Below are 72,089 nucleotides of genomic sequence, written 5' to 3' on the forward strand. Positions count from 1 at the left end.
TTTTTATTTTTAATTTACTTGAATGTTTTGTTTTTTTTTTTGTTTTACTTTTTTTTTTTCTTTGTTTGTAATGTTTGAAATAAAATAAAAATGTGTTTTTAACACTCAGAAATAAACTAACTAACCACACCACGTAAATAAATCAACTAACCTAACAAAACAAAAAAAAGAACATAAAAGAAAACAAAGAACTTCCAAATTGATTTTTTTTTTTAATTTATTATTATTTACAACTAACTGACCACACAAAGAAAAAAAAAACAACAAAGAAGTTCCAAATTGCAATTTACAAGGAAAATTAAATAAAAACTCAAATTTCAATTTTTTTTAAAACTTTTTAATTTTTTAATTTTTTAATTTTTGTTTTTTTTTGTTTTTTTGTTTTGAAAAAAAACACACAAATATACAAGCAACTCATGGATGACCAGTTAAGGGCCTCAGAAAACACAGCCAGGGGATCCGGGAAGGTTGGAGGGGTCACAAAGGTCCCACTTAAAACCCAAACTTCTTAGACACCGAAGGTGTCGCCTAAAGAACTCCTAGACACTGTATTGACGGAGACGCTCACTGGAGTTACCACGAGTCAGCTAATATAAAAAATCTTTTTTAATTTTTTTTTAATAAAAGAAATAGAAAATTAAAATTACTGAAGTAATAACAAAACAACTAAAGAGAAAGGATTGGAATACTCCCCCTTGAAGCGATTAGGTCGAGCATGATGCATTTGGAGGTCGCGACTTCTCCCACTGCTCCACACTCCCCATTCTTATGATTGAGGTTGCCATCTCTCTCCATTTTTATTAAGCTATCATAAATTGCTAAAACGAACACAAAAAACTTGAAACAGAATTAAAGGATTACGAAATATAAAAAAAAAACTAAAAATGAAAAGGAAAAATCAACACATGTCCAATTCCATGCTTCAAAGCAACAAGCACCAATGGGTTGTGTAAGCTGGGACTTAAACCCAGTTCTCTTGCTTGTTGGGCAATTGTCCTTTTCTGTTGGACTACAAACACAACTTGTCCATTAATGTCATTAACTTTAAAACTTGAAATTGTCCAGTTAAGAAAAAAAAAAATAAAGTAGGAAAGCCAAATAGAATCAAACAATGTTACCGATCCCCGGCAACGGCGCCAAAAACTTGTTGCGTAGATACAGCTGCACCAAAGTGGATTCAGTTGCATCCTCAACTTGTGATACTCGCAAGTGCACGAGCCGTTGGTAGTTTAGCATATGTAAGTGCGAGGTCGATTCCACAGGGATTGGTGATTGAATGATCCAACTCAGTTTTCCTACAAAACATAAATGAAAACAAAAGAAACAAAACAAGAAGAAAGAATGTACATTAAGAAAAATAAATTACAACTTGGAGAACATTAAAGAGAGCATTTGAGGAAGAAAGGAGAAGTGTTTGGGAAAAGTGGTTAAGGACATGGAGGCTTTTTGGAGAAGAAAGTAGAAGTAGAGAATTGTTTGAGAAAGTGTTTGGAGAATTTGATGAAGAAAGTGTTTGGAAACTTGGAGGATTTTGGAAGAGAAGGTTTGAGAACATTGGGAATTTGGAAGAGAAAGTGTTTGGGACATGTTTGAGAGCATGGAGAACTTTGAAGGAGAATAGAGAAGTGTTTGGAGAATTTAGAAGAAGAGAAGGGAGAAGAAAGTGTTTGAGAGCTTTGAGGATTAGAAGAAGAGAAGAGAGATGTGTTTGAGAAATTTGGAGAATTTGATGAAGGAATGTGGAGAAGTGTTTGAAGAACATGGAGACTTGAAGAAGAGAATATTGGAAGAGTAAGGAAAGTGGTGTTTGGGAACTTTGTGGATTTTGGAAGAACATGTGTTTGAAAGCTTTAGAGAATTAGAAGAAGGATGGGAGAAGTGTTTGAGAATTTAGAAGAAAGAAAATTTAGTAGAATGATCTCATTACAACAATTGAGAACTACAAAGGGAAACTAAGAGAATTTGAGGGAGAGAAGGGAAGGGAGCTCTAGAGAAGTGTTTGAGAGCTCCCCCCTCTTGGGGTGTTATTACAAGCTTAGAGAACTTCCCTATTTATAGGCCTAGGGGAAGTGAAAATCAGAATTCAATAAGACTAATGCATACAACACTTGAATTATAAAATCTGAAATGGTTGATGCACTTGTATTAGAAAATCTGAAATGGGTGATGCACTTGTATTAGAAAATCTTGAATTGGTTGATGCACTTCACCACTAAATCCCACCAGCAGCCCTAGCTCATCTTCATGTCACCATGACCAAGCTTCCAACCAGAAATGATAGCTCATACCTAGCTCACCATGACCAAGCATCCAACCAGCACATGCTGAGGTCAGCATGACCAGCAACTTCAAGGGCTTACAACTTGGGCTTCTCTTAATCAAATTAGGACTTTAAGCACTCTAAATTTAAGTTCAGAATGTCTTCTTTCCAGCCATATGTTATTTGGGCCAATCCAAGGTCGGAGGAAGAAGTTAAGGCCGAAACAAATTGCTAACTCATTTTCCGCGCTGATAAGATCCATCCTGAGCATGGTTCTGTGTTTGCTAGGTAACGGACTCCAGATTTATCCAATGGGGCTGAATTTGGGATATGTTATAGTACACACCAATTGGAGCAACTTTCATGAAGAATGTGGCCTCATCCGAGCTATGTAGGTTGCTGAAACAAAGCTTGCAATATGACCTACGGAACTGGACTGGCAGGGGGCTGTAGCCATAATGAATTTGTCTTTAAGCTCTTCATCAATTCATCCAAATTAGGCCTTAACATGCTTGAATTGCATGAATTATGTTCTCCAAAGCCATCATTGTTACCTAAAGCTCAATTAACTGAAAGATAAACACAAAAAGGATTAAAAGCACAAGTTTAACTCAAAAACATAACCAAATCATAAGCTAGAAGGGTAAGAAATAATATACAATTATGAACCGATCACACGCGCCAATGTTAAAAAAATTTGATTCCGCTTGCTGACGTCGTGCTGACATTAGCACTTACGTCACCCAACCCGCGAGTTGGACCTCAGGCTGAACTGGCCTTCGGGCAAGCCCGAGTTGGTGGGACCTCCAGGTTGCCTGGGCTTGGGCTGACCGTTGGAGCTTCATTTTGTTTCCCCTCCCCCCCCAGCCTTGGGCTCAGCCCCTCGCTGGACATGCTCTAAGGGAGATGCAAGGCGACAACTAAAAGTATCCTTCGGGAGATGCAGTTTGCAAGAAGCATCCTTCGAGGAGGTTGGATGATCACACAACGTCCTTCAGGGCATGCAGCCCATAAGAAGTGTCCTTTGGGAGACCCAAGGCACATCAGGAATTTCCTAAGGGAGATCCAGGTTCCTATCTGTTTCCTAATGGAGTCAGGATAGTCATACAGTTACCCATAAGTAGCGTCCTTCGGGAGATGCAAGGCGACAACCAAAAGCATCCTTTAGGAGACGTAGAACTCACCTGGAGTCTCTTAAGGGGGACCCAAGTTCCTATCAGTTAGCATGACAACCAAAGCATCCTGAAGAAGGAGCAAAAGAGCACCCTTCAAGCAAGCGGTGGGTAAACATTCAACATTCTAACGGAGATGCACAACTAAGATACTAGCCGGTTTCTCAAGCAGTTCACAAGGGAAATTAAAGTTGAAAAAATAACTGAAATTTCCATAACAAAATGACCAACCGGCCAAGTTCAACAAAAAGAAGATGATCAAACAAGACCAATTATTCTAAACAAGAAAGCAGACTACGAAAGCTGAAAAGAAATAAAGGAGTCTTCATTTACTCCGAGACGCTGGCAAGAGACCCTTGATCTGCATCCTCTTTGGCATCCACCTGATCAGCCACGCTTTTAGCAGCTCCACCTGTCTGCTCCGCGACATCTGCCATCATCTCATTAGTTACGTCCTTCTTTGCTCCATCTTTTTCAACTATTGCCTCTTCGGCCGCTTGCTCTTCAGCTCCTTCCATGTTCGCAGGATTAACCTGCTCACTTTGAACAGGGAGCAAGTCAGGGCAGAGCGTTTCGATGTATTCATTTCCAATGGCATAGAAGGGAGCAGACCCATATGTGCAGTCCAAGTACGCATCTGTGACAGCTTCGAACTTGGATTTTTCAGCAGCCTTGTGATAGGCGCCAAATCTAGCCAGAATCTGGTCATAACTGAGGAAGATGTCAGCATTCTTGCACTCAAGAGGGAAGTAGGCATCTTTTCGACTAACCAAGTCAACATCAGAAGATCTAAGTTTACCATTCTTCTTAGCAGGGGAACTCTTCAGCTTAGATATCATCGCCCTTAATTCAGATGTCTTCTTCTCATAACGGATCTGTTCGATAGAAAGCTTGCTAGTCAATTCAACATTCTTCTTCTCCAACTCGCTGAGCTAAGCAGAAGAAAGGGCAACAACAGATAAGTTCTGGATAGTCTCAGTAGCAAAAACTACTCTTTTTTGAAGCAGATGAAATGTTGTTTCCCTTTGTTTTTCCAAGGAAATACTTGAGAATGTATCAAGATCGCCAACTTGATGGATTAGATCAACTAGCTTAACACAAGTGGACAGGAGAAAGTTCATCTTGAGCGTATTAGACACGCCTACATCCCATGTAGGACTGGACTTGTCCACCTTGGGACCAGCTGTTGGCATTGCAGAAGAACCCTTCACTCGGGCAAATGACTCTCTTGCCTTCTTAGTTGTCGCCAACCTTACCTCCAAAAGAGTCAACGACATTGAATCAACTCCACGCATGACTGCTTGTGACTCAATAGCTGGATCATGATGGTTGGACGGATGAGCAGACCTCCCAATTCGTTCTCCATCATTTAATTGGTGTAGACGACTCGAACTTCATGAAGCAGATCACGGTCTCCAAACTTGTCAGCAGGAGGCTTGAGTGGAACATCTCGAATATTGCGCATACAGCCAATCTTTTTTCTATCTGCACCAATGAGATATTTAACCCTAGCAGATGACAGGGAAACAACTCCTACCTGTGTCTTCTCAGTAGAAGAGAGCTTTGGCTTCTTCCTCAACAGAGACACATGAGGACTTGACATCAAAGGGGTTCAACAGAACACTCCTCCTGTCCAGCAGGCAAATCATCAGAGTCTGGACCATTCTGCTTCCATCTCTTGATATCCTAGGCAAAGGGCAACTGTCGACCACCTCCCGATACTCGCTTAACAGCTTGCGCCACTCGTGAAACCTCATGGGGATGTTCATAGCTCAGCCGACCTTTGCCATGTTCGGCTCAAGTTCCAACCTCTTGTCATTCACTACAAGCAGAAGACAAAAGTTAGTTAGTCACACTTCAAGAAATTCAAATAATATGGAAACAGATTCAAACAACAATATGACGTACCGTTGCAGTAGGTGATGGGAACAAGTGGACCGTCACCAACATCGCCTTCCCATTGTCCTCTAATTGTGAAACAGATTGGCATGGCAAATGTGAACTTGAGCATACTTCTCGTAGTCGTCAACTCCAACTTAAAGAAATGGCTAAGATTCTCAAAACACATGATCGCTCGATAGGCGTTTGGAGTGCACTGACTCGGAGCACACTCCATGGCGCATAACACCTCCTTAAAAAGCTTTGACAGCAAGAAATACCAAAAAAAAAAAGAAAAGAGTTGGTAGCAAAAAATAAATGAATAAGAAAGGCCCAAGGCATGAACTTACAGCCCAAGCTGCAAGCCCACAGCCCAGGCTGAAGCAACCCAAGCTGCATGGAGTAGCAAGCACAAAGCTAGGCTTGTGTAGCGCACAAGGCCTAGCAGGTCAAGCCCAATGCCAATCTCGCGCAACCCTGGCATGTGCAGTGCACGAGGCCCATCTCGTCTGCTTGGCCCGTTCGCTCCAACTCCAGCTCACGCCTGCGCCAACCCAGGCCCATGCCGCACCAGCGCACACCTCTCTACGACGCAACCCAAGCCCAACGCATCACTCCTTCAAGATACAATCGCCAGCCAGGTTGCAACGCAACTGGCTGGTCCCTTCCGACAGCCACTAAGCGGCCCCAGCTGCACCTGCCGCCTCCAGCTGTCAATCATGATGACAACCGGTCGAGTCCCGTTCAGCTAGTGCTAGCCGCAAAAAAAAAAAAAAAATACGAAGAAAAAAAATGTGACACCCTGACCCAATTTTAACCATATATTTAATCTATGTAATTTATTGAATTGTGAAATTAAAATTTTCCTGTGATAACCCAATCCTAAATTAATATTTAATTATTTAATTATTTAAGAAAAAGAAAATTTTACCTCGAGAGTATTTTAATGGGTTTAAAAATTGACTTTTGTTCGGGAAAGAATTTGGGAATTTGAGTAGCACTGTTGCGTAGAGCGCGTCGAAATGAGTTCATAGACACATAGTGGGCTCAAATCAGAGTTATAACGAAGAAGTTACAATCAATGGAAGTGCAATGGCACAACCGTAAATATTTTGAAGTCATATTTTTTAGAAACCCAGATTTCTCTCTCTCTCTCTCTCTCTCTCTCTCTCTCTCCTCGTTGCAACCGCCGCTTCTGCCACTGGAAATAGCTCAAAAACCGCTGGATTTCTTCTCAACTTTCTGTCATCGTTTTCGACGATTCCGGCCACGAAATTTGTCGATCCAGGTATGCTTTCAAATCCTTTCAACGTGACTTAGCTGATGGTTGGGTTGGTTAGGATTGATTTTGAAGTTTTGAGGTTCGATTTACGACTTAAAGGTTTGACCGATTTTTGGCTCGAATTTTCGTTCCGGCTACTTTTTGGTCGTGGCCCAAGAACAATGGTTGCTCCATTAGTTGTCCTGATCACGTTGGTATAGGTATGTTGGGTGTTTTGAGAATTTTCCGGTCATCAGAATTTTCTCAAGCCACCCACGCGCTGTCGGCACGTGTGGCAGCGCGGGGGCCAAGTTTGGGTGGTCCATTTGGACCTAAAATGATCCCCATGTTGTACCGAGCATGACGGTATGCTCGGATTCAAATTTGGTTATCGTTTGACGGTCGAACAAATTTTTACATATTTGGCGATGTTCGGGTTCGTTGGATCAATTACATTTCCAAATATGTTGATCTAGGAACCTCTAGGATCGTGTAGGAACTCACGGATCGAGAATTAGAGTCCCAGATGCTCTGATTCAATAATTCAAAGATTATATAAACGGTGACCGTCCAATCATGCGATTGTGAGCGATCCGACCGCTCGATTTGGACCAAACTTGTAGGATGTGTTATGAAATTTTGTTGAAACCGTAGGAACTTTCGGATTATTAATCAGAGGTTGTGGACCCCACGGGGGACCGGGTTGGCTAATATAAAAATTTAATCGTATATTTAATCCCGGGTCTCTTCAGACCAATCCAACTGTCAGAACTGTTGAAAATGGACATAGGAACTTTCTTAAGTTGCGCACAAGCACTTTAAGGCCAGGACTCAAGGTTTTTGATTAAATATTTGTGGTTAAGCTATTTTATTAATTAAATATTTTAGTTGCTTAAATAGGTACTCGGGCTCCATGAAACCCGCAGGAAGGACCCTCGAAGGGTCAGGTAGGCTCGGACGCACAGTGAGTGGACGTTTTCCTTATAAATGAATTTTATACAATAAAAGTTTTATTAATTGATCATGAACGATTTATTTATGGTTTTTGCTTTCCAAGCATATAGTTTGAATTTAAATGCTTTTATAAATTCTTTTTATGATTAAATGTGAATAGCTTGGAAAGTAGAAAACGACATGATAACAGGATTTAAAGATTGAAAAATAGTTTTTTAATTTTCCAAGAAAGTTTTTTTAAAACACCATAGGTACCCAAAATGTTGCCTTCGAATCATGGTATTAAATATCGATAATATCCCCGATATTATCCCGATAATATCTGATTTTTGGGGGTCCGATATTTTAACAACTAACCATAGTGTTATCGTCAATATATCGATATTATCCCGATATTATCCCGATAATATCGGGAAGATATTTCAACATTTTTATGAATGATTTGGGCAATATATCGAGATATTATCGATAATATCCCGATATGAAACCCAAAAAATGTAGAGAACTAAAAAACCCACACCAGCAAACTCACAGACAAACAAACCAAACAACACAACAAGCACGCAGATTCTTAATGCTCAAGCAGCAAAATATTCTCACACAGACACAGAAGAAAAATAGAAGGAAGAAGACTGAAGCTAAAACTGATAAGCTTCATTCAATTAATTCAAATGGGTGGCATATGGGTGGCATGTTAACAATTACATGCAAAACTATTTTGGGGATTTATCATTTGATGACTACTCTTCAAAATATACTTACTCTACACATAGAGATGATGAAGATAGTGAAAATTTTGAACCTCATAGGAACTCTATGTGGTACTAAGTCACTCATGTATCTTACCATGCAATGTATAAAGTGTAAAATATTGTAGTAATTTATTATATATAAATGATTATGGTGTGTTTAATCTTCTTTCATTAATTACTACATATTTTCTACACTTATGGTGTTTGCCATCTTGCTATATAATCAACTTAAATAAGTTAAATCCATCATGCAATGCATTTCCTTCCAATTTTTTGTGATAAACTAATAGATAATTGACTAAATAAACATCCTGCAAAGTTTCAATAAAAATTTCCAAGTTTTTCTTACAATTTCCGTGGTTTTTATTCAATTTTTTCCGATACCGATAATATCCCGATATTTCCAGCAATATTTCCGTGTTTTTTGACTTCCGATATTTCCGATACCTCCGATATTTAAGACCTTGCTTCGAATAAACTATTGCCTTCGGATATATTGATGTCCACGGACATCCTAGTGGCCTTCGATTGAGTCAGCGCGCGTTTGACAGTTCCCCCACGAGTTCCAGGGATACTTGGACCGTGAGGAGTGAGGAATGCGGCTCAGGTTGACCAAGTATCTCCTGAGTTCTGCAAGGAATGCGACTCGGGTTAACTTTGTGTTTCCGAATTCTGCGAGGAGGTGTCACTTATGTGACACTTGGAATTGACAATATAATGTGGGAAATAAATAGAAAAACCACGGAATTGATGGATTTATCAAGGGTACTCCTAGGTTGAAAGGAATTACTATTGTTCAATCCTTTCAAACGGATTTGATGAATTGATTGAATATATGAATGGTTATATGAGTATAAATATGCATGCTTGATTTCTGTACGAATATAGAACATGGATTAAATGAATTTTCAAATGTTTTAACAGTGGGGTTAGTATGTTGATATTCTATTTTGCAAAAGTTTCTTTTGTCCACTCACAATTTTAATGTTTTGCGCCCCAAGGCAGTAAGTGAGTATCGGAGCACCACAACTGGGCATCATCACCCACCACTCATTCACTTCCAATATGTAGGATATTCTCCTGTAACCGTATTACTTTTGTAATTAACTTAATTAGTATGCTCTGATATTGTCCTAGGATTTTTGTAAGGCTTGAGGCCACAAAGATTTGATGTTGGATTGTGTGTGTTCTAACATTGTGCATGCTGAACGATTGTGGATGTATGATTTACATTTTGTACAAGTGTAAATTTTTGGAAACGAGCAGTTTACAGGTGAGACTCTGCCGATTTTTCAGCAGAAGTCAAATCTTAAAAGAATTTTGAGTTTTAGTTAAAAGGGTAATTTGGTCCAGTGTGCCCAGCACCTGCCAGGTGTTGGACACGCACAGGGTTCGACACAGATTCCAAAGTGGAATTTGGGTCGGGTCTTGTTATTTGACCTCGGAGTAAGGTCACGATAGTCACTTTTTGTTCAGGAAGGATTTTGGGGAATTGAGTGGCAAAGTTGAGTAGAGCTCGACGATACAAGTTCGTATACATGTAGCACACCCAATTCTGAGTTGTAACGAAGGAGGAAAGGTCTAGAAACGTACCAGATGCTATAGTACCCGAACAATACTGTTGTTAATATTATGTTAACTCGCAATTGTACGGGGCAATTAGTAGTATAGCAAGACAAGTACGAGGTCGTACCCACGAAGACTGAGAAGTTAAAACTAGTTATGTACTTAGATTACCAAATTCAAGAAAGTAGGAGGTTATGTCTAAAACAGAATTTAAAACAAGAGTGGTTGTGATTGTTGAACAAAAGAAGCAAAATGAAATTGCAAACAAAAACAAGTAAACAAATGTAACAAAGAGTGGTTTTAAGAGTTGGAAAACAGATTTTGAGACTAGGGCATTCGAATCACCATAACAATTCAATTCTGGGTTATAAAGATTCAAGTAACAAGTCTAATTCAGATTCAAAGATTGATTCTAGCTAAAGTATGATTAGGCCATGGTGTTTGGTCCTAACCTTGTGTTCCTAATTCCCTAATTTGATCATTTGTTGTCTAACCTAAAATTAAGCATTAGGAACCCATTAAGCATAGAAGAACATTTTAAACAACCAAGTATGTATCTAATCCCTATTGTCGAATGTCCATACATACTCTTCCTATTCATAGTTCAATTCGAATTAAAGCATGGTGTATACTCTTAATTCAAACCAAGATAGTTAACAAACAAGTTCTAATGGTGATCAATCATTCAAACAAGCATGTTAACTTATAAGCATAATGAATAAGAACATGAATCATGAATCAAACTTGAAACTCCAAACTTATAAACCCAGAATATTCATGTTAGGTTACATCGAAGCCCTAGTTATGGATTTAGCTACTCATAATGGAAAAGAGACTTGAACAGAAATGAGAAAACATAATGAATACAATAAGAGTAGAAAAACCCTTTTTCTGAAGTTCTTGTGGTGTCCAAGGCTTCTCCAAGTGCTTCTCCACTTCTAATGCTTCTCCAAGAGCTTCCCCACTTCTAGAAAGATGTATGAAGGATATGGAGGTGATTTGGGATGAGTTTGAGTGAGTGGTGATGGCTAAGGAAGATGAAATTCGTAGGGAAATGGAAGAGAGGTTTGCTGGAGTTGTTTTGGTGATTGTTGGAGTGTTTGGGATTTTGAGAGTGTTTGAGGATGGTTGGAGTGAATTGTGGGGGTTGTGAATCTCAGGATTTGTTGTGTCTTGAATGTGGAATGGATGTGGTATTTATAGGGAGAGGGGAGTGACAAATCTGAATTCAATATGGCTAATGCATACAACACTTGCATTATAAAAGATGAATTGGTTGATGCACTTCACTAATGCATACAACACTTGCATTATAAAATCTGAATTGGTTGATGCACTTCACCAATAGATCCCACCAGCAGCCCTAGCTCATCTTCATGTCACCATGACCAAGCTTCCAACCAGAAATGATAGCTCATACCTAGCTCACCATGACCAAGCATCCAACCAGCACATGCTGAGGTCAGCATAACCAGCAACTTCAAGGGCTTACAACTTGGGCTTCTCTTAATCAAATTAGGACTTTAAGCACTCGAAATTGAATTTCAGAATGTCTTCTTTCCAGCCATATGTCATTTGGGCCAATCCAAGGTCGGAGGAGGAAGTTAAGGCCAAAACAAATTGCTAACTCATTTTGCGCGCTGATAAAATCCATCCTGAGCATGGCTCTGTGTTTGCTAGGTAACAGACTCCATATTTATCCAATGGGGCTGACTTTTGGATATGTTATAGTACACACCCATTGGAACAACTTTCATGAAGAATGCTGCCTCATCCGAGCTGTGTAGGTTGCTGAAACAAAGCTTTCAATATGACCTACGGAACTGGACTGGCAGGGGGCTGTAGCCAAAATGAGTTTGTCTTTTAAGCTCTTCTTCCATTCATCCAAATTAGGCCTTAACATGCTTGAATTGCATGAATTATGCTCTCTTGCTCTATTGGCCTACAAAACACACAAAGGGAGGGAAATAACTTAGAATTATAGGAACTAAGCAAAAGAAGTAAGTAAATTGGGCATGTATATGTATGAAATTATGAGCTTAACACACCCCCAAACTTAGATTTTGCTAGTCCTCGAGCAAAACAAAAGAGAAACAAAGATAAAAACAAAACAAGAAGTTAACTAGACCACTTTCGTAGGTAACTCGATTGCATTGAGCGTATGCAACAAGCCTTTAAACCTCTAGGCATCCCTAGTAGGAGGAGTTGTGTCTCCTGAGGGTTTAACATATACGATACCCACAAACGTTTTTCTAACTCTACAAAACAAAATGGTTAGAAAAACAACTTTGAAATCAACTAATGAAAATGAAAGAAAGTTTTAGTCATACCTCCAACACCATAGAGTTGCCAAGATAGGTCATCAATCAGTGTGTACAAGTGGAAGCTATAGCTCAAAGGCACACAGTTTCAAAGCAAGCACACTCAAACCTTGAATAGAGAACATGCTTCGACTCTAATTCTCACAGATAACACTCAATCACTCAGAACCTATGTTTTAATTCTCTCAAGAAAGCATAAGTGAGTGTATGAAATAGAAGCACAAATTTGGTTAGATCTCATGAAAGGAATTAAATACTAAGAATAGAGATACACACATACTTACAAGCACCCATGAATACATCCTCAAAGATCAGCTAGGTCTTTCACAATGTTGTAATGAAAGGCTAAGGTTTAGGGGAAATGGAAGAATTGGAAGGAAAAACAAATAACTTAAGAACATACCAAGGTTGCATGCTTCATTAATCTGCAAGGCATCATTGATTTAGATTGGCATGGCAGCAAACTTCATGGTATCACCTGGCATAGACTTTATTTTTCACACTTAGATCATATTGAAACACTTTCATCTTTGCTGATTTGATTTGCAACTTCTTTAACTTTATTGCACAGACTCACACCAAATTTCATTTAGGCACATGGCAGCAACTTCCTTGCTTCAAACTTTATGTTGGCAAACCTTGGTATATTTCTAAGTTACTAGGGTATGGCTACAATAGGTCAAGTATCTCAGATTGAGATACAAAGGTAGGGAAATGATGAGGGTGATAGAAGAAAAAGGCTTTAAGTGTTTGGCTTCAAGAGGGCTAATGGAACACACATATGGGTAGGGTGAAAAGAAAGCACATAGAATGGTTATACACACATAGCCTAGCATCACTTCAATGAGTTCATTCATGAATGAGAGCAAGCACATGTTATCTGCAAAAGAGAATCATCCTTAGTATTTAATCAAAATGAAATGATGAGATCAATTAGAGTGAATTGAAGAAAATAAGTATGGATGAGAAATAGAACACTTTAAACCCTCTCAAGAAAGCAATTAGGCTCGATATAGCTCACTAGGGTAGTCTCCACTATTTTCCTTCAAGAATTTGAGCATGGTACTTTAGCCACCAGAATTCTAAGAGCAAAAGCTTTGTGAAGTGCAAAATTCTGATATGAAAACCTCAAATAGCAGCTCCATAGCATTGATTGTATGACATTCTTAAAAAAAATAAAATTAAAAAATAATTAAAAATAATAAAAAAAAATAAAAAAAAAAATTGTGACAAGAGAACGAAAATTGAAAACACAAATGGATAAGAAAATTGAAATTGAAAACCTTCCCCCCAGACCTGAATTGAACATTGTCCTCAATGTGAAAGCATACAAAAGATGATTGAGAACAAACAAATGATAAAGGGAAAAGTTTAGAAGAAGGTTTAGGAAAAATAAAAAATAAAAAAAAATGAATATATAAGCAACTCATGGATGACCAGTTAAGGGCCTCAGAAAACACAGCCAGGGGATCCGGGAAGGTTGGAGGGGTCACAATGGTCCCGCTTAAAACCCAAACTTCTTAGACACCGAAGGTGTCGCCTAAAGAACTCCTAGACACTGTATTGACGGAAGTGCTCACTGGAGTTACCATAAGTTAGCTCATATGAAAAATCTTTTTAAATTTTTAAATTTTTTTATTTTTTTTAAATTTTTATAAAAATAAAAAAAACAGAAATTTAAAATAATAACAAGTAAAGAGAAAGGATTGAAATGCTCCCCCTTGATGCGATTAGGTCGATTGCTACCAAGCACCTTCTTCTTGAACACATGGGTTGCCTCCCAAGAAGCGCCTTAGTTACTGTCTTGGCAAGACATTGTGCAATCAGCTAAGTTGATGGTACGAAGGGAAGTTGATCTACCACATGGCCAGTTTGGATGCCAGCTGAAACTCCCTCATAGAATGGCTTTAAACGTTGTCCATTTACTTTGAAAGTCGAGCCATCTTTAGGGTTTTGAATCTCCACAGCTCCATAGGGAGAAACATTGACCACGGTGAATGGGCCTTGCCATCTAGACTTCAATTTTCCTGGAAAGAGACGCAAACGTGAGTTAAACAAAAGAACTGACATACCTTTGGAGAACTCTTTCCGTTGAATGTTTCTGTCATGGTAACTCTTGGTTCGTTCTTTGTAAAGCTTTGCATTCTCATAAGACTCATGTCTAATTTCTTCCAATTCATTCAGCTGAAACTTTCTTGCATGGCCTGCCTTGTCTAGATCAAAATTTAACTTCTTGATGGCCCAAAAAGCATTGTGTTCAAGCTCCATTGGCAGGTGACAAGCTTTCCCAAACACAAGACGATAAGGGCTCATTCCAATGGGAGTCTTATATGCTGTCCTATAAGCCCATAATGCATCATTGAGCTTGGCTGCCCAATCTTTCCTTGTATTGTTCACCACCTTCTCCAGGATGTGCTTAATTTCTCTATTGCTTATTTCCACTTGACCAGAAGTTTGCGGATGATATGGTGTAGAGACTCGATGGGTGATGTTGTACTTCTTCATGAGTGCTTCGAATGGCTTGTTACAGAAGTGGCTGCCTCCATCACTAATGACAGCCCTTGGAGTACCAAACCTTGTGAAAATATTATCCTTCAAGAACTTCAGCACCACCTTATAATCATTGGTTTTGGTGGCTATGGCTTCCACCCATTTAGACACATAATCAACAGCAACAAGTATGTAAGTATAACCAAAGGAAGATGGGAATGGTCCCATGAAATCAATACCCCACACATCGAAGAGCTCCACAACAAGTATGTTATTCAATGGCATTTCATTCCTGCGACTTATGTTCCCCATCCTTTGGCACCTATCACACTTAACACAAAAATTAAATGCATCTTTAAATAGAGTGGGCCAAAAGAAACCAGATTGCAGAATTTTAAGTGCTGTTTTCTTAGCTCCAAAGTGACCTCCACAGGCCAATTCGTGGCTATGCCTAAGTATGCTTTCTTGCTCTTCTTCTGGAACACATCTTCTGATGAGTTGATCCGGGCAATGCTTGAATAAGAAAGGTTCATCCCATACATAATGTTTCACCATGGAAAAGAACTTCTTCTTATCCTGAGAAGTTAGATCATTTCTAAGAACACCACAAGCAAGATAATTAACAAAATCAGCATACCATGGCTCTTTGACTTGGGCAGCATATAGTTGTTCATCAGGGAAAGTCTCATTCAAGGGTAGCACAGCTCCTCCTTTTTCTTCAACCACAATTCTGCTCAAATGATCAGCTACCACATTCTCACATCCCTTCTTATCTCGAATCTCCAAATCGAATTCTTGCAGCAAGAGAATCCATCTAATCAAGCGTGGTTTGGCATCCTTCTTAGTGAGCAAGTATCTAAGAGCTGCATGGTCAGGATAAACAATTACTTTAGAACCAACAAGGTAAGAACGAAATTTTTCTAAAGCAAAAACCACAGCAAGCAACTCCTTCTCTGTTGTGGAGTAGTTGATTTGAGCATCATTCAAGGTCCGGCTAGCATAATGAATCACATGGGGCAGCTTGTTCTTCTTTTGACCTAAAACTGCACCAATAGCAAAGTCAGAGGCATCACACATTATTTCAAATGGTAAAGACCAATCCGGAGCTATGATAATAGGGGCTGAAGTTAGCTCCCTCTTCAAGGTAGAAAAAGCTTCCATGCAAGCTTCATTAAACTCAAAAACAGCATCCTTAGCAAGGAGATTACACAATGGCCTTGTAATGCTTGAGAAATTTTTGATGAACCTTCTATAGAATCCAGCATGACCTAGAAAGCTTCTAATTCCTTTAACAGAGGTAGGGGGTGGAAGATTTGAGATGAGGTCGATCTTGGCTTTATCCACTTCGATTCCCTTGCTTGAAATCACATGGCCTAGTACAATGCCTTGTCTCACCATGAAGTGACACTTCTCCCAATTCAAAATCAGATTTGTTTCCTGGCATCTTTTAAGCACTAGAGACAAGTGGTGAAGACAATTATCAAAAGAGGAACCAAAAACTGAAAAATCATCCATAAATACCTCAATGAATCGTTCCACCATATCTGAAAAGATTGACATCATGCATCTTTGGAAAGTTGCTGGGGCATTGCACAAACCGAATGGCATCCTTCTATAAGCAAACGTGCCAAATGGGCATGTGAATGTGGTTTTCTCTTGGTCTTCCGGAGCAATGGGAATTTGATTATAACCTGAAAAACCATCAAGAAAACAATAGTAAGCATGGCCAGATAAACGTTCAAGCATTTGATCAATAAAAGGTAAGGGGAAATGATCTTTTCTAGTGGATGTGTTCAACTTCCTGTAATCAATGCAAACTCTCCAACCAGTGACAGTTCGTGTAGGAACTAGCTCATTCTTCTCATTCTTCACAACGGTGATTCCGGACTTCTTTGGAACAACTTGCACAGGGCTCACCCACTTAGAATCTGAAATTGGGTAGATGATTCCTACATCGAGTAGCTTTAAAACTTCAGCTCTAACCACCTCTTTCATGTTGGGATTTAGCCTCCTTTGGGCATCACGAGATGGTTTGCTGTCTTCTTCCATTAAAATCCGGTGCATGCACATGCTTGGACTAATTCCTTTAATGTCTGCTATGGTCCACCCAATGGCTGTTTTATGCTCTTTTAGAACTTTAATTAAGCTCTCTTCTTCATGTGAGGAGAGACCTGCAGAAATTATAACAGGGAGAGTTTCGTTAGCACCCAAATATGTATATTTAAGATTATTGGGAAGAGGTTTAAGTTCTAGCTTTGGTGGGATGACAATGGATGGCTCCAATTTCGTGGATGATGGTCCAAGAGGCTCGATTGGTGGCCTAAAGGATGGTGGGTATGGCGGAAACACTTCTAAGGCAGCCACCACTTCTTGGAACTCCGGTTCACAAAGATCTTCCTCTTCTTGTGTTAAGACAGCTTCTAGAGCATCATTAGACTTTCTCTGCAAAATTTTGGAAGAAACCTCATGATCCACAACATCAATTGAAAAGCAAGAATCAAGAGAGATAGAAGGTTGAGATAGAGCATTAAGCATTTTAAATTCAACAGTTTCACCCAAAACAGTCATGGAGAGAGTGCTATCTTTCACTTTGATGATTGTGTCTGCAGTGGCCATGAATGGCCTGCCTAGGAGAATGGGATCAACACGATCTCCATTTGGATTGTCTTCCATGTCCATCACTACAAAATCAGCAGGGAGAATTAGTGTATTAACTTGAACTAGAATATCTTCTACAATACCTTTTGGATATTTTATAGAATGATCAGCTAGTTCAAGTCGCATTGAAGTCTTCTTCATCCCTTCTAAGCCAAGCTCTTGATAAACTGAATATGGCAAAACATTGATGCTTGCTCCCAAGTCCAACATGGCTCTTCCAACCTTCTTGCCTCCAATGTTAATGGGAATGTCAAAGCTGCCAGGATCATCTAGTTTTGGTGGAAGCTTCCTTTGCAATACAGCACTTACATTCTGGTCGAGCTTTACTCCTTCATTTGGAGCGAAATTGAGCTTGTGAGTTTTCAAGTCCTTGATGAATTTTCCATATGCAGGAATCTGTTCAATAAGATCAAGCAAAGGCAAATTGATATTAACTTTACTCAAAATATCATAAATCTCTTTAAAAGCCTTATCTTGCTTTGCTTTCTTAAGACGGCCTGGAAATGGAATCTGTGGAACATATGGAGCGGGTGGCACGTATCTATCTTCTTGAAGATGTGGTGGCACAAATTTGTCATCCCTTTTATGCAATTGGAATTGATCGGATTTCTGAGAATCTGATTTGGCCTTAGGAGCAGATTGAGAAGTTTTGAGTTGTTCTCCTTCCGTGGCCATGGTCTCCTCCTCTTCATTTTCTACAATCACAACATCATTTGAAAGATTAGAATCATCTTTATTATCAATGATCTTACCTGATCTGAGCACATGAATGGCCTTGGCTTCTGGGTTCTTTGGATTGATCTCAGTTTGGCTTGGCCATTTCCCAGGCACTCTTTGAGTTATTTCAGCAGCTATTTGGCCTAATTGGACTTCCAATTTGGAGATGGCAGCTTGTGTAGTTTGCTGAAAATTGGATTGGTTGATTGCCATCTGCTTCACTATATCTTCCAATGATGATGATGATTGTTGTGGCCTTTGGAATGAAGGGGGATTTGCTTGATTCTGGGTATTTCTCCATGAAAAGTTTGGATGATTCCTCCAACCTGGATTATAACTTTGAGAGTATGGATCATTTCTTGGACCTTGGTTGTAGGAATTTACCAACTTAGCTTGCTCTTGCACAAATTCTGGATATCCAGCCCCAAGTGGACAAGCTGTGGTAGCATGGTCATGAGATTCACAAATGCTACACACTTCCTTCGGAGGGCTTCTTGAGTTTAATGCAAGAAGAGCATCTAGCTTTTGTTCCAGTTTTGAAATCTGCACACTAGAAGCATCATTAGAACCACTAATAACACGTTTACCTCTTGTATCCGTATGTTGGGTCTCCATTGCTATCTCCTCAAAGAGTTCGTACGTTTCTTCTGGAGTTTTGGTTTTAAAAGAACCACCTGCAAAATTGGTGACTATATTATGACTAGAAGGGGTTAGTCCTTTATAAAACATACGCATTTGAAGCTTCAATGGAATCCCATGATGAGGACATTGGTTGAGCAACCCATTGAATTTCTCCCATGCTTCACAAAACGATTCATCATCTTGCTGTGCAAATAACAAGATCTTGTCCCTAAGCATGTCGGTCTTTTGCGTGGAGAAGTATTTTTCCAGGAACTTCTTTTGAATGGCAGACCATGTAGTGAGTGAACCAGGCTTCAAAGAATTCAACCAATACTTCGCCTTATCCTTTAAAGTGTATGGAAACACTCTCATTCGAAGTTGATCTTCTGTCACACCTGTCAAGGGAAAAGAACTCACAACATTAAAAATATCCTTTATATGAGTCAATGGATCTTCATTAGGTAAACCATAAAAGGAAGGCAGCATATTAAGATGAGAAGATTTAAGCTCATAATTTCGAGCTACAGTGGGCAGCAAAATGCTTGAAGGAGATGCTGGAATTGTTGGGATATCAAGTTCTCCCATGAACTCAATTGCAGCCATCATTTCTTCTTCTTCTTGGTCTGAACTTGCTTCCGAATTTGAAAGTGAAGAACCGGGAAGTTCAGTGTGGAGAGCAAGACTTGTAAATGTAGCAAGAGCTTGCTCTTTTGCAGTTGACAACTCCCTTTCTAGACGATTCTGAATTTCAGAGGTCACTCGTCTGGGTTGCAATGATGGTCCTGCGTTCAAAGATCTAGAACGTTGGAACGAAGACCTCACTTGTTCAAGTAATGGATTTTTAGACATAAACTACCTGAAACAGAAAATTAGATTAATTAGAAACACTAAAAAGAATAGGGTAACCTTGGGCACATAACCAGGGAAGAACTTTCGTTCAGTCCCCGGCAACGGCGCCAAAATTTGTTGTTAATATTATGTTAACTCGCAATTGTACGGGGCAATTAGTAGTATAGCAAGACAAGTACGAGGTCGTACCCACGAAGACTGAGAAGTTAAAACTAGTTATGTACTTAGATTACCAAATTCAAGAAAGTAGGAGGTTATGTCTAAAACAGAATTTAAAACAAGAGTGGTTGTGATTGTTGAACAAAAGAAGCAAAATGAAATTGCAAACAAAAACAAGTAAACAAATGTAACAAAGAGTGGTTTTAAGAGTTGGAAAACAGATTTGGAGACTAGGGCATTCGAATCACCATAACAATTCAATTCTGGGTTATAAAGATTCAAGTAACAAGTCTAATTCAGATTCAAAGATTGATTCTAGCTAAAGTATGATTAGGCCATGGTGTTTGGTCCTAACCTTGTGTTCCTAATTCCCTAATTTGATCATTTGTTGTCTAACCTAAAATTAAGCATTAGGAACCCATTAAGCATAGAAGAACATTTTAAACAACCAAGTATGTATCTAATCCCTGTTGTCGAATGTCCATACATACTCTTCCTATTCATAGTTCAATTCGAATTAAAGCATGGTGTATACTCTTAATTCAAACCAAGATAGTTAACAAACAAGTTCTAATGGTGATCAATCATTCAAACAAGCATGTTAACTTATAAGCATAATGAATAAGAACATGAATCATGAATCAAACTTGAAACTCCAAACTTATAAACCCAGAATATTCATGTTAGGTTACATCGAAGCCCTAGTTATGGATTTAGCTACTCATAATGGAAAAGAGACTTGAACAGAAATGAGAAAACATAATGAATACAATAAGAGTAGAAAAACCCTTTTTCTGAAGTTCTTGTGGTGTCCAAGGCTTCTCCAAGTGCTTCTCCACTTCTAATGCTTCTCCAAGAGCTTCCCCACTTCTAGAAAGATGTATGAAGGATATGGAGGTGATTTGGGATGAGTTTGAGTGAGTGGTGATGGCTAAGGAAGATGAAATTCGTAGGGAAATGGAAGAGAGGTTTGCTGGAGTTGTTTTGGTGATTGTTGGAGTGTTTGGGATTTTGAGAGTGTTTGAGGATGGTTGGAGTGAATTGTGGGGGTTGTGAATCTCAGGATTTGTTGTGTCTTGAATGTGGAATGGATGTGGTATTTATAGGGAGAGGGGAGTGACAAATCTGAATTCAATATGGCTAATGCATACAACACTTGCATTATAAAAGATGAATTGGTTGATGCACTTCACTAATGCATACAACACTTGCATTATAAAATCTGAATTGGTTGATGCACTTCACCAATAGATCCCACCAGCAGCCCTAGCTCATCTTCATGTCACCATGACCAAGCTTCCAACCAGAAATGATAGCTCATACCTAGCTCACCATGACCAAGCATCCAACCAGCACATGCTGAGGTCAGCATAACCAGCAACTTCAAGGGCTTACAACTTGGGCTTCTCTTAATCAAATTAGGACTTTAAGCACTCGAAATTGAAGTTCAGAATGTCTTCTTTCCAGCCATATGTCATTTGGGCCAATCCAAGGTCGGAGGAGGAAGGTAAGGCCAAAACAAATTGCTAACTCATTTTGCGCGCTGATAAAATCCATCCTGAGCATGGCTCTGTGTTTGCTAGGTAACAGACTCCATATTTATCCAATGGGGCTGACTTTTGGATATGTTATAGTACACACCCATTGGAAAAACTTTCATGAAGAATGCTGCCTCATCCGAGCTGTGTAGGTTGCTGAAACAAAGCTTGCAATATGACCTACGGAACTGGACTGGCAGGGGGCTGTAGCCAAAATGAGTTTGTCTTTTAAGCTCTTCTTCCATTCATCCAAATTAGGCCTTAACATGCTTGAATTGCATGAATTATGCTCTCTTGCTCTATTGGCCTACAAAACACACAAAGGGAGGGAAATAACTTAGAATTATAGGAACTAAGCAAAAGAAGTAAGTAAATTGGGCATGTATATGTATGAAATTATGAGCTTAACAAATACCGCTATAGTACCAGATGCTACAGTACCCGAGCTTTTTCTATTTATTTTTCTTTTCTTCTTCTTCTTCTTCTCTCTTTCTCTCTTTGTCGCACATAACAAGGCCAAAACTTTGACCGGCGATTTCTTCGTCGTCCGGCGACCGTTTCTGGCGAAATTGGTCCCAAACGTTTCGTATGTCCCCTACCTAACCCAGTGCTTTCTGCAACTCGAAAACCCAAGGATTTTGAACTGGAACAACTGGAAGTTTCGGTGGTTTTCGAAGTTTCTAATGCCATTTCAGGCTCCGGCCACATAATCTGATGAGCGAGGTATGAAAATTCATCCCCTCATCGTGCTCTACTTGTTTATATAGTTAGTTTGGGTTAATTTTGGAGTTTTGAAGATTGATTTAAATACCCATATTGGGCCAACGATTCCGGACTTTTTAACCCATTTCCAGCCACTTTTTGACAGGGGTTAGAGACCAAATGTTGCTCCTCTTTTTAGCTTGAATGTGTTGGTATAGGTTTTGGCGGTGGTTTGGAGATTTTCCGTCCCCAAAAAATCTCTTAAGACACCCACCGATGCCGGTGGCAAGTGGCAGTGCATGGGCCACTTGGTGGTGATTCATAGAGTTCTAAAATGTTCCCCATGTCGTCCTGAGCACGACGGTATGCTCGGATTTGAATTTGGTTATCGTTTGACAGTTGAACGGATTTAGGCGTATTAGGCGATATCCAGGTTCGATATGTTCGGACCGTTGGAACGACTCCATTTCAAAGTATGTTGTTCTTCGTACCTCTAGTATTGTGTAGGAACTCACGGATCGAGAATCAGAGTCCCAAATACTTCGAATCAATGATTCAAAAATTACGTAAACTTGTGACCATCCGATCGTGCGATCGAGAGCGATTCGACTGCTCGATCTAGACCAACCTTGCAGGACGTGTTTAGTAAAACTTGTGAAACCCGTAGGGATGTTCAGATCGGAAATCTGAGGTGGTGGGCCTCGTGGCCCCGGTTGACCAAAAACGAGAAGTTTGACCGACTGTTGACCACGGGTCTTTTGATATCGTCTCATCCTTTGGGAAGGTACTAGAATGGCTTTAGGACCTTTCCAAGGTTGTGTTACACGTTGAGTTTCTGGGAATTATGGGCTTGGGTGTATGTTTTGAGTGTGGCCGTATAGTACCGAATAGTATTACTGGAATTGTTCACCAATGATAAATACGTGGGATTTAGAATTATGGTTATGGCGTATTGTTGAAAACTTGGTTTTGTTATGGCGTTATGATTTAGGGTGTGGTGGTGATATTGGTGGGAAATTGATTTGTTTGATAATTGATATTTTGGTTAATGAGGTTATACAAACGTGCTACCGGTTCGATTTCGGTCTTTACCATGTGACACGAGACTTTCTTTTTATACATATATATATATACACACACACACACAAACACATATATATATATATACACACACACACATATATATATACAATTTGACTACGCGTCCCTTGAGTTCTGTGAGGATATGTGTTTTCCGATTTATGAGACAAGGATTGAGAGTTTCTAAGTTTTAAGGATTTTATACAATTCACAACTATTTTCTTAAGTGATGAGTTTGTTTTTACATGTGAAAGATGGAAGCATGTTATTCCAATCGTCGAAATTGATATTAAGGTTTCACATGGCCAATGTTATTTTAATAATTTTCTCGTTTTCCTACTTATCTATAATGAGCTATTATATATATATATATACTTGTATATGCACATATGTGATGCGTGAGAAATTGTTCTGAAATCAATATCTTTCGCTTAAGTTTCAGCGGATTTTGATTAGAGTTTGAAGCTTTTGGATTTTGGGAAAGTGTAAAGGAATATTTAATTCATGTGCTTACTTATGGATTGAACTTTGTTTTCGTGTAGAAAGAACTACGTATGGCTTGATCTCTTGGTAAGGGTTCGTAGGCAACCTAGAGTTGCTAGGTGTAGTCGCAAGATCAAGTGCTGAAAATTTGTTCAGTTAGGTCATATTGGAAATTGATAACATATTCATGTTGTTCTGAGAGTTTAGACCAGATTCAGATAGTTGAATGATTTATGTGGTATAAAGAGGCTTGATGCCATTCAAATTTATTTGTCTGATGCATGCTGAACAATTGTGATTTTTTTAACTGCATATTTTTACAGCTGGAAATTTATTGTGAAATGTCTGTTTTTCAGGGTAGACTCTGCCTGTTTTCTAGCAGAAGTTAAACCCTTAAGTGTGTTTTTGTTTTGCAGTTCAGGGCAAAAAGGGTATTTTGGTCGTTCGTGCTCAATACCTGCTAGGTGTTGGACACACACGGGACTCGACACAGATTCCAAAGTAGAATTTGGGTCGTATCCTGTCAAAAAATATACGTGCTCGACTTACCTTGGGATGCACTGCGACTCATCTCTTCAACAAGTAGTACAAATTCTCCAAGATCTCTCTCAAGCTAGAAAATAGAGAAGTTAAATTTGCGATGTAAAAAAGAGGAAGAGAAGCCCTACATTTATACAGGTTGGGTATCCTAGGTCAAGAAGGAATCGCAAGCCCATTCCTACTAGGAACCCAACTCCAAGAAAAGTCAAAAGCCCACTCCAATTGGGAACCCAATCTACAAAAGGAGTCCAACTCACTGAAGAAAGCCTAGACACAGTGGCAGAGCCCGAAAAATAATGTCATCTCCTACGTACCACACAAGCGCCATGCAGGAGCTGGGGGGCATTTGTGGGAGCAAATATTTTTGTCTCCAATCACAACACGCCACGTGGAAAAGAAGAATATCTCATAGATTAATTAATTGAGCTCATTTATTTGGCCAATTAATTAATACCAGAAATTGAGATAATATCTTCATTATGTGATATTATCTTTATTTAATAAGATAATACCACTAATTTAGATATTGTCCTAATAAAGAGATATTATCATCATCAAATTAGGAGATTTGGATCCCAATCAAATCCCTAATGGACTCAATCTCTGCAATTTGGGGAAAGAATAAACTCATTCCTAATAAGAGTTTTATTCTTTACGAAACCCTAGCCTCCGAGGCTCCTATAAATAGATGGCTTTATTCATCATTCAAGGTACTTCAAAAACCCTAGAAAAATACTTGAAGCTCTCTCCCTCTCTCAACCTAGCCGACGACAACATCATTGTCACCGGCCTCTCCACTCTCCTCTCTCTATATTTTCTCCACATGGCTCTGGCCACCTTCTCACCCTAGAGAAATCTCCATACCCTTTTTAGCTATTGTTTCACCTAGATTCAATCGAACTAATTTAGGCATCAGAGGGCCTTTGGCCAACACCCCCTGGGTGTGGTCTATTTACTCCGGTCTTTTTTTGACAGGAATCGAGAAAGAGAGACAAGGAAGGATCTAGAAGTGAATATTCTCCCGAGAGATTATTTGCACAAACATGGAGTTTGTATCAATGAAATTCAATTAAACTCCATCAACTTTATAACTCTTTAAAATCATTTAAAATCTAAATTGAATTCACCCTCCTAAATATAGGTGGTGAATTGGAACATTTTACAAAGTTTAGGAGGTTAAAAATAAAAATTAAAAGTTCAGTTCAATCAGTATTTATGCAAAATTCCAAAAAATAAAAATAAAAACTCCTCCTAGAACCGTCTTTCTATTTCGCGGTTTTCAAGTCCCCATTGTCCTCTCTCTGCAGTCTGCAATGGTGGAAATCGATGAAAGCTTTGACCCAACGGAGGAAGAAAGAAGCAGAGTGTTTATGCAGCTAAAAGCCTACTGCTTTGAGCTTTTGGAGCTTCTCCAAAACCCTATGAAGCACTCCTCTGCTCTCTCTTCGTTGCTCCTTTGCTTGAAATTTGCAGCCTTTCTATGCTTAAATGCCATCATGAGCAGAAAGCTTTCTAAAATATGTATCTACATGTTTATATATATATATATATATATGTCCCCCTATTGAGGGATCCCTCAAATGACCTCAAATAATTTTATTTGAGGGATGCCCTTTAGGGTACTTTACAATTTTTTTTTTCCAATGATCCAGACCATCTATTTTTTAGGTCTTCATTTATAGATCATCCTTACAAAAAAAATTAGACAAATCGGAAACGGTTTCAACATCCAATTGTGTCCTACAAAATTAATGAACACGGTGCTTCAAGAAAGTATTAAATTTCAATAACTCAATTGAGTGGTCAATGTTGACGTGAGTCTCCTAATTAATCAAGGAGATTTATTTCCTTGATTAATTAAGGGATTTACTTTCCTATTTTATATAATTGATAAATCATTGTATAATTAGAAGATACTTTCCTAATTCTTTATTGTATCTAATTCCTTGTAAAGCACTTATGTAAATCCTTATATACACCTCCTTATGGAGAAGAATAAAATTAACCTAACATATTCAAACCCATATTCATATTTTAGCATGATATCAGAGCAATCGATCCTCGGTTGTCTCTAAATCCTCATATCAAAGTTCCTCAAACACAAACCCTAAATCCTCATATCAAATTTCCTCAAACACAAACCCTAAATCCAATTTCTCATATTTACAAATTCAAATTCAGATCTTCATACCCAAATCCTAATATCCTCTTATCACAAAACCCTCAACACATATTTTTTTTCTCTTATTCTTACATCCTTCCGCTGCCATGGATATTGTTTCCAAAACCACCGACTCCACTCCACCATCCTCCCAAATTGTTACTATTCATAGTGACAATGCTCTGTTTCCTACCAGCATCATCTTGACAGAGACTAATTATGCCTTATGGTCTCAAGTCATGGAGTTACGTATTGCTGGCTGCAACAAATTGGGGTACCTCATCGGCGACGCTCCGCAACCCTCTAAGCTCTCCTCCACCTACAACAAATGGTGTACGGAGAACTTTCGGGTCAAGGGGTGGCTCATCGACTCCATGTCTCCCGACTTGATGGGTCATTTCATCTGTTTCAGTATTGCAAAAGAAATATGGGATGCTGTGAGGAAAACCTACTTTGATGGTGGGGATGAAACTTTCCTTTTTGATCTCAACAAACGGGCATTCACCATTAAACAGAATGGTGCACCTGTCCACAAATACTACAACCAGTTGCATACCATCTTTCAGGAGATTGATCACCGCACTCCGAATTGCATGCACTGCGACGCCGACGCGATTGATCGCCAGACAGAACTGGATCGCCTTCGTGTTCACCTTTTTCTTACCGGGCTCGACCCTCAGTTTGATCAAGTCCAAGGGGAAATCCTGCGCAAAGATCCCAAATTAGACCTTGACCAAACCTTTGCATATGTACGTCGCGAAGCTCAACAACGACTGACCATGGCCAGTACTCCAAACACTGCGGTCCTGGCCACTCAACGTCCACGGGGCCCTCCGCCCTCTACCAGTGGCACTTCTCATACTCAAGTCACAAGCTCTCGTCCGGAGCACAAATGCACTCATTGTGGTGGAAGCAAACATACCTGTGCTGGCTGTTACGAACTGATTGGGTACCCGGATTGGTGGGACCACTCCAAAGCTCCTCGCAAGAATAGGAGCAAATCACTCAACACATCTTCAGCCGCAGATCCTGTAAGTCCTGCTATTCCGACTGCACCGTCTTGGGGAGGAGTATTTCATGACTCACTTACCAAGTTGGGCATTGGTGATGTATATGCACCAACTTGAGGAGGAGTGTTGATGTGAGTCTCCTAATTAATCAAGGAGATTTATTTCCTTGATTAATTAAGGGATTTACTTTCCTATTTTATATAATTGATAAATCATTGTATAATTAGAAGATACTTTCCTAATTCTTTACTGTATCTAATTCCTTGTAAAGCATTTATGTAAATCCTTATATATACCTCCTTATGGAGAAGAATAAAATTAACCTAACATATTCAAACCCATATTCATATTTTAGCAGTCAAATGATATCGGATTCAAGTGATTTTTTGTAGAGATGAACTTTGAATGAGTATCTACAAAATAGACGATTTGGATTAGTGAAATACAATCCGAAGTGGGCCCTACAACGAGTGTGCCTCAAATAAGTTATTTGAGGGATCCCTCAATAGAAGCTCTCTTTATATTATATATATCTGCTTAAATGTGCATGTTTTAGTCTTTATATACTTGTATGCATAAGTATATAACGGTGAGGTGAGCTTTTGACTGTTGGATGAATCATCCGTAACTTGAGTTTTAGTGGTTGCTAAAATGTTCGAAGGTTGGGTGAGTTAATGGAGTTGACGGAATTTGGTTGTTGTGTATTGTAGGAAGCCAAATTCCTCACCCCATTTGCACATAACTTTATCTCAGCCTATCCGAGCTATACTCATTGGTCAGAGTGCACAAATTACATCGTTCTTGTTCAAATTGTTTTTGAATTTAGTTGAGTGCTATATGATATGATATGATCTGGGTGGTGGATGAGCAAAATCTTCACTTTGTCATTAGTGGACTTCATGTCTCATTGTTCAATTCCATAATGAATCTTGTTCCTGGTGATCCACACCCGAGGAAACATGGTTTTATCATTTATACTTGTCCTAAAAACTTGTAAAATAATTCAAAATGTGTGTGTATAATTATGTATGCATCAGTAAGCATATTTTCTTGACGTCTTTGTTTACCTTTCAGCTATACATTATTTCCCTTGCTGCTTCTATTGGATGCGACTGTCGACTGTAGAACCTCAAAGAAGCTTGGTTCCAAAGAAAAAGTTGTGAGCGCTAATGTCCTAAAAATGCCCCAAAAAGTGAGTGATAGTGTTGCTGAAGGTGTGCTTCACTGCTGGAGGAACTTCTCAAGAAGTGTCTTTTAGGATCTGTAGATCAGGTAATCCAATTTCACTGACATTGCTTGGACCTGTTCCACATTACGTACATGTAGATTTACTAATTACTGTTTTATTAAACAAACTTTAATAGGATAATTGTTGCTGTTCTTCATCCAAAATAAATCTATGTACTGATGGACTGAAAAATATTTGGTATGTGTGTAAACAAGGTGCTATTCCTAACTGAGCTATAGCCCTTGTGATGCATATTGTAAGATAATTTCTTGTCAAGATCAATAATATTACATGATCCAACATTATGTCCCTTTGATCTGTTTGATTGGGTTTGCTTATAAGTAACATTACATTTGTAATCTGTCAATGTTATAAACCTTCAAATTGGGACATGTAGAAAAGATGGAGAATTGATTGTAATGTTCCCCCCTTGCAATCAGCTTATTTGTATTCTTTGCATGGATGGAGACATTGTGTGTCTTATTTTGTGCCTTCTCACGCTTAATAGAATGTTATATTTCCTATAAAAAAAAGTGTATGGTTTTGCTATAAGTTCAAAATTGGCTTATATGTTGTGTGAATGAGTTTGCTCATGTGAATTATTGTCCTAGAACAGGAACGTTATACTTGCATCACCTCTTGAAGCTGGTCTTTTCATTTGAAGTGCAATAATATCCTTTTGCAGATGGTTGTAGTGCTGAAAAATTGACTTATGGGGTTTTGCTTTCTCCATCTGATGCGTCAGAAGAGTTTCGTGAAGGAGTTATTAAGTGTTTCAGGCCAATACTTCTGAATTTACTTCCATGCTCTGATGAGTCCTGTGCATGTAAACAAATCTTTGGCGTGCCTATGCTTTTAGAAAACAGAGACTTAAAAGCGAGTTTTTATCATAAATAGCCAAAAATTAACCCATAAATTCATAAATGTCAGATTTTATAAAAACTCTCAAATATAGCCAAAATGCCATTCAAATTAACTCAAATGCCATTCAAATTAAAAATCAAATAAATCTACATTAAAAAAGGAAATAAATTAAATTTTAAAAAAACTGCATCTATAGCTTGTATCGCTGATCATGAATCACAAATATGATCATGAATCACAAATATAAATAAAACAAATCATTTTGACCTTCCTTGAATTGATACAAAGAATGTCTGATCTGGAAGAAGGCACACCATTGTTCCATAGTTTCTTAGTTTCATCCCTAAGTTCAAAGTACAAAATGAAAAGAAAGCATGTGGAAGAAGGCACATCATTGTTCTATCCATCACGAGGGACTATTACCTCGTGAAGGCGGCAGTGTGAGGAGGTCTAACATGGTTTGCTTCTTATTTGGGGTTAATGGAACTCCTCTAACACCAGCAAAAGCAGCAATCAGAAGCGGTGATACCACAAGTACAGTCTGCAGATCAAACTTTGGGGAACAAAGTACTATCTCCCCAAAATCCTCTTCAAGTTTCTTATAAATCTCTTTGTCACTCTTCCCATCATGAATCTCAACATGAATTAAGTTTATAAGCAAGATGGCAATATAAGCTTGTGAAGCAGAGAAGACACATCGAATAAAAACTGATATGGTCCTCATGGAGATGAACTATGTTTTTAGGTTATTTAAATTTTGAGGGCATTTTCGTCTATTTACGTGGGTTTTTTTGGCTATATTTGAAAGTTTTAATAAAAACTGACATTTATGAATTTGGGGGTTAAATTTTGGCTATTATTGATAAAAAAGCAAGTCTGGTGTTATTCAATTAGGATTTTTAAATAATCAATACAAGTCCGGTGGTATTCGATTAGGACTTTTAAAACATAAGAAAAAGTACTGTGGTATTCAAAAACTTAGGGTCCGTTCGGTAATGTTTTCGGAGAATGTTTTCAGAAAATGAAAACGAGAAAACGAATTTGCATTTTCAAGATTTGAGAATGCGTCTGGTATGCTAACTGGAAAACATTTTCCGAGAACGAAAACAGTGAAAACGTGTCCGGTACGAACATATGAAAATGACAAAAACAGTGAATATGCGTTCGGCAACAGTATTGTAAAAATTAGTTTCAACATCATAAATCAAATATTTTGTGTAGCACATATCTTATCAGGCTTATTAATAAGCCAAAAACATTCTTTAAAATTGTGCAATGGTCAAATTAATTATCATTATCCAATACGTGCATTAGCTAACCCAAAATGGTCTCATGTCCTCCAAGATATAATCTTAAATCATAGATCAAATCTCTCATAGTCTCACAAATATTTGAAAAATATGCAATATAAAATTTAAAATCATGTTGTCATGAGCACTAAATAAAATCCCGCCACAAATCCGCTGCGATCTTGTCTCTAATGTCACCCATTTGTGCAATATTTCTTGCAGACATATCTATATTCGGTGTTGTTGTATTTTCTGAATCAATGATCATGTCTTCAACTTGAAACTCTTCAAACATCTTATCACGACGAGCTTCTTTTCTTATAAAATTATGTAACACACAATATGCAATAGGAATTGGTCGTTGCCTTCTCGGAGGATAATTAGGCATCAATTTCAAAATTGGAAAACGAGCTTTCAAAACACCAAAACACCGCTCAATTACATTACGTAATGAGGAATGCCTATAGTTGAACAACTCCATAGGACCTCTTGGTGCTCGTCGAGGTCCTCTATAATCACGCAAATGATATCTCAAACCTCTGTAGGGTGCCAAGAATCCAGGCACGTTTGAATATCCAGCATCCACAACATAGTAATACCCTGTAATTTTAATTTATTACTTGCATGACACAAATAATGTACATAATAACATTAATTGTAATCTTATGTTTATACCTTCATCTGGAAAAGGAAACTCATTTTTTGGCCTCATCACTGCATCTATGAACACCCTAGAGTCATTGCAGTCCCTTCTCAGCTCGTATAAACAAAAGTGAACATCATGTCAAAAGAGCAAGCGCACATGACATTTTGAGTAATAAGGATCTTCCTACCACGATATGAGATTTGCTTTTGAGCTGGTGCCCAAGCAGCAACATGAGTTCCATCAATTGCACCAATACACTTCTGACATAAATTCATATATTTAGAAACTAAAGTAAATATCATTTAAAATATATAATTCTAGTAATTAAATAAATAAAACAATCAATTTCTTACCTCAAAATAAGGATAATACTTCGGGTTATTCAAAATTTGAGAAGGTGTTTGCCCTCGACTTTGTGGTCTTATAATGCGTGGTGCTAATGCACATAAAGCTCCCAAAACACGCTTAAATTGTCTATGAATAGTGTCTTTAGATCGTTGGAAACGCTCAACAGCCACTCGCATGCGGATACTATGAGACACTATAAATAAGAAAATTGCCACTGCCTCTTGAGTACTCACATGTCTATCATTCTGTAGCAAATTTAAACTCTCAAGTGTGTAACACAACCTTTGGAATACATGTTTGTCCATGCGAAATGAGTCATAAATCCTATCTGGATGCCCATTCAACAACTCTTGAACATATTCATGCCCAGATAAAACAGAGTTATGACATGGAGTTCTATCTACATATGATTGCCAATATTCATAAATATGCATACAAATTATCATATGATGCGCCATTTCTTCAAGATCTGAATCACTATCAGAGTGATTGTCTTCATTCCTTGTAGACATGTCCAGTACCTTCAAATATGCATACAAATTAAATTCACAAAAATCCGCAAATATGCATACAAATTAAATTCACAAAAATCTGCAAATATGCATACAAATTAAAGTCACAAACATCCATACAAATTAAAGTCACAAACATCAAACATAATAACAAGAACAATTCATAAATATCCTCTCAACAACAAACATAAGTAGTAATCCTAAAGACTAGCCAACCACGCTCTCCTCCTTGTTGCTGGCATTGTAACAAATATTTTCCTCCATTCAACAAGCACTATCTTTTCTAGCATCTTGTTGAATGTATCGTTATCAACGTCTCCCATTGTCTCAACCAAGGTCTTAAATATCGGAGGTATCGGAAATATCGGAAGTCAAAAAACACGGAAATATCGCAGGAAATATCGGGATATTATCGGTATTGGAAAAAATTGAATAAAAACCACGGAAATTGTAAGAAAAACTTGGAAATTTTTATTGAAACTTTGCAGGATGTTTATTTAGTCAATTATCTATTAGTTTATCACAAAAAATTGGAAGGAAATGCATTGCATGATGGATTTAACTGATTTAAGTTGATTATATAGCGAGCTGGCAAACACTGAAGTGTAGAAAATATGTAGTAATTAATGAAAGAAGATTAAACACACCATAATCATTTATATATAATGAATTACTACAATATTTTACACTTTATACATTGCATGGTAAGATACATGAGTGACTTAGTACCACATAGAGTTCCTATGAGGTTCAAAATTTTCACTATCTTCATCATCTCTATGTGTAGAGTAAGTATATTTTGAAGAGTAGTCATCAAATGATAAATCCCCAAAATAGTTTTGCATGTAATTGTTAACATGCCACCCATATGGATCCGAGATTGGTTAACGTTGTCCATAAGCAAAATCATTTGAAGATTGAGTCTCGGATTCTTTCCATGAGTCGCTTGATTCCATCCCAACAGGAATGGGATATGAAGGGTAGGGAAATGGTTGGTTGTGAGTATAACCATAGTTACTACTCATCTCATGGGAAAATTTGTTTCTTGCAAAAAGAATTCAAAACAAAACCATGTATATATATAAAAATATTTTAGTATTTTCACAAAAACATAAGTGATATGGTGGTTTAGGTGTTGAAGGAGTAAAATGGTTTTCACAAATACCATGTATATAAATATTTTTGGGTTTCGTATCGGGATATTATCGATAATATCTCGATATATTGCCCAAATCATTCATAAAAATGTTGAAAATATCTTTCCGATAATATCGGGATAATATCGATATATTGACGATAACACTATGGTTAGTTGTTAAAATATCGGACCCCCAAAAATCAGATATTATCGGGATAATATCGGGGATATTATCGATATTTAATACCTTGGTCTCAACAATGCCTATGCATTCTTCAATCGAATACATCTCCTTAGAGGTGCTCGATGCCTCAAGACTCTTTTCCTTTTCTCGCTGTAATTTTTGACTCATAACTTCACTGCAAACATCAAAATAAGATTCCATTTTATCCCATTTCTTTGAACGACGCTCGGGTGGAGCAATAGTTGCACACTTTCTTTTTCCTTTACCACTCAGAAGCTGAGGGTTGTCACCATCATCATCCAAGTCAACATCGATGTGAACTCCGGTGTTAAGGAAGTTGTTTTCTAACTCACGTTCATCATCTGAGTTAGGAGGAAGTTGACTAGAGGCATAATGCAATTGCCCGGTTGCAGTAGTAGTGTTGAATATCTCCCCTAAAAGTTGATAGTGCTCTAAGCCTTGAGTGCGAAATTGCTTCGCTTTTGGCTTACTCTACAAACCATGAAAATTATATTATATCAAATGTCACAACCAATTCTTATGTATCAGAGTCAGTTAAAAATAATAATACAAAGACTTCTATATGATATTATTATAATACCTTCAAGTAACTTGCCCAAACATCTTCTGAGGCAGTCACTGTGTTTGCAATAGGATCCCACCCAAATCCCGTATGCTCAATCAAATCTGAGAAGTCACGATGTACTTGTCGCAGTCTATTAAACTTAGATTTAAGTTGTGGAATAGTACATTTTTGTCCACATTGTGCATACAACTCATCACTTATTTCTGCCCAAACTTTCATTTTAAAAGTTCATGTCTGCAAGTCACCCTTCTTCACATGTTCATGCAATATATGTATGAATATTGTCTCATGTCTTGGAGGCCATGACATTTTTTCTTGACCGTCAACATTCTTGGACTCCATATCCTTTTAAAGAAAGAAAATTATGACAACCTTCAATCATGTAATGCACAACTAGAAACTACCAAATAGCCTTCATCTTACTATGACAAAACCAAATGTTTGACAGAATTGATTTGCATCTTTTTAATTGAATCTAACAGCAGCTCCTGTTTACAAGAGTTTCATCCTAATATTTCAATTGAATCATAGAAACCTTTGCCAAATTTAAGAATCAATCTTGCCCGTTTACTACAATCACAGTTATAAAGCAAACTAAAATCAGAAAATAGATCCAGCTCCTTTGACTTAACCAAAGGCAGAAAACATGGAAAAAATTCAATCCTAGATAAGATCAATTGCAGAAAACAGGGAAAAAATTCAACCATCGACATAAACAAAACTTAAATTAAACTTAGCATAAAGAAAACCCCAAATCTAAACACAAATAACACCATAGTCTTCATACCCAAATCTAAACATAAATAGCAGAAAAAAAAGAAGTAATTTCTTACCAAATCTTCCAGAAGGCTGAGCAACAAGATCTTCCAAGAGAGTGTGAAACGAAATCTGAGAAGAAAACTTTCAGATACACCATACAGAAATACCCAAGTCCAAAACGAAATATTTTATACAAATTTTTCTTACCAAGATCTTCCAAGAGAGTGTGTAGGAAGATTGCAAGAGTGAGAAGCAAGGAATTTCTCTGTTTCCCGTAGATGAAGGGCGTGTTTCTGTTTCAGACTTGGACGAAGGGACGAAGACGAAGATGAGGGGATGAAGACGAAGATGAAGACGAAGGGCGACGTAGATGAAGGGACAAAGACGAAGATGAAGACGAAGCAGTGAAGGGACGAAGATGAAGGGATGAAGCGTGTTCTGTGTTTTGTTTCCCTTGTTTTCTCCGTTTTCCCAAATAGAATCCTGCGTTCTCTAATTTAGAGTTGAGGATGGAGAGAACGTCATTTTGGCATTTTCACTTTTTACGCTTTAAGCGTGAATTCATTCTCCCAAAACCTTTTCCGTGTTTTTGTCGAGAACCCACCGAACGCATTTTGCATCTGTATTTGGGCTCAAAAAACAAAAATGGGCCTCTAAATATCCTACCGAATAGCCCCTTACTGATTTTAATGTATTTCATTAAATGGTGTATTGTGTGAGACTTTTGAGTATGTGATATACATACCAAATTACATAACAAATCACACCCTCCTATGCATGATTCTCATATATGCTATCATACTTTTTTTTCCCCACTATTTTTTCTTGCTTTTTACTGTAAAAATAATTTCATGAGCGACGATAAAGGACCTGTTTACACCTAGAAGGCCCTGGGGCCAATCAAGGCTGATGACATACCTAGTGTCCAAGGCCATGATCTTGATTTCAAGGGTGCCCTAGACATCATGGGCTATGGATATTATGAATGTGCCCCACGGCCATTCCTCGGCCTAAAACTTCATCAGCAGGCTTCGGTCTACTGGGCAAACTTGCCCTAACAACCAGATCCGATCAAACGAGTTGTTTCTGCCTAATAGGAAGAACTGTCCCAGCAGATCAGCTCGGCCCAAGAGACAGGCTCGACTCAACTGTCGGGTTCCCCCAACGGTCAAACCAAGACTCGCCTCATCCCTTGCCCGAGTCCCCCACTAGCAAGCTCAGTCATCGCCTTAATTCATGGCCAATCTTCCAGCCAACATGACATCTTCACGTGGCCTCACATGGCCACTATCCCGGGAGCGGAAAAAAGGACTACACACTGAGTGAAACATGAAGGTGGTTTTCCTGGAAAACGACGCACCAGAGAGAATGTGGAACGTGTTTTCTAGAAAAAGGGAAGACTTTCCATGTCAAGACAAGCACATGTTTCCGAATCTATCAGTGGAGCTATAGGAAATCACCATTAAGTACAAAATGACAAAGGCTACATCCCCGGACATCTGTCCAAAGTCCCTATGTCCTCCAATTAGCTTAGGACGAGGGGGGACATCTCAGCCTCGGCCATGAACAGTACTCAGCCAAGGGTGAAGGTTCTAGCATACCCACCTTTCTGTATTGTCCACCACTCAGATCACTTGAAATAAACAAATCGAAGGCTAGCTATCCAAAGGACTTGCCACTAAAGGAAGAAAAGTAGGTGCAGCTCCCCAGATCATGCCTCTACCAGCTTCATCTCCTCCTATAAATACAAGACCGTCAGCAACGTTCAAAGGGTCCCCGACCAAACATGCCTCCCATGGAGCAAATTATATTTACTTGTCATTCATCTTCCTGCAATGCACTTTTAGTATCTTTAAAATGCTTTCCTAGGAGTAGTGGTAAATTTAAGTTCTTCCATCCATCAAATATATCATATGACTCTTGATTTTCAAGGCGTCGAAGCACCATCCATATTACTTTTCTATCCACTCATATATTATACAACCTTCACAATCTAGTGAGGCGCTGGAGCACCATCCAAATTCACCGACCATCTTCCACCATCAACCCCAATCAACGGTCTTGTAGCTCAGGCTATGAACCTGATAGCCAAGAACTGTTCCTCTCTCGGGCACAATCGCTTTGAGCGAAGTCAGATCCAAACAGGCGCACTCAATCCATCCATCCATCCATCCAAATCATCTTCGAATACACGGTAGACCGTGCTGGCACGCTCGCGCACACCCATTCAACACAAAGTAGGACAACCTTTGTTGGCGCATAAACCCCTCAGCCCGGAGCACCAGGCCGTAAGATTTTGTGCAGCCAACAGGGCCCACATCACAGCACACTTCCCTTTTTTCCTCCTTTCTGAAAAGACCAGCCCCGAATTCTTTAGAATCCATGACGAACTCTGTGGTTTTTCCGACATCCAACCGATGCCGAGCCCACTTACTAATTTCAGACATCCTCTTCCTCTAAAACAATGGAAAAGAGGGCCGAGGCTTCTATCAAAATTTCGCAAAGTCTCCCCTGAAAAACAGACTTTACCAACTTTTTCAACCTATCAAAAACAAGAGAAAAAGAATACCAACTGCCAGCAAACACAATGCAACAACACACAGATTAAAAAATAGGCCTCCGGCCTTAACTTCAACCCTACACGGGCAATGTCAGAGTAGTCAAAGAATCTCTAGTTAAACAACCAAAGTAAAAGTTTCAAGAAATGGACAAGTGTCCTACAATTAAGCCGAGGCCCGAGAGGAGGAAGGCTCGGCCTGACTACTTGGTTCGCGTCAACTACAACCAGAGGGCACAAAACAGAAAAATCGTGAGTGGATAAAAGCAAAGTTTCAACATACTAACCCCACCGTTTTGTAAAACGATGTCATAGCATGAAATTAAAACCATTAAGTACAATCGCAAGCTATTCTAAAGACTCAGACCAAATTCAAACATCAATCCAAAACGAGTTTCAGACCCGTCACAACCACAAACACATTTTAACCACAACCATTCAATAAATCTGGAATGTAAACAAGCATTAATCTCACCTAAGTTTCAATCGGGCTTTAGGCCCACCAACAATAATCAAAACCAACCTCAACAAAAGCAATAGTTTAAAATGCGGTTGCATCTAGGTGAAACCCCAGGCTACCTACGTACCCCTTAGTTCGGGATCAAGCCACACGTAGTTCTTATGACAAAAAAGTATCACAATTCAGAAACATACATTTATTGTCCAAGTAAAGCTCACAATTAAATTTAGATTCATTCTCAACTTCAATTTCGACAATGCACAAACTGAACACTTTATAAGTTCCTTTCCTTTTCTTTGTTCTTTCCCGCAACCATACCCTATTCAAGGCGTATGTTGCCGAACAATACTTTCCAGATGGAGCTACAAGTGCCATATCCACTTGCTTGTAATAATACCGATTGTAGTTTTCAACGTAAAAGAGCTCAAAACTCAAATCAGTTCTCACTTTCCAAACTATAAATCAAACGTTCATACATGTGCAAAGTACTCATGAAGCACAAGTTCAAGAATCTCAACCCGAAAATGAATTCACATATATATATATATATATATATATATATATATATATATATATATACACACCTCACACCATCATCATGTACCAGGGGAAAACAATTCAACTGAGGTATTGTTTGACTAGACCACATGGAAGATTCCTCAATAACCATGTGGCTAGGGAACGAGCCGTCCAACCAAGGGACTACAGCTCTACAGCACACACGTTGAAATATCCAACACCACGTGTGGCCAATCTAAGTCCTACGCGCGCAGACTGCATGTCAAGGCCAACGGCACATCCAACCAAAGGTGCCCAGATCTTTACCACACGCTGGAAAATCCAATGCCACATGCGGTAAAGTTATAGTAACTAAGTGAGCCCACACGTCGGATAATCCAACACCACGTGTGGGTTACATAACCAGGGAAGGTACAAATCATAGTGCACATCATGTACTAGGGGAAAGCAATCCAACATGGGGATTGTTTGACTAGCCCGCAAGGTTTCAATTTTCTACCCTGCATCTAGGGATGAGCTGTCCAACCGGGGGACTACTGCTTTACAGCACACACGCCGGAAAATCCAACGCCACGTGTGGCCAAACCAAACCATGTCTTACGCGCACAAACTGCCTCGCCAAGGGCCTACGACACACCCGACCAAAGGTGCCTGGACCTTTACCACACGCTTTAAAATCTAACGCCACGTGTGGTAAAGTAACAGTAACCAGTATCCAAGTGACCCCACACGCTGGAAAATCCAATGCCACATGTGGGTAAAGTAACCAATTTCAAATATGTTCGGATTCTTTACCACACGCCAGAAAATCTAACGCCACGTGTGGTAAAGTAACTAGTAATCTGTCTCCAAGGGAGCTCACACGCCGGGAAATCCAACGCCATGTGTGGGTAAAGTAACAGTAATCAATATTCAAGTGAGCCCACACACTGGAAAATCCAAAGCCACGTGTGGGTGAAGTAACCAGTATCCTAGGGGAGGTACATATAATGGCATGTAATCCATAGCTAAAATCTGAAATCCACTTTCATAAACCCATAATTCAATTTCCCAAAAATTCACAACCGAAACCAAATTCCCAAATTCTCAATATTCCAATGTACCTAATCCCACATACATAGACATCTGGATAATAATTGCGTCAACAACTCAATCCTCGAATATTTATACATATATAGATATCAAACTCTCAAAAGCAGAAATTCCATAATCCAAAATATTCACAAGCTTCAAATATCATAATATAACCCGATAATTCCACAATCAAAATAATATTATAATCTCATAATCCCAACAAGACCCAAAATAATTCATATAATAATCAAAACTTATTTACACATGCAATTTCCCTAAAATACTATAATCCAATATCAAAACACAATATAATTTCATAATCTCAATAGTCAAAATAATCAAATTTATACAAATGCAAGACAATCCATCTTTGAAAGTAATGATCATTTAAAACAAAGTCCACTCAATTCCTAATAATCATAGCCAAGTCTCAAGACTCGCTTTCACAACCAATCAATCAAGTATCCCATGACTCCAAATATTTCATAAACTTCAAATATTAATATAACATCCAATAACCACAAAATGCTATAATCCACAATTAAAACTACAATAAGAGTTCATAATCCCAATAGTCAAGATAGTCAAATATACATACGCATGACATTCCATCCTAAACATAACGATCAATAAAACAAATACAAAGCTCACCCTATGAGGGCTCTCCCTTTGGAGTACGCCAAGTATGGGTACCTCACTCGAGAGTAGACGCAGATCTAATTAATAAGAGTACCCAACAACGAATTCTAACTCAATACTCAAGTTCTCGGGTCTCAAGGTGTGTGCAACCTTTAAGAAGGTTTATAAGGTCATTCTAGTACTTTTCGAAAGGTGAAACTACCTCGGAAGGCTCACGGTCAACCGATGGGTCAAACTTCCCATATTGGTCAACCGGGCCTACGGGGCCCACGAACTCCGATTTCTGATCCAAAAGTTCTTACGCATTCAATGACGTCCACTAAACAAATCTTGTAAGTGTGGTCTCGATCGAGTGGTCAGATGTGAGCCAATCGCACGATCGAACAGCGATTGCTTCGCCCAACCCAAGAATAATTGATTAGGAGTATCCAGGACTTCGATTCTCGATCTGCAAGTTCCCACACAATCCTAGAGGTATAGAGAACAACATATTTGAAATCGGGATTGATCGAACGATCTAAACCTGTCAAACCCGGATATTGCATATTGGGTGCAATATTCATTCGACTGTCAAACGATAACCGATTCCAAATCCGAGCATACCGTCATGCTCAGGACGACAAGGAGAACATTTTAGAACATAATGGGCCGCCACATAGTGGCCCACGCGCTGTTAGAAATATGTCCTTAAAGCCAACTAATTATGTAATAGTTAGAGTTAAGGACATCTTTGATAAAAGATATATTATGTTATCAATGAGTGTTGAGGCCCAAAAAAGTCACGAGAAGCCCAAATACATTTAAAGCCCAATATAACATATAATGTTGGTCATGCGTTAATCCAAGCTGTATTTTGGGAATTAATTCATATAGAAATAGTGTGCATGCCATGCCAAGCCAATAATACATTTTTCATATGTCAATCACCTACCAAGCTCACATGAACCCAAGTCATGTGGTTTACGGGGTTTGCACGAGGGATTGTGGTGTGGAAGGTTACGGAGGTCCATAAGGCTCACAGAAGCTCTTGGATAATGGAGACTTTGGGCTAGCTACTTGGGACCACCAAAGTCCAAGCCCATTACTTAGAGTTCTCCAATGTGGGTAAGCAAATGAGATATTTTCCAAGCATTTCCTTTTATCCATAGGAAATAGTCATTTTCCAAATGCCTAGCTTTACCCGTTGGAAATAAGCCTTTTCCAGCACTCCCTATTATCCATTGGAAACAAGCCAATTCCAACACTTCCCTTTACCCGTTGGAAATAGTCATTTTCCAATGCTTAGCTTTACTCGTTGGAAATAAGAATGTCCCAATGCTCCCTTTTACCCATAGGAAATAAACTAGCCCCAACACTTCCTTTTACCTATTGGAGATAAAGGAAAACCCTCAGCCTCTATAAATTGGGAGGCATTTGCCCAGCCAAAACCAACCATCTCTTGGTTGCTGCAAGCCTCCCAGCAACCATGAGAACTCATTTTCCTTCCTCGTTTTGGCTGCTGCAAGCATTCCAGCAGTCATCCCAGCCATCAACCTCCATCTTTTGGCTGCTGCAAGCATCCCAGCAACTGTCAACCAACATCTCTTGGTTGCTCAAGCACCCCAACAACCGTCTAACCACTTTCCTTCCGCCATTTGGCTATTGCAAGCATTCCAGCAGCCATCCCAGCCATTTTTCAACCATCACAACCGAGATTTTCCTTCCTCCTCATACCCTTCCAAGCTTTAAATACCATAACCTTCAAGCCTCAAGCTTTTCCCCCATCCTCCTTCTCTTGAAACTCTTAAATCCATAAAGCCTCACCAAGAATAACTCCAAGCTTTTCCTTCATTCCAAGCTATAAACACCATAGCCTTCCAATCTCAAGCTTTTCCTCCCGTCCTCCTCTTGAAACTCTTAAATCCTCATAGCCATAACCATAGCCATAGCCATAAACAACAAATTATCAACACCCCAAACTTAAGCATATCCAACACCAAGCCAAGCACATGCATTCTCATTTGCAAAACTTATGGGTCTTTAGCTCCCACACTCCAAGCTCTCATGCCAAGCTCACACAATCTCATATCAACATCAGCAAGTCATCTTTAACTCTTTGTCAAGCTGCCGGAAACGTCACCACCAAACACGCAGCCGTTGGAAGAAGAACAGAGTACTCCCCTGGGACTTGCTTCTCCCTCGGGATGCTTTGGGTCTAGTCCTCGCTAACTCAGAAAAAGGGGCAATGAAGGCTTGATCCATCACTCTATGGCTGTCCGAGAATCAGCAAGCCTGGACGAGTCCTCGCTAACTCATCATATATTATCTTTCAATATGTAGAACAACCATAGTCCAAAGAATATACAAGTGGATATGAGAACTATGTAATGAGATTGCATACATGGAGACTTCTCATCATCTCTAAATCCTGAATATGTTTTTGGTCATAGGAATATTGATTGGGCGTCAATATTCCACAAAGACCAGTACACACAGTATCGTCTCTATATGTAAGGAATGATAAGGTCTCAAGTCATTAAGTGTGGGGACACATCGATATGTGTGTAGGTGCTTGTAGAAGAACAAGTACAATGAACGCAATCCAACACATGATTTACAACATGGAAGTCTTTACTCACATGTCAAGCTAGAACTCATAAATTGCAATGGTGCAAACTAATCCTTAGATCTGAGGCATCATAGATGTTTTGTGGCTATGTTGTTAATCTTTGAGAGAACTATACGGTCATGCTGAATTAGGCATGGCTTAAAGGTGCTCATCAAGATTCTCAATAGAGTCATGGAACAAAATGAATGTACAAGGAATCTCTACTCTCAGTAAAGGAGATAGAATACTCCAAGATATGATTGGTCAAATCTCTGCGCAGAGTAGTGGATAAGACTTGAAAGAAGAAGTCTTCAAATCTTACTAGGATAATCATATAAAAGGAATGATTCACATTAGGATATTGACAATCAGATTCCATGATCTAATAATGTGAATAAGGAGTATTGACATAAGGGAAGGATTCAATTGCACGGTCATTCAAATTTGAATAGGTTCTTTCACAACGTCTCATTTAGCTCGGATAACCATGACTTGGTGCTAGGCGACAACCATGGTTTGTGGATGTCCTAAAAGGTTTCAATTAACCTTTATTAATAGGAAGAATTAAATTGTGGAATTTAATTCGTATATCATCTCTGAGGGGTTGAGTCAACCCACTACCTTGCTAAAGGGAACCTATGGATCTACACACCCAAAGAATGTGATTAGAGGTACAAATGAGGAGAAATGAAATAAGGAGACACAAGTCAATAGTTTGGACGCCAAAGTCAATGGTCAAAAGTCAACATGTTAACCGGAGCAATTGACCAAAGTCAAATAGTTCGATTAGGTCAAATTGTGTAAGACTATAATTATAATTTAATAGTTGAATTATAATTAAAAGATTGATTATGTAATTAATATTGGCACATATAAATATTGGATTGGGCTTTTAAATATGATTTAAAGGGAAATGGACAAAATAGCCCAAAAGGCTATTGGGCCCAAGGGATAAGTGGCATAAGATGACATGACCCATGGACCAAATGGTAAAGATCTATTCCCTTTTTCCCTATTCTATTTGTGTTCAAAGAGACTAGACTAAGATACTTGGTTTAAAATAAAAACGGTTTAGGTCAACTAGTATAAACAAAATGAATCCGCAATTTAGAATATTTTTGTTGTATAAGTTGTGGCTAAATTCATTTCCTAAGCATTAGATGCATGTTTCCTTCATACGTCGCCACCTTCCGCCGTCAACGCGTGGGTGTCTTGAGAAATTTCTAGCGAACGGAAAATTCTCGAAACACCCTACAATACATATACCAATACGTTCAGACTAACAAGGGGAATGATTTTTGTTCTTGGACCATGGCCAAAATGTGACCGGAACTAGATGAAATCACGGCCAAACCGCCGGCCTAATATGGGTATATTGAACGATCTATAAAACCTCAAAATTGATCTATAATACCTACATAAACAGATAGATCATGAAGAGTAGATGAAGTTTCATACCTCACTCGACGAAAATGGCGACCGGAGTCACCGAAAACGGCAACGGAAACTTCAAAAATCACCCGAACTTCCAGTCTTTCTAGTTTAATTTCATTGGGTTTTTGAGCTAGGAAAATGGGTGGGTTAGATAGAGGACATCGATACAAAACATTTGCAACAAATTTCACTCAAATCGGACACCGAACGTCGACGAAATTGCCATCGCAAAATTGCTGCCACGCCCGTAGAGAGAGAGAGTGTCGGGGAGAGATGGAGGAGAGAGAGAGACTGGTCTGTTTTAAAAATCCAACTTTGAAATATTTACGGTTGTGCCACTGCACTTCCGTTGACCACAACTTCTTTGTTAAAACTCCAATTTGGGCCCACTACGTGTCTACAAACTCTTGAGAGCGAGCTCTCCACAACGGTGCCACTCATTTTCCCAAAATCCTTCTGGATTAAAAAGTGACAAAAGTACCCCTACTCCCAAGGGCAAAATTGTAATTTCACAAAAGAATTAAATTGGATTAAATTGATTAAATTGGGTCAGGGATGTTACACTTTCCCTCTTCCTTTCTTTTTTTTTCTTTTTTTTTTCTTTTTTTTCTCCTCCCTCCCCTAGCTGACCCCTCTTTCTCCTCTTACCCGCACTCTCCTCTCTCCCTCAATGTACAGTAAACAACCACCATTTTTTTCCCCCAGAAAAACAACCACCACTTTTCTTAAGACGGTAGACTAATTGTTATTGGTATTGTTAGGGGTATACAACACCATCCCTTCAAACAATGAATCCATCTAATCTTCCTCCATATGAGGTAGAGGACTCCAATCTTGAATAAGGTGAAGAAGTCAAAATCAAGAGAAAGAAAAGGCCTTTCCAACAAAGGTGTTCATTCTTTAGAAATCAAGAAAGGTCATCAGGGGTAAAGATCTATTCCCTTTTTCCCTTTTCTATTTGTGTTCAAAGAGACTAGACTAAGATACTTGGTTTAAAATAAAAAAGGTTTAGGTCAACTAGTATAAACAAAATGAATCCGCCATTTAGAATATTTTTGTTGTATAAGTTGTGGCTAAATTCATTTCCTAAGCATTAGATGCATGTTTCCTTCATGCGTCGCCACCTTCCGCCAGCAACGCGTGGGTGTGTTGAGAAATTTCTAGCGAACGGAAAATTCTCGAAACACCCTGCAATACATATACCAATACGTTCAGACTAACAAGGGGAATGATTTTTGTTCTTGGACCATGGCCAAAATGTGACCGGAACTAGATGAAATCACGGCCAAACCGCCGGCCTAATATGGGTATATTGAACGATCTGTAAAACCTCAAAATTGATCTATAATACCTACATAAACAGATAGATCATGAAGAGTAGATGAAGTTTCATACCTCACTCGACGAAAATGGCGACCGGAGTCACCGAAAACGGCAACGGAAACTTCAAAAATCACCCGAACTTCCAGCCTTTCTAGTTTAATTTCGTTGGGTTTTTGAGCTAGGAAAATGGGTGGGTTAGATAGAGGACATCGATACAAAACCTTTGCAACAAATTTCACTCAAATCGGACACCGAACGTCGACGAAATTGCCATCGCAAAATTGCTGCCACGCCCGTAGAGAGAGAGAGTGTCGGGGAGAGATGGAGGAGAGAGAGAGACTGGTCTGTTTTAAAATCATCCTCATGTCATCCTGAGCACGACGATATGCTCGGATATGAATTTGGATATATCGTTTGATCGTCGATCGAATATCGCATATTAGGCGTTATCCGGGTTCGATATGTTCGAGTCGTTGGATCGACTCCAATTTAATATATGTTGATCTAGGTATCCCTAGGATTGTGTAGGATTTCGCGTATCATGAATCGGAGCCTCGAATGTTCCGATTCAGTAACTTAAAGTTTGTGTTTTACAATAACCGTCTGATCGTGCGATCGTGAGCGATCCGACTGTCCGATTCGGACCAAACTTGCAGGACGCATTTTCAAAAACTTGTGGAACTCATAGGAACTTTCGGATTGTAAAACGGAGGTCGTGGGTCCCGTAGGCCCCGTTGACCCAATTTGGATAGTTTGATCGCTCGATTGACCAAGCGTCTTCCGAGGCTATCCCTTCATTCGAAACACATAGTTGAACCTTCGGAACGTCTAGTACCTTGTGCTTGTACTTGAATCCCGAAAAATTAGGATTTTAAGTTAAAGTAGCATGTGACTACCCTGTAATTAATTTTCGTATTCGTATTTTGAAATAGGTACTCCGACCACGCGTACGCAGCAGACGGGACCCTCTCAGGGTCAAGCAGCGTGTGACTACTTGTGAGTGGACTTTGTTTACAAATAATAAGCATGGTTTTATGATGGAAATTGTATGCATATTGTTTTATTGGTTTAATGAATATTTCATATATTCAATTGTTTAACTTAATGTTTTTATAAAGCTTTTGCTATATATATATATATTTGGGTTTTGACATATTTGAGTATCTTGAGTTTATATATATGATTCTTGAGAATTTCTATCTATGTTGGTTATGTGTGGGGTACTTGGGATGTTGATGTGAGATTGTGGAAAGGATTGAGATTAGAATGTCAGTTTGAAGTGCTATAATCACTACCCTATGTACCTCCCCGGATTGGAACTTTGGATATGGAAACTTGAGATACTTGGATATGACAGAACCCAGGCACCCTTGACGGGGTGTTTCGTAGACCCTTAGCGGGATAGTCTGTGCACGTAGGACTTGTCACAGGCGTATAAGTCTTGAGGATTCGGCTGTACGTGCTGGCTGAGAGTTAGTCCCCCAGTTGGATGGCTCATTCCTTAGCCACATGGTTAATTGAGGATTCTTCCATGTGGACTAGTCAAACAATCCCCAATTGGATTGTTTCCTCGGTACAAACTAGGTGTTGTCTTATGTAAATATATATATATATATATATATATATATATATATATATATATATATATATATATATATAAACTTAACCACTCTTCTAGGGACTTTAGGCTCTGATACCAGGTACTGGCCCAGACTCTTAAGAGCAAAATTTTTCTCAATCAATTTTAAGCTTTCGAGCGGAAGGTAGTGTAGAGACGTAGAGAATAAACATAATTATTATGAGGAATTCAAACATACAAAGCCAAAACCAAGGATAATAATATAGAGAAATTAAATACGATATCAAACGTAGTATCATTAATATTCAACAAACTTACATAGAAGCAGGGAAAGCAGTAGTGCTTAACAGAAGCTTCGCAGAAGCAGCACTTGAAAACACTCAAAAACACTCCAAAACACTCAAAACACAAAGTTTATTTTCTGCTTGAGAGGCGATCTTTTTTTGGTGCTTCGCAAAGGAGGAGAAGCCCTTCATTTAAAGCCTCCTGGCTGTTGACGTGTCAATTAGAGGCAGAAGATCACAAAGCAGCCTACAGTAGAGCGGCATCTTCACTTTAATGATTCTGTCCGAACGTTCACGCAAGCGGCCAAAAAAAGGAAAAAGGCAGACTCTTACAAAAGGCAAATAAAAACAGAGTAAAAGCAGGAACGTCTTGCTTTTACCAAAAAACGTAAAAGTAAAAAGCTTTATCACAAATTACAGTAAACACAAATTGTCTTCTTATCAGACATAATATTACTTGGGCCCACCATAAAGATCCGAATGGAGATCTAGATGAAAGTGGTCAAGCATGTCTTCATTAGCAAAAGGGTCCACCTCATCTTCAGGTTGAGTGGCGGAAGCTGATGCCATCGACTCGTCATCTAAATCCAGGATCTCGAGGACTTTCTTTTTCAAATCTTCTTTTGATGAAGAAGAGCCTGGCTGATCTATCAGCATCTGTAGCCTTTGCGAAACACTTAGACTGGCAGGAGAAGTGACCAAAGGCTGAGCAGCAACAGGATCAAAGGAGGGAATAATTGCTGGGGTAATCTTGACAGGAACTAAGTGGTCTCTTGTGAATTTATCCCACCAACGAATTAAGATGCTTCGGACTAAGTTAGGAATATAGGTCCATTCTTCATCAATGTCTTCCGAGATGACATATTCCCACTTTAATATCCAAGGTAGCTCATACATTATCATGAACCACATGAACAAAGTCCTTTGATCAGGATGATTCTTATTCCATTTACAAAATTTCATTTGAAAAAACTCCTTAATTTCAGGAGGAAGGTATTCCATAGTAGGACCCCAGATAAGGAAAAAGCTCTTGAACCAATTTGGGAGTTCTTTCAGAGCCCGAAACTTAAATTGGATGAACCAAGTATGAGAATAGTTTTGATTTTGAAAACATAAGACATATTCCCATGCTTTTTTATAATCCCAGAAATTATATGAATATGGCCTAATTTCAGGATGGATAAATCTTTTAGCCCTTTCAGGGCTAGGACCCCATTCTTCCAAGGAAATAACATTTAGAATTTGGATTTTGGAAAAGGCTATTGTGTTGGTATTTTCACCTCTATGACGATGAACTATATTAACAGATTTAGTTTCAATTAGGAGAGTTTCATAGAATAGACGGGGCTTATTTAAGGGAGGAAGGTTATCCCTTAAATATTTTTCAGCTAGAAAATTCGGATGTTTGTCCAGATCATTCATTTCAATAATTGCTACAGACATATTCATATATTCACGGAATGGATTTTCAGCAATCTGCTTCTCCTTACCCTTATTATATGGAGAAGAAGTCATCAAGGGCTTTGGATCAGTCGGGGAAGACCTAGCAAGGGCTCCTGAAGAGCTCCTACTTGGAGTCATTTGTCCGGAACTCCTGGTTCGCACCCTGCAAAAATTCTCGAGTTAAGAAATCAGGGAGCGCATTAGTTTCACCTTTAATAAATTCAATATCAAAATCGAAAGCAGATAGTATTCCTTGCCATCTTGCGAAAATTTGTTTTGATGCTAAATTTTTTACATCTTTAAACAAAATGTCTTTTGCAGCCTTGCAATCCACTCTTATCAGGAATTTTTTATTTAAAAGATCACTCTCGAATTTAGAAACAGCATGGACTATGGCTAGCATTTCTTTCTTAACAGTAGAATAATTCTTTTGAGCCGGTTTCCAAACTCCAGAAGTGAATCTAACCAGTTGTTCTGAATTATTGACCTTCTGTTTTAGGATTCCTCCATACCCGATTTCTGAAGCATCTGTTTCTACTATTTTAAAGGCTTCGGGGTTGGCTAAGGCTAAGCAAGGAAGTTCTTTGACTTTAATTTTCAACCTTCTTACCGCTTTAGTGTGTTCTTCTGACCAGGCAGTTGGGTTCTTTTTCAACCTTTGGTATAACAATTTTGAATCTTGAGCCAAATCTTTATAAAAATCTTTTATATAATTAAGACTTCCTAAGAACCTTTGTAACTGTTGCTTGTCCCTTATCTCATCAGGGAATTTTTCAGCAAAGGATATTGCTCGATCAATAGGAATTATCAGTCCCTTATTAATATTGTGTCCCAAAAAACGAATCTTTGAAGAAAATAATTTCATTTTCTTTGCCAAAACCACTAATCCTGCATGCTTCACAACTCTCAAAAAGATATTCAGATGTTTAAAGTGTTGTTCTAAAGAATTAGAATAAACCAAAACATCATCAATATAAACAATGGTGAAAGCTGTGTAAGGATTAAATATATCATTCATAATATTTTGAAACTCAGAGGGAGCATTTTTTAGACCAAACGGTAAAACATTCCATTCGTAATGTTCGAAGGGGACATTAAAGGCTGTTTAGTACCTGTCTTTTTCTGCAATTTGAATTTGCCAATATCCCGATTTCATATCAAATTTAGAAAAAATTACTGCCTTATTCAATCTATCCAAAAGGTCCTTTTTATTAGGAATTGGATATCTAACCCATTTTAAGGCTTTATTAAGAGGTTTGTAGTTTATCACCAATCTAGGTACCCCTCTTTCTAATTCTGCTGCGTTTTCTACATAGAAGGCAGAACAGCTCCAGGGAGATGAGCTTTTCCTAATTAACTTTTTCCCTAATAAATCTTGAATTTCAGATTTACAAATTTCCATTAGCCTAGCATTCATTTGAATTGGCCTAGCTTTGGTTGGGATTTTCTTTTCATCAAAATCAGGCTCATACGGCAATTCCACTATGTGTCTTTTCCTATTCCAAAAAGCATTGGGTATTTCGGCACAAACTTGATTTTCAAACATCTTTTGGACTTCTTCTACCTTTTCTTTTACCCTATTGTCTTGCAGTTGTTCCTCTATTCTTTTGTACTGCAATTCTTCTTTCAGGTGATATAGATAACTTTCTTTCTTCTTTATCTTTTCTTGAATTTCATTAATATACTTATGCTTGGGTGGTTGAGAGAACCTAAAGACTATAGGTTGACCCTCTACCTCAGTTCTTATTCCCTCTTCAGAAACAGAGAAAGGATAAAGCATATTAATGAAAGGGGTTCCTAATATCAGGGACTGGTTTAATCCTTTCACCAAGACAAAAGGGGTTTCAAAGCAAATTCCTTGATTAAGTACAGCAGCGTTAGATAATTTAAACTGAATCCCCATCCTTTGACTATTGACTGCTGTGTGTAGGACTTGGGTAGTTTTCTGAAAATACCTCGTTGGTACAACACCTTCATTTATACAATTAAGATCGGCTCCAGTGTCTATCAGCCCTTCAACAGTAAACTTGTAGGTTTTATTAATAACAATAGTTATCATTGCATACCATTTTTGTGATATTACCTTATCTATGCTATTAATGAATCTCATAGTATTAACTTGTTCTTCCTGTAGGGTTTCTCTTGTTACAGGTTCTATTTTCTCTTGAAATTCTTCCATTAGGTTTTCGAATTCTAATTGCTCAGATTTTTCTTCTGTATCTTTTTCTGAAAAAGGACGATAGAGTTCTAAAACTCTAACCCTATTTTTTAACTCTCTAAGTTCTTCTTTCACATCATGGACCTCGCACTGAAGGTCGTTGAGCGTAGGTTCCTTTTTATGAATTTTATCATTCATTCTGTTTACTATAGTCTTAAAACTATAGTTTTCAACTGGTTGTCTTACATTAGCTATGGCCGGTTGGGGATTATTTGGTCCGGTTCTAGCTAGCGAGATATAACTTTCCAAAGCTTCTCTCTTCTTTTCTGGATCTTCTATTTTATCAATTAAGTCTACTATTAGACTTTCTTCTTTTGTTAAGACACATATTCTCAGATCTTTAAATTGACAGGCGCACTCTTCCTCGCTACCTGAGCTAGTCTCAGTATCTGATTCAAACAATTCTTCATTTTCTAGTTGGGCTAGTTCGTCATCACTATCTTGTTCAGAACTAGATGAATTAAGCATTATTTGGCAAAGCTGTTGTTTAAGGTCTTCACTAATGCTTAGGTTACTGATTTTATCCTTCATTTTGCACTCAGATTTATAATGTCCTACTTTTCCACACTTATAGCATGTAGGGACAGCTCCTTTCTTTCCTTTACTAGCCTTTTTGCTAGTATCTCCTGTGTATTTCCTTTTTCTGAAAGTTCTATATGGCTTCTTGGGTTTAGACTTATATTTCTCGTATTTTTTAGTCTTACGCCCCCCAAATTTCTTTCCCTTCTTGTATGTTTTATGTGAATATGATTTTATTGGTTCAAAACCAAATTGTTCACAAAAGTCACCTAATTCCTTTTTTCCTAGGGCCTTTTGCTTATCAAGCTGTTTTCTTAATTTCATATCTGTGCAAAGAGCTAATCCTTCTGCGCAGATTTCAGAGGACAATTCCCCATAGGTGTAAGACCCATAAGGAATGACACCACCATTTTTCTCTTTAATTCTATTCCTAACCTTTTCAGCGAATAGAAGTGGCAATCCTGAAAGAAATTTCTCTTTCCAAAAGTCAGCATTACAGTCTTGCCTAGTGAACACCTTGGAGTAAAACACGTCCTTATACCACCTAAAATGGGACAAGGTAGGACACTTAAGGTTCATTAAGAGTTCTCTAGACCTGTCGTGCTGTAATTCTGTAGTTCCTACAAAATGTAGAGTAATTGTGTAAATTAGTGAATTTACCGCATCTTCCTGGTAAATGTTTTCACTTTTGATTAATCCAGTTACTGGGTCTTGTACATTCTGCTGACCAATAGCCACCTGGGCGTTCAGGATTTGGGCTCTTGCTGAGTCGCTTAGGTGGAAATCCCACCATCCTTTTAATTGACCTACAAAGCCTGCGATGATAGCTTCAGCCACCCTCTTATCTCCATTTCCTTTTATCTTAGAGGCTGTAGCGTACATCATCATATGTTTCATTGCATTAATGATCTGATATTCCGTTAGACCATCAATATTCCATTCTACTATGGAGCTTCCATCATACTGAGCGGAATTCCACATTCCATCTTCCTCAAACTGTAAATCTACTGGTGTGGGTCTGGGGTAGTAATTTCTTGTTTTAGCAGTTTGAGTGAATTTCTTTTCATTTGTTAACTTATTAATTTCAGGTCGTTCTTCCTTAAACATCGTTTCAAGGTCCTCTATTTCTCCTTCAGTGAGAACCGACACTTGAGGTCCTTTTCCTTTATCTGACAATTTTACTTCTGATAATTTCTTTGCCAGGATATCAACAAAATTTTCATCTTCTGACAATGTTCTTCTCATCTTAAAGTTTTTATTATCTAAAGGGGGAGGTGGTTTGAAGAACACCTGACTACTCATTTCCTTGATCCTTTTAGTTTCTGAGGGACCGGGGTCGGATTTCTGCTCCTTTACAGAAACAGACGTTTCAATCCTAGTGACTTGCTTTCCTAGAGACTGCAGAAACAGGTTGGTGTAATTATTCTGCTGAATAACTGCGCCTATATCCTCTTTACTCGCTGTGCGAAAATTATTGGCGCTATCATCAAGGAAAGTGGTTTCTTTGTAGGGAGCCGCTATCATATCTTTCTGTTTAATTACCATCTCAGGTGGATGTACGGCTTTTACTGATTTCCCATCTTTGGAAGTGTAAGTCGAGAATGGGCTTCCTATCATCTCTATATGGCTCCTATATTCAGGAATGTCATATTTCTGAGCACACCAATCTAACCACGTAAAAAAGAAACAATTGAATTTCTTTTCTTTCATAAAGGCGGTATGGGCTTTCCAGAGATGATTTTGCCTATGCTCCTGAAAGGCTGCTTCAAACCAGATTCTTTTATTAATATTTTCAATACTCAGATAATTCCTTTTTATCTTTTCGTGTTCTATTTCGAAGGATTTTAACATATTTATTTCAAATTCTACATCCGAGAAGGAAGGCTCGGGTTGAGGTGGATTCATCCTAATTCCTGGGTTTGGAAGGGTTTGCTCAAACCTGTAGGCTGGCCTTTGTGTCTGTTCCTGGGTTCTCCTAAGACCTGCCAAGATCATTCTGTCATGGTCTAGATCGTAAGCTATATCAGAGGAGGTGCTCGACCTATGGGGTTCTAGGTTGGATCTAGAGGGTGCTAGATCAATCCTAGAGGTACTCGACCTATGTGGTTCTAGGTTAGATCCAAAGGGCGCTAGATCAATCCTAGTTTTTCTAGCGTTGGAGAATTGTATTTCTACCTCTCCATCAGCGAATTGGGAGATCCGAGTAGGTTCTTGATTTTCAAGGGGCTTCTTTGGGACTATTTCATCCAAAATCCACTTTTCTGGTAGGGTTATATCACTCCACTTTATCATTTTTGGGACTGCTACGTTTGATTTTTCAAGGTTGGTTTGGAACAAGGTAGTTTCACCTTTGCTGTCTAAATCTTTAGCTTTGGGACAGACAGTGTTCATAACCTTATATGAAACCCTATAAATGATCGCTAGATTTTGGGATCCTGGGTCCATATCATAACCCTGAGTTTGAATATTCAATGTTAAAGCTTTTAAGACATTTACGTCGGAAAGTGCAACAGAAAAGTTTGGGAAACAGTTAAAGTATATCGGACCTTCCCCTAAGGTTGACTCAACTATTCCTAACAAGGAATCCGTGAACTTTCTATGTCTTCCATCTCTTACACAAAGCAAGATTGAACTGGGCAATCTTGTTCTGGTAAGTGGTTTCACCGCTACCTGCACCAATCCTATGTGCAAATAGTTATAATTTCTCTCCAGATGCTGGTCGATTTGACTCTGGGTGAATAGCTGAAAACTATCTTTTTTATCAATGACAGATATCGTTTTTTCAACAGTTTTTATTGCGTAATCAGATCTGAACTTGAAAGATCCTTTATAGTATATATCAGTGATGGGTACTCTGGGTATATCCCAGTTGCACAACTCCTTTTCTATGTCCCGCATGATTATTTCTTGAGAGTTTTTAACTCGTAGGGTTCTATGGCTAGGACTGTTACTAGAGCTTGCTTCTCCAGAAGAACGGATAGACAACATTCTCCTAAGGCTTGCCATTTTAAAATTCTGGATTTTATGCTTTCCTTCTGTTCTCCTCCTAATTCAAGGTTGCTAGTCCCTGCCTAGGTCTCTCAACGCCTTAGCTTAACGGGCAACGGCTAATGAGCCTATCTGACAGCTAGACAACTCGATGACTAGTGAGTAAAGGAAACTTGACAGAAAAACCAGAAGATTAAACCAACAACTTTGTTTAGAACCTTAAACTTAACCACTCTTCTAGGGACTTTAGGCTCTGATACCAGGTACTGGCCCAGACTCTATATATATATATATATATATATATATATATACATATCTATTCATTCGTTAAGTTTGGATGGGTTGGTTAATAAGGTTTCATTGTGGGATTTCGGATTTAGTTGGTTTTTTTACCAAACTTTATATATATATATATGGTATTGATGATTGTAGGGGCCTTTTTCTTCCTGCAGCAAGTGGGCTGGGCTGATGAAATTGTCCCCTTTGTCTGAGTTCGAAAATTAAGCCCCAAAATGCTTCGAAAGGGCAGCAAGGCCTTAGGAAGTATTTTGGTTACCTTCACCAACCAAAACAGCAGCAACTTATAGATAACTTCTTCAGGCTTGCAAATAAACTTTTGGGCTTGGCATGAGAGGCATGTGGCATGGGAGCAAAATTATCATGGGTTTAGCACTTTATGAGAGAGAGAGTTGTGGGTTTCTATGAAGGTCAGGGGTTCTAATGGAAGGGAAGAGAAGTTCTAAGGAGGATTGGTGGAGAGTTTTGGGTGATTTTCGTAGCTTCCGGCAGCTTGACAGTGACTTTGTCAAAGCTTCTGTCAATCTGCCAAAACAGGGGAAATAAGGGAAAAATGGGCAAGGATAGCACGAAAATTGCTGGGTTTTGCATGCAAGAGAGGAAGCTTGCTCTCTGAAGGTTGTGGGTTGTGTTGTGTTGGATAGAGGAAGCCCTATTTATAGTTGCTGGGGTTTGTTCTTCTCCAAGAAACCCTAATGGTTTCTTCCCGATCTAGCTAAGCTTTCCTCTTCCTTTCTTCTCCTCTTTCTTGACTTACTTCATGGTGGCAAAGTCAGCTCTGCCTAATCCCACAAAATCAGAGATTTTTGGGAGCTCAATGCTTCTTCCTGCGGCTGCTTCAGAGGGGAGCTTCCATTTTCACCCATCTTCTTTTTCTTCTTTCCTCCCCTTTTCATGACCAAATCTGATGAAGGCAAGAGAATGGGTGCGCCTGCTGGTTTAAGGGATGGCATCCTCCCTTGCGTGTCAAAATCCCTTGGTCTCTTGAATTCTTGCACTTGGAACTTGTTCCTTAGCCTCTCAGCAGCCCCTCGCACGTGAATCTTTGGCCTCTTCGTGGTCTTCTGCTTCAGCCAAATGCTGAGGGCTTTGACTTCCTCTTATTCAAATGGTTTGGGCCTTTTAATATAGAAAGCCAAGCCATCTAGTAAGTGGGTTAGGTTTACCAAACATTTGGGCTTTATGGGCTATCTAAGATAATGGGTCCTTTTTACTAAAGTGATGGGCTACTTTGGCTGGGTTACTCTAGTTGAAGCAATAGTCCATCTCCTCTCTTGTGCTTACCCATGTTCGGGCCTAAGAAAATGGGCTTGAGTCCCGAGGCCCCCAAGCGACCCGAGACTTCCATTTCTCGACCCATCAATGGGCCCAGCGACAACTTGTTACCATCCATGCCACAACCCACTCAAGCAAGCCTCGGGTATTTGAGTGGCTTGGGCCCACTTAAGCTTGTAGGGTGATTGGGCGTGGGATAATAATTTCCTGTTCGGCATGGCACGTCGCTTGGCATGCTTTCGAGTATAACGCTTGATAGGATAATTGGCATGGATTTGCAAAGCTAAATGCATCCTTATAATTTTATCTCAGTTTCTAGCGTGACAGATTTTATTTGGCATGGCATGTAGGATATGGCTCGTGCACGGCAGACTTTTGTGTACTTCAAATTAGGCCTTTTTCCAATAATATATCGGCTTGGGCTAGAAATTTATTCGGGCCTAGCCATGGATTTTTTGGGCCTCAACAATGATTATGTTGGTTTTGGAATGCATTGGTTTTCTGCATTGTTTTCTAAACGGTGGGGTTATACTATATTGATTTCAACTGTGAATTGAACTTTGTTTTTGTCCACTCACATCTTTCTGTTTTGCGCCCCCCAGGCAGTAGCGTTATTCAAATCGAACGACCGAGCCGAGATTTCCACTTCTGAACTCTGAGCCTCAGTAGGATTCTTTTTTTTTTTTTTCTCGACCCTTCTTCTCCATTCTTCTCTCTCCTCACCCTTTTCATTCAACAAACTAATAGCCCAAAGGCACATCAACAACCCAATCGGCACCATCCCAGCATTCCTACCCACAACCCCAACCTTATCCAGTACCTACACCTAGGTGTGGCAATGGGTTGAGTCGTGTATGGATAATAAACGTGTCAAGAATACTCAACCCAAATCCAACCCATTTAATAAACATGTTATGTCGAGTTCAGGTCGTCTTAAACAGGTTATTAAATAGGTTACCTAGTTAATAACTTGTTTACTCATTCCTAGTTTTCAATTTAAAAAGGGGAAACATTAAAAAGAGGAAACATAGGACTATATCAGGTTAATAAACAAGTTATTTCACATTTAAAAAAAAAAAAAGAGGAAACATGAGATTACATCAACTTAAAAAAATTATTTAAAAAAATAACATCAGGGCATGCTTCCTAATTCCACAATAGGAGCTTTTAGTTTGACCCTCTGGATTTCTTCTCTTTGGTTTTCACACCCTTAGCTTGAGCATAACTTGTGTCGTGATCTCGATGCTTGCTTTTACCCGGTCAATTCAGGGCCTCCAACTACTTTTGCATGTCTTGAGAGTAAAAATCTATCATCTTTGATAACATTTGATTCTTTTCCTGCAATATTGCAAGCTGATGTCGATTTGCCTCCGCTGTATTTTCCCTCTCCCTCTTCAAACTCCTTATCACACGCTGACAATCTTCAACCAAATTCCGATTTGCAACCAACTGATCTCTTAGCACCTCTACCTCATGGGATTTCACAATGAGGCGATGCCCCACACTTGCTATAGATGCCACACTTTGCACGCCCAGTGCCATGGCATCACTCACCACCCGGTCATCATCCCTCGTTCCCAGCACATGAACATCCTTGGGAGTCACCAAACTCCTCGCAACTCCAACAGCAACATCGTTCTCAAGGAGTAAAGAATCATTTACGGTAACTGGTCCTTGTGAGGAAGCAAAGTAAGGCATCCACACTGGTGCAGCCCCTTGCCCCCATGCCTGTGTTGGCGAAGCTAGGTTTAGATTGAGAGAAAATGGGAATGAAGATGCCATTTTTTATCTGAGTTTGAGGAGATGGGTTTAGATTTTTCTGAGTTTGAGGAGATAGGTTCATATAGCAGTATGAGTTTGAGTTTTTCTCCCATTATTTCCTTTTATCGAAGTAATTGCGGGGCCACTCTATAATAATAATATATATTTTTTAAAGTAATTTGCGGGGCCACTCCATAATTTCCGCTCCTTGTGTTACCGCTCCATGTTTTCCACCCTGAGCTCCACGTCTCTGTAATTAGAAAAAATAATATAAAATTAATTTTTAATTTAATTACAATATATATAAAAGTTAATTATAAAATAGAGAGAGAGAGAGAGAGAGAGAGAGAGAGAGAAGGAAAAGATAAAAAAAAGAAAAAAGAAAAAAAGAGGAGAGATGAGAGAGGGAAAAGAAAGAAAATAAATAAATAAGAGAAGGGCAACAAACCTCCATGAGGGATCCTTGTATTATAAGTGTAATTGTAATATTTATTATAGGCTAACAAAATTTAAACGGGTTGGTGGGTTGATGTCACGCCCCAACCCACGGGTTTACGTAATTTTGGATTAAGACGTGATTCACACCTTAATTATAGAATTTTATAAAAACTATAACTAAAATGTGAAGAAACATTTAAATAAATAAAGTAAATATTTCACATAGAATATTTGAAACAACAACATCTGAAAGCTTGAAATAGTTACATTATTTTACAAGTCAGAACTACTCAAGAGTTCACTAGAAGAGTAGCTCATTTATTTAACCACAAGCTATGTACACAACACTTTCCTATAGATATGTCAAAACCATCACAAGCTCTAGATTTCAGGTTCGGTACCTGCAAAATCTATTAGGGGGTGAGCGAAACCACAGCTCAGTAGGGACATAAACCTTTTTACATGAAATTGATATAATTAAATTAAGTGACATACAATCACACAACCAAATATCATATATTTAATAATAATGCATGAACGCTCTTCTCATCTAATCCCATTAATTCATATAATTGGACAAGCAGACCTGCACGTCCCATACCATACTTATACCACTTGGTCCCGAATGTCCATTTATACGAACTAACACCCATTTCAATCATCCCATAATTCCCCTTTTGTTAGTCATCTTGCCTAACTCCCTTTCGCTAGTCCCAAATCACCCAATAAAAATCATGTGCACTGTGGAATCCCTGAGACCTGGTACCTGCCAAGAGTTAGACTCAACTACACAAAAGATTATTTCCATTACCCTCTTTTCCACCATTATTTTCTTAATCCAACAACTCCAACCATTTTCCATGATATGATATAATTATGCCTTTCACTTTATCCCATGTATCTCATAACAATGTAATCATTCAAAATATCACCAATGTACCAAGATTGTTCAACCAGTCAAGAACACATAAACATTCCAAGAAAAATGTTCAATTGTAACAAGAATATTAATCAAATAATCATATCACGCATAATATAATGTTCTCAAAATTTAATTAAATCAATCTCTGCAAAAGGCCCCCAAGAAACCCCTACCTTGATTCCAATGTTTTTACAACGTGAGATAACTCTACAATCCAGCGCCTTGAGTTCCTCCAAAGTCTTTCTTGTTCTACCAACACTTCTAATATTTTTCCTCTTCTTTCTTCTCTCTATCACTTTCTTGTTCTATCACTTACTATCATTCATGTTGTAAACAAAAAGTTAAGGGAATGGTTCCTATTTATATGCAAATGAGAGTCGGCTTAAGGTGAGATAGAAGGGGAAATGTCGGCATTTCATGTAAGTGGTGTCAATTGGCATGTGCATGTGATTCTAATGCTGCTAGCTATAAGAATTTAGAGCAGGAGGTGTTCAAAGCTTACCAAATTCAAGCTATATAGATGACAACTCACAAGATGATAGTGCTCCTAGCTTAGTTAAAAATAAACGGACATGTCTATCCAAACATGAATCAAAGTTGGTTACTCCAACCCTCTAAACTTAGCCACCAAGTAATCAATAACATGCAAGAGGTGAAATGATATTAAAACATATTTGGATATTTAATTAAAGTATATATTTATTCATGATAATATTCATGAAAGTATAATCATGTACCAAGACAACAAAATATTTATTTTCATGATATATATATATAATTTTAAAATACAGGACTACACAGTTGACCCGAAACTCACCCATTTATTAAACGGGTCATAATGGGTGGACCTGAAAATTATCCAATTATTAATCGTGTGCATTCGAAGAGTGTTTTTCCAATACAGAAGTTGTATAAGAAATTGCCACTACACCCACCCATCACGACCAAGAGATGCCTAGTAGTGCCTTTGCATATTGAATTTCATTCATCATCCTCTTTTTTCCATCAAATATTTTTTAGGAATTACATTTTTTGTCATTAGGAGTTAGGGTCGAATTTAATTTTGGTCACCAAACTTTCAATTTTTCTATTTTGGTCATCACACTTTGCATCGTCAACAAATCAAGTCACATTTCTCAATTCCGTCAGCTTAATTGTACGCGATAAGTGCATGTAGGGAAAAAATTGTACTTCCGTAAGTTAAACCATTAATAAATAAAATGAAAACAAAAAAACTAAATAAAAATTAAAAAGTTAAAAAAAAATAAAAAATCAAACAACCCATCCATCATCCCGGTTCCTCCCATCCCCATCCACCATCCCTATCCCTATCCCCAAAGAATGCCCTCATCCTTCCTCCTTTATCCTCTTTCTACAACCAACCACTGTAATACCCACCCACACCCCCAACTAGCCAAAGGCCTCCAACTCTGGTGGTTGCTTCAGGGTCTAGCTTGCTTGCAGCATTTCCAGTAAGCTCCAATACCTAAAAACACAATTTCACGCCAAAAATCATATCAAAACCCATAAAAATAAGAAATTTCAATAAAATTTGTAAATCGCGTATCCTTCTCGTATAGATAATTAGTGCTTAGGCTGGGGCCTAAGCACGTATCTGATCTTGTGGTAAGGCTATCTCCGGGAGAAGATCTGCACAATTGGAACACTATCAGAATAAGAGCGAACTAGGGGTGATCCCAGTTGAACCCTCTCCGATGATTAAGTCATAAACTAGTTTGAGCTAAGGAGAATGGATGTAGGGTTTTCACAATGAGAGTATTTATTACCTTTGTCCAGAGATTTGTGAGGGGTATTTATAGGGGAAAGATAGTGATCAAGATATTTAGTGAAAGAGATCTTTATCCTCTGGATTGCGTTACATTTAATGTTCTGCCTCTGATCAACCTACTTCCTTGACAGGGATTAGGGTGGTGAAGTGACAGGCAACAGGGATGGGAGGTGTATTAAATGTTCTCTCTCCATCACCAGCCTGTCCACCTGGAGATCAAAGGGTACAACAACATCTGGCTAAGGACGGGATGTGCATCAACCGACCTTTCCCCCCTGCCAAGTTATTTCATTAATGCCCTACTGGTTTGGGATAGAGAGCCACATTGGTCGGGTTGGCGACTATACCTCTGATCACTGGTCCAACCCCTGTTCCGTCATACCTTGCTCAGAGGAGTTTGTTTGTTGGTGCCAAGGGGTATGAGATGTGGTCGGGTCGGTACGTAAGTGACCTAACCTGCTACAATCATGTGGCGTTTTATAATAGGCTCAGCTCGTAGTGATGGTATGAGCTATCAATAGTAGCCCCCCTAACTCTCAACTCAAAGAGCCGATCTTGGGTGGGGAGTTTGTTCAAACTTTGTACTTTGAGTGAGCCGAGCCTATTTGGAATGATATTCGACGCAGGTCTGGTCAGGTCGTGCAGCCCCCAACGTCCTAGCTGAGGAGGTCTCTTTTGAGCCTTTTGGCGCCAGGTTTTGAAATGGGTGCACTCGAGTAGGTGTGATAACGTGGCGACAGGCGACTGGCGGTCTGAAGCGGCGCATTTAATTTTCGCTGACGTCGGGGTTTGCAAGGAGTCTCGTCGCTTTGACTGATGGACGCTGCCGTGGCTCCAAGTGTGAGCATCTAGAGGGAGTAGCCGAAGCGTCAACAGTAGAGATGGCATGGTCGTCCGAGTATAAGAAGGACAAGGCAGGCCTCAGTTTATCACTTTCGCCATTACTTCCGTTTTGAGAGCTTTAGAGCATAATGTGTTGGGAAATTTTGTTGGTGTGTCGAGGCTTTGCAGAGGGTAGCGTTTCCAGAATGTCGTGGTTTCTGGTAAGCTCTTCTCCTTCCTTTTTTTTCTTTACTTCCGCTTCCTTCTTTCTTTCCCAGACTTGTTTCTGTTTTTGGCTAGCTTGGTTTTTCTGGTTTTGGGTGTGTGTTCGTCGGATTTTTCTTGTTTTGGTAAGGTTTGATTCTTAGATTCCCTCTTTGTCCCTACTTGGTTGTGTTTGAAGTGCTTGTAAGCAGTAGAAAGATGTCAAGCCGATCAGACATGTCATTCGCAAGAAACGCCGAGTAGCGGGTCAGCTTTTAAGGATGATAGGGAGGATGAGGATGTGGTAGAGCAGATGTACGACGCAGTCGATCAAATGGGTGAAGGTATGCCCGTCGATCTCGATGGGAATTTCGAGAACCGAGGGGATAGGAGAAGGGTCGTTCGTGAGAGGGTGGAGCATACCGACCAGAGTAGTGAGGCCAATGAACCTGGAGATGGAGTGAGTGGTCGTAGCTAGGTCAGGTGGTGAAGGAAATGAGGGCATGGCAGATGCCGACCAAAGCACTGGTGGAGATAGAGTGGAGGCCAGTATTGTTGGCACGAGGGTGGCCATAGGATCGGGTGAGGTTGCTAAGGCGAGTGCAGGAGTTGAGTTGACCGAGGAAGGATGGTCAGCTGATGAGCATCCAAGCACCATGACCCAGCATAAACTAGGTCGGCTCAGGGAGGAGTATGGCATACCGAGCAATATTATACTCAGGGCGCTAGCTGGAGATGAAAGGTCGAGCACGCCCTCACTAGGTTGGGTGACTTTGTGTGCGGACATGCTGAAGCAAGGTGTTCGATTGCCATTGTCCTCTTTCCCCCAAGAATGGATGGCTCGGTTCAGCTCGGTGTGGCCCCACATCAGATGAACCCAAACATGCATAGGACCACGGTAAGTGTCCAGGCGTTATGGCGGCGAGTGCATGGGTCAGAGCCGACCATCAATCAGATGATGCACTGTTTCTTGTTGAAGAGGAGTCCGTATCAAGTCGGCTTCTGCTACCTTCAGAGTGCGGTGGGGAAGATGATTGAGAGCAACCCCTCTTCCCAAAAAACATGAAAACTGCATTGGTTCTACACGTCGGGTGCGTAGGAGTTTCCTGAAGGGGCAGAGCCGAGGCGACCTAGAATTCAAAAGCGACTTAGAATGCCAGGTCGAGTGGTGGTGTCGGATCCTCCAAGTGTTTGTTTGCTTGTGGGTTTTGTTTTAGTGTTATGTGTTTATGTGGTACATGTCTGGAGGTAGTCTAACACGTGACCATTACAGTGGAACTAGAGCGAGCCGACCTATCTGCTGCAGAACAGAAGCAAGTCGAGGAAGTGCTTGCCTCGCCGAGCGTGGAGAGAGCTGCAGACATACTTCTAGCCAGTGAAGGATTGAGCGAGTCAATAGGTAAGTGACCACTCTCCCCTTCCTTTATGATAAGTAGTAGACATAGTAAACATCCTGACCTAGCCATTTGTCCAGGAATGAGGCCGAACAGAAATGATCCCAACATGCAGGCAAGATTGATGAAGATGGCCAAGGGGATCGTAAGTGGGTAGGTTGGTGGATCGCAGCCGCCTTGGGTAGGGGGGTCGCCACATATGTCGGTGGCGCGGAGCCAGGCGCCGCCGAGCGCAGCTGTGGTTCCTACCCGAACAGGGAAAAAGAGGCGAGCCGAGGAGGCATCCCCTCGAGACACGGGGGAGAGGCGAGCCGAGGAAGAATCGAGGCGAGACACTAGGAAACGGCCAGTAGGCGCGTGAGTGCCTGAGACAGGGAAGAGGACAAGTGTGGACCCTATGACCAGTCCTTTGAAGCCTTGGGTGGATGGGGAATTGGTACTCAGCTCCTACTAGCAGGCGATCAGGAGGATGTTGAAGGTGGAAGTCGTTGAGGGCATGTTCACCGAGGAGATGGGGTACAACGGTATGACCACGCCAGCGCTGGACGACCAGATGAAGGTACCATGCTCTGACACTCTAAACCCATTTTTTTTATTTTTTTATTTTTATAGACATGTCACTGATCGCCTCGTATTCTCTCGTCGCATGCTACTTTGAAACTATTTGTCGCCGCCTAGAACATTGTTGCTCATCGGGATTTTGACCGAGGCAAGAGGGATGAGCAGGTCGTGACCGTAGCCGAGTTGAAAAGGATTGTTAGTGAAAAAGCTAAGGTCGAGGAGGAGCTATCACTAGTGCAAGGTTGGCTGGATGCAGAGATGAAGAAGAACGCTGAGCTGCTGTCGTTGGTGAACAAGTTAGCTAAGGAGAAGCGGGGCTTAAGTTCAGAGCTATCCAGCATGCGTTCCGAGCTGAATGAAGCGAAGCAGAAGATCGAGGCATTTTCCTTCAAGCTGTGGACATGCTATGATGATGCTGTGAAGGACTTCCTGGGGTCGGCTGAGTACCAGGATAAGCTTGCCATATAGAGGGTCGAGGGGTACTTTGATCTCATTGAGAAGGCGGGAGAGAAGTACCCTTCCCTAGACTGGAGCTTTCTTGGTGAGGAGGCGAAAGAAGCACCAGCAGAGCAGGTGGGAGGAGAAGGTACAACTACTGTTGTTACTCCTGATGCTAGGCAGGTGGTTCAAGGTGCCGACCCAATCCAAGGTGATGATCCGATCTCCCAAAGTGAAGGTCCAAGTGGTGAAGTGGCAGCGACCAACCCCGATGAAGGTGGAGACGCCTAGGTGGAGAGCTTATTTTTTATGTTATGACTTTGTAACCCCTGCAAACACAACTTGGAACAACTTTTGCTAGCCGTTGGTTGGCTCGATAAATGTGGACGTGCTCAGATTTTGACTTTTTAAATTTTGTACACTTGGGTTTTTATTACTTGGTTGTTTTTACAAGTTTTACTTTGGTGGTCAAGCATGTGCGTTGTTTGTGTAAGCAGAGCTGACCAACGGCTGTAAGAGTAAACTACAAGTAACTTAAGACAAGACTATAGAATAAATAAACTACAAGTAACCAATAGGAGAAAATAACGCGTAACTTTCACTAAGTACAAAAGACTGCATTAACTTCAAAAGTCGGGTTATAATGATTTCAAGCTGAGCACAGCACTGGGTTGGGTAGTCTCAATGCTGTGCTCGTGCTCGGAGGGAAAATATAATAGGCGATACGTGGAGACAAACATAGGTAGTGTGCCTGGATGAGGTCACACTCTGCTACCTAAGGATAGTACTTCCTTAGGTGCTCGGCGTTCCATGGATGGGGCAACTTCCTGCCATTTACTTCGGCGAGCCGATACGTGCCTGGTCGGGCAATGTCGAGGACTTGGTAAGGCCCTTCCCAATTAGCCCCCAGAGTACCAGCGGTCCTATCCTTGGTTCCAAGTAGCACTTTGCGGAGAACCAAGTCGCCAGGTCGAAAAGTACACTTGCAAACATGCTGGTCGTAGTATCGAGTTGTTCGTTGTTGATATGTGGCGAGATGAAGGGCTGCTCAAAGTCGATGCTCTTCTAGCAGATCCATGCTAAGGTTGAGTTGTTCCACATTCTACTCAGGTGTGTAATGGGTGACCTTGTGGGTGGGTATGTCAACCTCAATGGGAATTACTGCCTCAGCTCCAAATGCAAGAGAATACAGGGTTTCTCCTGTGGAAGTGCGCTCGGTACAGTGGTAAGCCCACAGAACCTCTGGTAGGAGTTCCGACCAAGCTCCCTTTTTAGCCCCCAACGTTTTATTGAGGTTCGCTTTAGGAGTTTGTTTACCGCCTCGACCTGGCCATTCGCCTGTGGGTGGGCTGAAGAAGAAAATCTGAGGTTAATTTTTAGGCCAGAGTAGAAGTCTCGGAACTTCGCATAGTCAAACTTCTTTCCATTATCGGTGATGATAATGTGAGGGATACCGAAACGATAGATTATATTTTTCCAGACGAAGCTCTATATCTTCGCAGCCGTGATGGTGGCTAACGGTTATGCCTTTGTCCATTTAGTAAAATAATCCACAGCCACGACCGCATGAGCGGTCTGCCTCTTTCCTTTAGGCATAGGCCCAATTAGATCTAGCCCCCACTGCGCGAATGGCCAAGGGCTGGTCATGGTGGTGAGTCGCTCGGGTGGTTGGTGAGGTATGTTTGCGAAAAATTGGCAAGGATGGCAATAGGTGGCTAGGCGCCTGGTGTCGACATTCATGGTCGGCCAAAAATATCCCCGGTGAACTGCCTTGTTTGCCATGGATTGGGCCGCGGTAAGATTGCCACATATGCCCTCGTGAATTTCCTAGAGGGCTTCGACTCCCTTCTTGGAGGTGACACACAACAATAGAGGCAAAGAGTGGCCTCGCTTGTACAATTTCTGGTTGATGGTGGTATAACGTGTGGCTTTGGCTTGGATCTGCCGAGCATGGACCTTGTCTTGGGGGAGTGAGCCATTGGTGAGGAATGCCCATATAGGGGTCATTCAGGTGGGTGCGTCGTCTATAGCCATGGTGGTGCATTCTTCGCGATTTATGGTCTTCTCGGCTAAATACTCGATGGGAATGTTTATGGTGAGCTCGGTATCGAGAGCAGAGGCAAGGCAAGCCAGTGAGTCGGCCCGGGCGTTCTCAGTGCGCGGAATCTGGGTAATGGAGTGTGAGCGGAAGTAGGAGAGGAGTTCCTTGACCTTCTGGACATAGGCGGTCATGTGCTGTTCCCGAGCCTGGTATTCATCAGTGACCTGATTAACCACAAGCTGGGAGTCACTATGGACACTGATGTGCTCAGTCCCCATCTCCTTTGCCAAACGCAAGCCTGCAAGGAGTGCCCCGTATTCCGCTTCATTATTCGACGCTCGGAATCGAAACTGTAGGGCGTATTCCACCGTGATCCCACCAGAAGATACCAAAACAAGGCCTGCACTACACCCCTGTAAGTTGGAGGCACCATAAACAAATAAGGTCCATTGTGGCCTGGTCGGGTTGGTGGGCAAGACGTTATCCGGTATGGTCGGCTCAGAGGCAGGGACTGGGTTCAAGGTCTTTGGTATGCTGGGGTTGTGTGCTGATGTTGTGAATTCTGAGATGAAGTCAGCAATGGCTTGCGCCTTCATGGCTGTGCGCGGTTGATAGGTGATATCAAATTCTCCCAGTTCTACTGACCACTTGATGAGGCATCTGGAGGTCTTGGGTTTTAATAGGACCAGGTTCAGTGGCTGATCAGTTAGGACTAGGATGGAATGGGCCTGGAAGTAGGGACGCAGCTTCCGAGTTGAGGTTATCAGGGCTAAAGTTAGTTTCTCAATTTCCAGGTATCGAGTCTCTGTATCGAGCAAAGCTTTTCTCACATAATAGATTGGGTGTTGTATTCTGTCTTAGTCTCGGGTAAGTAGAGAGCTAATTGCGGATGAGGAGATAGATAAATATAGCAATAGTGTATCCCCGACCTCGGGTTTGGATAATATCAAGGCCTGTCCCATATGTACTTTTAAACTCTCGAAAGCCGATGTGCATTTAGGTGTCCAATCGACTATCTTCTTATTCCCCTTGAGCGCCTTAAAGAAGGGAAGGCATCGATCAGTGGCTTTGGAGATGAATCGGTTCAGTGCCGCTACACGCCCTGTCAAGCTCTGGACTTCTTTCCTCATCTTGGGTTGGGCCATGCTGATAAGAGCCTGGATCTTTTCTAGGTTGGCCTCAATGCCTATGTGACTGACGAGAAAGCCCAAGAACTTGCCTGAGCCAACCCCGAATACACATTTGGCCGGGTTTAGTTTCATGCCATATGCCCTTAAGATGGCGAACGTGGCTACTAGGTCAATGACATGGTGGTCGGCTCGGATGCTTTTTACCAACATATCATCAACATAAACCTCCATACTTTTGCCTATCTAATCGGTGAACATTCCGTTGACTAGGCGTTGGTACGTTGCCCTCGCGTTTTTGAGTCCGAACGGCATGACCTGATAGCAGTACGTGCCGCGGTCGGTGATGAATGAGGTGTTTTCCTGGTTGGCCGGGTGCATACGAATTTGGTTATACCCGGAGCAGGCATCCATAAAACTTAACAACTCATGCCCGGCCGTAGCATCAACCAGCTGATCGATCCTTGGCAAGGGAAAACTGTCTTTGGGACATGCCTTGTTGAGGTTTGTGAAAAAGACACACATCCGCCATTTATCTTCCGTCTTCCAGACCATGATGGCGTTAGACAACCATCTAGGGTAATCCATTGGGCGAATGACAGCATCATAAGCCCGCCGTTTCTGCCGAACGGGGCGATGCTGTGGATCAATGCTAAGGCGGTGGGTGATGATGTCCGGGCTAACTCTGCGCATGTCCTCGTGACACTAAGTGAAGACATCTGCATGCTCTGCTAAAAAACTGACAAGCTATTGGCGAACCAGAGGTAGGAGTTGGGAACCAATCCGTATTAGCCGATCCGGGTAGTTGGGAAAAGGTGCTATGTGCTCTAGGTCTTCGACTAATTGTGGGTTGATGGGACTGATCTCTCCTCGTGGGTCAATGATAGCCGATGAGGTGGACAAGTGATCGGCTTCATGAGTTTCTACACAAAATGCCTCGTAGGTCAACTTGGTTTTTAACTTCATCGAGGAGGCGTAGCACGTCCGAGCTGACTCTTGGTCTTGATTAGGAACGCTCTCATATTGATTGACAAATTCAAGTCACCGATAGCGGGATGACCGAGAATGACGTTGTAGCAAGAAGGACACTCAGCTATGATGAAATCTGTCAAAATGCTGGCCCGCTTCTGGTGGGCTTCTGTGGACAAGGTCAAAGGCATGTGATCAAGAGGTTGTACATGCCCCCCACCGAAGGCTATGAGTGTAGGGCAACGTTAGTCGAGGAGATTCTCACTAACCCCCAACTGCCTAAAGGCATTGAGGAAAATGATGTTGACAGAATTGCCCCTGTCCAGAAATACCCGAGCTACCTCGCAATGGGCGATCTCGACTGTGATGACCAGGGGGTCGTGATGAGGGAAAGTGACTCCCGCCGCATTGCTTTGGGAAAATGCGATCGGCTCTAGTTCCAATGTGGGTCGGGTGGGCGGGTTTTCAACTGTATCCATTGCCATGATCTCGGTAGGTTCGTGCTGGTAGGCCCTTGCATATTTTTTATGGTTCTATTGGAGTTGCCAGCCACAATAGGTCTCCCCGATATGGTGGATATGTTCACCCGGGACACCCCCGGTTTGTCGTTGATCTTGGTTCGTGCGTGTGTGTCCATGGGTGCTGCTTCTCCCGTGACATATTCTTTTAATTTCCCCCCACCTTATCAGCGCTTCTATCTCTTCCTTCAATTGGTAGCAGTCATCTGTGTGGTGACCATAGTCGCGGTGGTACTTGCAATACTTGCTATCATCCCTCTTTCCGCGGTAAGGAAATCTCACCCCTTTGATTTATTCAAGGGGGTATAATTTGTATACTGGTTATGTTTTTATGGTCTGATATGATTCTTCCGAGCCAAGGATCCCAATTTTCCCTTCTTTCTTTTCGATGAGTGATCATAGGCGTAGTCGTTGGGCCTCTTATCCCTGGGCTGGTACGGTGTGTGAGCTTCCGAGGCCGACCCTACAGTGGCCTTCCTCGCTAGGTTTAACTGCTCGACGCAGGAATAGCTGGTAACTTCGCAGAGGAGGTCTATGGACGTCTTCGGGGGGTTCTTGGTGAGGGAAAAGTTAAAATCTTCTCCCTGGAGTTCGCCCATCAGAGCGTTGTGTGTTGTGGCCTCATCGCATCCCTCACAGCGTGCATATTCGTTGTTGAACCAGGTAATGTAATCCCTAAGTTTCTCGTCAGGCCATTGTCTGATCGTGGACAAGTCATTCACGGTGTATAGCCAATCAGAGATGATAATGTATCTCTCCAAAAAGACTTTCCGAAGCTCGGCGAAAGAGCTAATGGACTCCAGAACGAGTCGTTTGAACCAACTCGTGGCTGGGCCCTTGAGAGTTGTTGGGAACATGCGGCACTTGATCGCCTCATTAGCGTCGCGTCCTTCCGTGGCATAGCGGAAATTGTCCAGATGGTCATACGGGTCGATTATCCCATTATATAAGGGAATTTTTGGAGCCTTTGAATCCCCCACTACCCGAGCATGTAATAGGTCCCGGGTATATGGTAACGAGATCTCCTCCTCGGTGAACTCTAGTCTCGTGGGCATTTTAGATTTCTCGACTTGGCCGAGCCAATCCCATACGCTCTTCAACTCGCCAATGACCAAGTCTTTAAGCTTGGAGGTGATGTCGTCGACATCTTCCTCGGCTTCCTCCGAGCTGACCCGATTTTTTCCTTTGCGAATGTCTTCCACTAGGCGTTTGTTGCGCTCCCGCCAGGCCTTCTTCTCCTTCAGTATGTTTCTTGCATCGGCTACGTTCTGCCCTGGTGCCTCAGCTACCGCCGATGAGGATGTAGCTCTGCTGGTGTCTGGGGTGTTGGCCGACTCGGATTCCACCTGTTCGTGCACCTGGTTCGCCAACTCAACGTGACTTTCTTGTAATATTTCGTTTTGCGCATGAAGGCTGTTGCTGAGATTCTGTACGTCCTTGACGCCCTTCAAGATCCAGTTCATCTTCTCCTCTAGGGCCCTCAGATGACCCGATCTCAACTTCTCTCTCCTTCACCTCTGGGCATTTCTCCCAACTGCGCTTGAGGAGGCCTTCTTCCTGAGGTGTTGATTTCTCAGCATGGCTTGGTTTCGCTCGTGTTGGTGCTCAGATGGATGAGGGAATGCAACTTCTGTTCGTATCCCACAGACGATGCCAAATATAAACCTCGTATCTTTCTCATATAGATAATTAGTGCTTAGGCTGGGGCCTGAGCACGTATCTAATCTTGTGGTAGAGCTATCTCTGGGAGAAGATCTGCACAATTGGAACACTATCAGAATAAGAGCAAACTAGGGGTGATCCCAGTTGAACCCCTCTCCGATGATTAAGTCTGAAACTGGTTGAGCTAAGGAGAATGGATGTAGGGTTTTCACAATGAGAGTATTTATTACCTTTGTCCAAAGATTGATGAGGGGTATTTATAGGGGGAAGATAGTGATCATGATATTTAGTGAAAGAGATCTTTATCCTCTGGATTGTGTTACATTTAATGTTCTGCCTCTGATCATCCTACTTCCTTAACAGGGATTAGGATGGTGAAGTGACAGGCAACAAGGATGGGAGGTGTATTAAATATTCTCTCTCCATCACTAGCCTGTCCACTTGGAGATCGAAGGGTACGACGACCTCTGGCTAAAGACGGGATGTGCATCAATCGACCTTTCCCCCCTGCCAAGTTGTTTCATTAATGCCCTACTAGTTTGGGATAGAGAGCCACAGTGATTGGGTCGGTGACTACTGGTCCAGCCCCTGTTCCGTCATACCTTTCTCCGAGAAGTTTGTTTGTTGATGCCGAGGGGTATGAGATGTGGTCGGGTCGGTACGTAAGTGACCTAGCCTGCTACGATCACGTGGTGTTTTATAATAGGCTCGGCTCGTAGTGATGGTATGAGCTATCAACAAAATTCAATTCAATAAAAACTTCAATTCATTTCTTCAAAAGAAACGAACCCAAATACCGAAAACAATTTCAAATCCAAATAACACAACAATAAAAAATTCGATTAAACGCAGAAAATAAAACCCTAACCGAATCCAAGCAAGGCCCTTAAACATGAAATCCCATTACACAAACAAAATCAAAACCAAAATCCCAATTAATCCCTAGCTACCCATAACAGCATAAACACAAAAACCCATACCGCCAATGTTCAACTTGAAATTAGAATGGGAATACTTGCTGAAAATGCAAGACCCAAGTGGTTTAATTTGATTTCTGAACTTGCATATCGATTTTCGAGCAAATAACCTCATAATTTATTCCGGTAATTCTACTTTCTCTCTTTCAACCTCTCGTTGATAAGAATGGTGGCTTGGGTTCGTCGGAATTCAAATCGAAGAGAGAGACGGGGAAGAGACAGAAAGGGAAGAGAGGGAGGTGAAAGAGACAAAAAGGGAAGAGGCAGAGAGAGAGTTGGGTTGGGGCGAAATGGAAATTGGACGCACGCACGCATCATGTGCATATTAATTGACGGAATTCATAAATTGGATTTGATTTGACCTAAAGTATAATGACGACAATTTTCGACCCCAGTGACAAAAATGTAATTACCCCTTTTTTCAAACAACACCCAGCCGAGAACCGTTTCTTTTCTTCTTCAGCTTCTCTATCTCTGTCTAAAACCCTACCAACAACCACAAAACCCTAACGACATAATCGACCAGAAGCAGGCAACTAGGGTT

At 40.2% G+C, this 72,089-nt stretch overlaps 2 protein-coding genes, 1 non-coding gene and 2 pseudogenes across 3 annotated transcripts in view; 2 read left to right on the plus strand and 3 right to left on the minus strand.

The window, feature by feature from the left end:
• Positions 1–18,780: 18,780 nt before the first annotated feature.
• On the plus strand, positions 18,781–18,887 carry LOC148293084 (small nucleolar RNA R71). Its single transcript, XR_015825901.1, has one exon. It is a non-coding gene; the product is annotated as a small nucleolar RNA R71 (small nucleolar RNA).
• Positions 18,888–29,521: 10,634 nt separating this feature from the next.
• Positions 29,522–29,988, minus strand: LOC110762445 (cytochrome c-type biogenesis CcmH-like mitochondrial protein pseudogene; annotated as a pseudogene).
• A 713-nt stretch (positions 29,989–30,701) lies between these two features.
• On the minus strand, positions 30,702–31,153 carry LOC110762438 (uncharacterized). The gene has a single exon (XM_021965074.2). It carries the CDS (start codon positions 31,032–31,034, stop codon positions 30,702–30,704), a length of 333 nt encoding a protein of 110 aa, XP_021820766.2. The 5' UTR covers positions 31,035–31,153.
• A 1,092-nt stretch (positions 31,154–32,245) lies between these two features.
• LOC110773872 (L10-interacting MYB domain-containing protein-like) lies at positions 32,246–34,309 on the minus strand (annotated as a pseudogene).
• Positions 34,310–71,884: 37,575 nt separating this feature from the next.
• Positions 71,885–72,089, plus strand: part of LOC110762450 (nucleolar complex-associated protein 3-like) — a 7,779-nt gene continuing 7,574 nt past the window's right edge. Inside the window, exon 1 of the mRNA XM_021965087.2 lies at positions 71,885–72,089. This exon is cut by the window's right edge and continues 178 nt beyond it. The gene's annotated coding sequence lies outside the window, so the exon portion shown is untranslated.

The sequence above is a fragment of the Prunus avium genome, chromosome 7, assembly GCF_965620075.1.
Source record: "Prunus avium chromosome 7, drPruAviu1.hap1.1, whole genome shotgun sequence".
NCBI lineage: Eukaryota > Viridiplantae > Streptophyta > Magnoliopsida > Rosales > Rosaceae > Prunus > Prunus avium.

Bases quoted from the DNA above. Each gene is read 5' to 3' on its own strand.
- LOC110762438 (XM_021965074.2), bottom strand. From the start codon at position 31,034: ATGGAGTTGTTCAACTATAGGCATTCCTCATTACGTAATGTAATTGAG.